At 44.1% G+C, this 72,089-nt stretch overlaps 1 protein-coding gene across 1 annotated transcript; it reads right to left on the bottom strand.

Moving 5' to 3' along the window:
* Window positions 1-28,800: 28,800 nt before the first annotated feature.
* Window positions 28,801-59,592, bottom strand: SPI1 (Spi-1 proto-oncogene). Its single transcript, XM_024214501.3, has 5 exons — window positions 59,330-59,592; window positions 50,711-50,804; window positions 38,098-38,285; window positions 30,681-30,837; window positions 28,801-29,615 (listed from the first exon to the last, which is right to left on the bottom strand). Exons 1-5 carry the CDS (start codon window positions 59,372-59,374, stop codon window positions 29,299-29,301), a joined length of 801 nt encoding a protein of 266 aa, XP_024070269.1. The 5' UTR covers window positions 59,375-59,592; the 3' UTR covers window positions 28,801-29,298.
* Window positions 59,593-72,089: the final 12,497 nt, after the last annotated feature.

A 72,089-nucleotide genomic window follows, 5' to 3' on the forward strand; every position in this document is an offset into this window, starting at 1 on the left:
TTCTGCCTGTACAGATTCTTCTCCCCATACAGCAATCAAATCCAGTGTCTCCCATTTGCTCCATGCTGGAGCTCCTTTACAATTCTGGGACTGCATGGTCACCTCTTCTGCTGAGTTCGCCACGCTGACCAAACAGGAAATGAACTTGAAAAATTCCCGGTGCTTTTTCTGTGTACCTGGCTAGTGCATCGGAGTTGAAAGTGCTGTCCAGAGCGGTGACATTGGAGCACTCTGGGATACCATTGAATTTCACAGAGCTGCGTCTACAGTACCCCAAATTCGACCCAGGAAGGTTGATTTTAGCGCTACTCCCCTCATCGCGGAGGATTTCAGCAGTCGATTTTAAGAACCCTTTAGGTCAACGGAACGGGGTTGGTTGTGTAGACGCATTCCTTATAAAATCGACCTAACACGGCTAAATTTGACCTAACCTTGCAGTGTAGACCAGGCCTTAGACATATTTTTGTAAAAGTTCCATCATTATCACTCATCCCATTAGCCACAGGAGAATTCATAAATATATTAATTACTTAACACTGTGGCTTGTAAAGGTTTCAACCTACAAGTAGCAACATTTCAGGACATGCATCCCTGACAGGAGCTCTCTGATCGATTGCAGACACTGCAAGAGGATTATGTTTCTTACATTTACATTAGACAACTCAATAAAAATAAATTGCTAGCCAGAACTATATTCACACTGATAACTTCTTCTCCATCACATCAATCTCTTGTTTCCTTTCTTAGCACTAAATACACATGTAAGGGTTTATGAGCAACTCTGTCTCTGAACCTTCCTGCTAAAGACCTTTAAGGTCAATGGAAATATTCCCACTGAAGAAAAATGGGAGTTGGATTCACCTGAGAAACTGGATTTGCAAAACTACTTTCCTGAGGCTGGATGCTCCTATGTAAAGAAGATTCAGGTAAGATTCAGAAATTTCAGGTTCCCTATCCAGCTCCTGGGAAGCAGCGACCTCTAGCTCCACGTGCTGCCTCCGTTCTGCCCCAAGCCCTGGTTCTGCAGCTCCTATTGGCTGAGAGCCATGGCCAATGGGAGCTGCAGGGGCGGTGCCTGCGGGCGGAGGCAGCACGTGGAGCTAGGAGCTGAGGGAGGGGAGTTCCTGTCACTCTTCCAGGGAGCTCCCCCCAGGTAAGCGCCGCCCCCAATCCCAAGCCCTGAGCCCTCCCACACCCAAACTCCTGCTGGTGGGAGGGGGCCCGAGACTGCCCCAGCAGCAGCCAGTGCAACTGGCCCAGGGGCTGCACGAGCTGCTCAGGCGGCTCCTGGGCCAGCAGCACGGGCTGCTGCAGAAGTCACGGAATCGTGACAAACATGGAGCCTTAATAATAGATAATACTTAGTCCTGCCATGAGTGCAGGGAACTGGACTAGATGACCTCTCGAGGTCCCTTCCAGTTCTATGATTCTATGAAACTTTTGAAAGAACAACCATAATGTTTTGTTCAGAGTTATGAACAACCTCCAAACCTCCATTCCCGAGGTGTTCGTAACTGAGGTTCTACTGCACCTTAATATTTCCCCCTACTGTCTGCACACACCCACACACCCCAGTACACCTATTGATTCTATTCTCTTCTGCACACAATCCTATTAGCCTAATCCATCTCCCTGCCAGCTCAAAACATCCTTAGCCCCCATCAGCTCAACTTTCTCACCCCCATCCCTCACCCACACTTAAGCTGAGAATCCTTCTTCTGCCTACTCTCAACCACTTGACACATCAAAACCAGGGGACTGGACTAGATGACCTATCAAGGTCCCTGCCAGTCTTACATTTCTATGGTTCTCAACACTGAAGTCTCTCCTATCGGACACTCCCATGCTCACAATATGCCTCTCCCATACCATCCCTCACCAGGGCAGACCTGCCAAATGACATGCATTTGTGTGACATTCATAAACACAAGCTGCCTCTGAGGCATTCGTGCAACTCTGACCTCATCACACATTCAGGAGGGTTTGGGCTATACTTCAGGCTGGCTGCCACCAGGAGCCACTGTAGCACCTGCTGAAGAAGCAGCTAGGTGGCCTCTGACACCTCTTCTAGCCCCTCTCTACCCCCTGTCAGCTCTCCGCCACATGGAGCAGCAGAGAGGCAAGGAGGCAGCCTCATTACCCCCACAGGCAGGGGCAGGGAGGCACTACAGGAGGAGGGAAAGGGGGAAACAGGAGCTATTGAAGATGATGCATGACAGGTGCTGCTGAAGGGGATAGAGATGACAAGCTGTTGTGGGGGACAAGGTAGAGGCAGGGGGCTGATAAAAGGAAACAAACTAAATACCACCATTCTGTACCAACCTTCTCAGCAACTGCAACCCCATCATACTTCCCTGGTCATGTCTGGCTCCCTACAAGCCTTCCGCCTCATCTCTTTTGAGAAGAGCAAAGAATAAGGTCCTTTCTGCCCATTGCCTTTTCCCACTGGTCAGGGATTATCCTATGAGAGAAATGTGATGCCACTCCAGTATCCTTCATCAGCACTAAATCCATACAGATGCCAAAACTGATGTTCATGGCTATATCCAAATTAATTCCAATTATGCAAATTAGCCAGTTAAAAATTGTATGAAATGTCACACATAGAGGTGTGTACTATTTTGCTCAAAATCCCACTCCAAAAGAGCGAGGAAGCAAGGAGCCTGTGATCTGAAATAGCCCCACAAAAGATGTGCTGTGACTCCTCCCTTTCCTGCTTCCAGTCTATTTGCTGCAGGAGCAAGGGTCCTGTAGTGGCAACCAGCTGTACTGTATACTCCAGGGGCTCCAGCCCCATCAGGAGTCCCCCAGTAGCTGGAGATGGGACTGTATGGCATCACAATGCTATACAGTTATTGGTGGGTATTAGCTCTATTAGCTCCTGATGACCAGCTGCCCCCGGTCAGAGTTCCAGAGCCAGGCTGCAGAGTTTGGTTTCAAGAGTACTTTAGGGAATGGCAGGATAACTTTGTTAGGATGCTGAGAAAATATGAAGCACGTAATGAGGTAGCAGGACAAATTTCTCTAGAAGTAAATTATTTAAGCACTAATAAATCATTTCTTTCATCATTTTTTGCCCCTGACAAGTCATGAGTTTAGGATTCTGTGGGTATGTCTACATTGCACTAAAAGACCCATGGCTGGCCCATGTCAGGTGACTCGGGCTTGCAGGGGATTTGGGCTGCGGGGTTATAAAATTGCAGTGTACTTGCTCTGTCTCGGACTAGAGCCTGGGCTCTGCGACCCCATGCAGGGGGAGGGTCCTGAGCCAGGCTCCATCCTGAGTCCATACATCTACACTGCAATATTGTAGCCCCACGAGCCTGAGCCAGCTGACCCAGGCTAGCCATGGGTGTTTTATTGCAGTGTAGACATACCTTGTGTTTCTTCTGCAAGAAGACCAATTCCTGTTTGCTTCAAATGTTGATGGGTGTTCTCCATTCTTGCCAGGAAAGTATCTCTTTAATCATAAAGAGATATTATATATGAAAAAAATTGTAAAATTTGGGTGCAATTTAAGTTGTCACCTATATTCTGTGAATAATTTGGCACAAGTATTAAGGGGAAAAACCATACCCTACAACTACTGGATTTTTAAGTAATGTACAGAAGAGCATGTACAGAGAGCTGGCTGTATTTTAAAGAATCCTTATTGAGGTTGCAGGAACAAACCATCCCGATGTATAGTAAGAATAATAAATATGGCAGGCGATCAGCTTGGCTTAACAGTGAAATCCTTGCTGATCTTAAACACAAAAAAGAAGCTTACAAGAAGTGGAAGATTGGACAAATGACCAAGGAGGAGTATGAAAATATTGCTCAGGCATGCAGGAGTGAAATCAGGAAGGCCAAATCACACTTGGAGTTGCAGCTAGCAAGAGATGTTAAGAGTAACAAGAAGGGTTTCTTCAGGTATGTTAGCAACAAGAAGAAAGTCAAGGAAAGTGTGGCCCCTTACTGAATGAGGGAGGCAACCTAGTGACAGAGGATGTGGAAAAAGCTAATGTACTCAATGCTTTTTTTGCCTCTGACTTTATGAACAAGGTCAGCTCCCAGACTACTGCACTAGGCAGCACAGCATGGGGAGGAGGTGACCAGCTCTCTGTGGAGATAGAAGTGGTTCAGGACTATTATGATTCTATGAATGTTCCAATGTGTAGTGCAGAAGAGGCATAGCCCACACAGAAGAGATTTTAAACTTGATGGGGGATTTTTTGTTTATTTTTAGATTCCTTCTTCACCCCTGGAGTTGTAAATTCTTACTCAATGAGGCCCCTCCCCCACTATGCTGTTGATGTCATGTCATCACCAAGCCCTGTTAGATAAAAGAGGTCAGCCTATGAAAGAAAGGGAGTGTGGTAGGGTTTGTACCACACACAGGCTGTGAAAGGGGTAACCTGGGCCTGAGAGGCCAATTAACATAATAGGCTGCCCTCTGAGGTTGAGCTAGGAATAATTAGAGCTGAAGCCCAGCTAGAGAAGGAGCTGGATAGTTAGTACAAAAAGCAGGAAGTTTAGCACAGAAGAGGTCTGGAGGGTGAAATTCTGTAGTTGCTCTCTGGGATGAGTAAGTAGTGAAACCAGGAGGGTCAAGGAGGAAGTCCAGGCAGAGAGTAAGCCCTGGTATCTTCTCCTGAACAGAGAATTCTGGTAAGAGGCCAGGAAAAAGATGAATCAGCCACTGTGGGGTGGTCCAGGCTCCAATGGTAAACCCTGATAAAAGGGCATAATCTGGATTTTCAAGGAGAGAGTCCTGGAAAGTGGTGGGGGGGGGGCAGGGGCACAGCAAGGGGAACTTAATAGGCATGGAAGGCCAAGCCTGAGGAAGATAAAAACTTGTTTGAGTTTGTACTTTTGGTTTGAGTTTGTCAGAGGATTCCAGGGAGGGCCCTGAGAGCCAAGGTCCCTGAAAGGATTAACCTGGAGAGACTCTGAATAGGAAGAAGTCCTGGGAGGCTGTAGCTAGGAGTTGGATGGAGCTGTCCATGGCTGCTGGTTATAGGGTCCCTGGGCTGGAACTGAGTGTAACGGGCAGGCTGGGTTCCTGTTTTAGCTACTGGCAAGATGGTATGAGCCCAGAGAAGGGGACAGGGATGATAGAGAGGTGTCAGAGACGGGACTGAGGACAACAGTGCCTGGAGTTGGTGCTGAAGGTCTTGTTTTTACATCATTGAACTGTTTGTGGGATTTTATTACACTGGAAGGTGTGGACTTAAAATCATGACTAAGCCAGAGGGCTGAGTCATGGGAAAAGGTGGACCAGCTGAGGGCTAGGGTGGCTACTGTCAAGTGGTGCTAGATGGGGAGAGAGCTGCCAGACCTGGCCACAAGGAGGTCCTTTAGTAGTGAGTTTTAAAACAACTACTACACGTATACCTTACTGGAATAAAAAAGTGACTGTGTACTATATACTAAAAGAATGGCACTTAGCTGATCACATAGACAGCCTGCAGTAAGCAGACTGGAAGCTCCACTAGAGCTTTGTGATGGGAATGAGCAGAAAATGCAGAAAACATGAAGTCTGTAAAATCAAAGACACAAAATTAGGAAATACCAAAAATTAGGGTTTCTCCTGCAGTGCTAAATTGGCCTTATTGCAGATCCTGTATATCTTATGGTAAAATGATTACATGTGCAACAAAGCCAAGTTAACATTTCAGAAAAAAATATTAACTTTCAAAATTCCTGAATAGTTGAAGGCTTGATGTTGCAGCTTTAATGTTACAGTTAATACTAGTTCTTTGCATTTCCTTTCCCCCCTCTTCTTTCCTTTAAGATAAGAACTGGAGCAGTTAGGTTTGTGCAGGTTAAAAGCTCCACAAACTTTAGCAAGGGGCTTGTAAATTCCTTGCTCTTGAACTATATGAAGGAGCTATAAATTCCTTAGTCAGAGCTAAGTGGCTTCTTGCACATACAGGCTTAACCATTACTTGATCAAAGCTATAAAGCCTCTCAAACTTATTTTCCTCTATTTCAGAAACTGAGATTGCTCATGTTACTAGAATTTACAAAGGACTGGGAGTAATCACACTTGCTTTGTGACCTTTGGGCATTCAACCTGTCTGTGCCTCCAAGATCCCATCTGTAAAATGGGGACAATGATTAACCTTCAGATCTACAAAAGAAAAGGTGATGTAAATTATTTATTTGTATTACATAGCATACTGGAGCCCATGAACCAGGACCCCATTGTGCTAGGCACTATGCAAGCATAGCCCCAAACAGTTTATAATCTACATAAGGGTTTACAAGCTATGTCTTATGTAGTAGCTATAGCTTCTCCATGCTTAAAGCTGCAATCAGGTTCTATTATAAACCTTGGCCAACATTTTCTAATCTAGGTCTCTAACTCTATACTTCTCAATCTATATTTAGGTAACTAAATATAAATGGCCAGGTTTCAGAAGTGCTCAACATTCCTAGACTCTCTCTTCCATATTTAACAAAGTGCATATTTCTTTAAAGGTCTTTTTACATGACAAGTTTGATGCATCAAAGTTCAACTGTTATTCTCATGAACATTTGAGAGGTGGCAAGAATGCTTGTGGTGGTGGTGGGGTGTTCATTTGCTTCTGACAGGCTCATAACATCCCTTTGGCTGTTTTAAGTTTAAACTTTTCATATTTGGTCTCTGCTCAAAGATAGAATTTTTTGAAAAGTGCAACTTGACTACAAAAGATGAAAGTCAAAGTTTTGAGCATACATACAAATGTGTTAAAATGGAAACTGTTTTGCACTCTTTAGTCGGCACAACAGCTATAAAGTAATAATGTGGTATAAGGGTTTATCTGTGTAGGTATTTAATACCAAGGTGATGAACATGGTATAAAACCTAGTTCTAATTGATACTGCATATAACTATAAAAATTTCATGCTACATCACAAGATACTCTTAAAATCTAGCATAGATAAAATAATCTTTGCAAATGCTTAGAATTTGTAAATTGCTTAATACTATATTTTCAACCCTATACCCCAAAAAGTCAGGATGCCTTAATTACCATGGGATTAGATACTCAGCTGGTGTAAATTGACATAGCTCCATTGATTTCAATGGAGCATTACCAGTTGAGGATGTGTCCCCGTGAATGTACATGTATCTGAATGACAAAGATTAGTACTACTAATCTTATTAAATGTCTACAAATGATGGTAACGATTATTTATAAGGCTCTTGTAATATCATGATCTGAGATGTTATAACTTCGCTGGGCTAGAAATAAATGCAGTATGTATATCAATGGAAAAGCTGGAATCTTAGCTTTCTAGTGGGTTCCAAATAAGCTTCTAGCCACGACAAGTCATGAGATGATAAAACTGTTACTGACTATGTGTAAAATCCTGGATAAAAGTCCAGTGTAACTTTTGCTTCCTCTCCTCACCACCCCACCGCACCCTGTTTTTATCTTTCCCATATAAGGAAGAAAAGGAGGAAACATTTTTTATTATTGATTTGCTTTTATAAAAAGATTGGCAACTGTTTCAAAGAGTTGCAGCTATCAAAGGCTTGTTGCATGTGTGCATATGCATTATCACAGGGAGATTATAAATTAGTTATTACTATGATTCTAGCAATAATATCTCAAATCAATATTAAATAACTAGCCCTGAAAGAGCACTTTGACAGTTTATTGAACTTAGGAGAAAAAGACCTTTTATTAGAATATACTTACATTTAATGGAATAAAGTGCCTGTCTCACTTTCAAGAAGTCAGTTCCATGTTTGTTTAAAGCATTTAGGTCTGAATTCTATAGATCCTGACAATAATCAATGTTTAAGAGGTTGCTCAAACTGGAAATCACCACAGAAGTCGTAAATGCTTTTGGAGAGAATAACCCCTCTTCAGTCCTTTGTTTTGTGAAGAAATTGAATGATGCCTCATAGAATCACTGGCAATAATGTATTTTATTGAATAATTAGAAATAAGGGAAAAAATACCAGAAAACCTGCATGAAGGATATAGTTTAAGTGTTTCAGGATGTTTTTGTTCATGATGAAGAGGCTCTTACTGAGCTGGTTTGAGTATAAGCCCTCTGAATATTCTGTCTGCCAAGCACTTCCCTTGGTCTGGACACATTACCTTATTTATGAGGCCTGGGTCTCTGGAATTCTTTAGTGTAATAAGTGCCAGAGGCAGCAAATGTGGCTGCTCAGAGGACATAAAATACCAAATGTTTCAACCAAAAGTGCTTCTTAATGTATCTAGGTTTGAACAAGGAGGGAAGATTTCCTTTCTGACCACCCTAACAGTATATTGCTAAGGAACTGAACAGCCATCAAGCTGTACACAAGCCTCCAATAGCTTAAAATAAACACTAAACAGCAGCTATTGACTATCCCTGAAAAATGTGTGCTTGTAAAAAGTCACATGTACACCTGAACAGATCTGTACAGTGTATGTGAGTGATTCTGATCTGAATCACTCCAGTTTTACACAAGTCTCACTGAGAGCAGATTCTGCCCTTAAGTGTAAATGCTCAGACTTAGTATAATTTTCTATTTTTGCATGTTCCTATACACAATGTTCAAACATCCATAACTAACTTTCAGCCCCTTCTTTGAAGTTAGTTGTGGACATACAGTGTTCTCATGGTCCTCTTTCGACTCACCTGGGCAAATGCCCTCTAAATACTCTCCACCCAACTGTCCTACACAAGTTTCTTGTAACTTGCACCCTCTCCCCACACCTCTCATAGCTCTCCTCTTTCAACATAGGCAGGTGGCTTGTGACTAGCTTCTTGATTCCAAATATTAAATAATCAAGGGAATAATTAGGAATGTCCTAAATCTGTTTTGTTCTGCCTGCTTCCTTTCTGCAAGTGTGGGAGTGGGAGGGGAGTGCTAAGCTGCCTCCCTGATGTTGGTAGACTGCTCTGACCTATTTCAATAGAGGAGAAGTTATCTTCTGGCTCACTGGAGTGGGGAGGAGAGGAAAGGGAACTACCTAGAGAGATTGCAGAAGCTCCTTCGCTGGGGGTTTTCAAAAGGAGGCTGGATAGCCATCTATCTTGGATGGTTTACACAGCAAATCCTGCATCTTGGCAGGGGGTTAAACTATATGACCCTTGCGGTCCCTGCTAACCCTGTGATTCTATATATAAACCCCTCAGAGTTCCCTGTTTCCCTAGAGCTATAGTGTGCCTGCCTGCCTGTCTTTCTGAGAGAGAGATCAAAATGTGAACCAGCTGCTATGAACTTTGTCTTTACGCTGGAGATTTTATGCCCAAAAATTCTACTACAGGCTGTTGCTTATTGTCTGGAAAATACCCAGGAGAAGGACTGTGAGCTACTTTCACTGCCCTGATGGTGCCTAGGAGAAGAAGTGAAAGGAATTTCGATGGAACAGTTTAATTTTTGTCCTTTTCCCTCAGCCAAAGCTTCTGGAGCTAATTACTTGGGTGGGAGTTTCTGAGTGAACTTATCCCTCATCTCCCTGTGAGCTCTCTGAATCCATCTCTTTCTTTTGTTTATTAACTTTTTACAAAATGTCACTTTTATTTTTTTCTCTACTTTGTTTCTCTGATATAGGGACAGCTGCTCTGCTTGGCAGTCACTCTCTCAGCCAGGCTACATTCAGTGTTTCTCTCTCTCTCTCTCTCTCTCTCTCTCAGTTGTTGTCCTTACCTGTTTTCTTTGCAGGCTCTGGCATCTTGATTTTGTCTTTCTTGAAGCTCCCAGTGGTGCCTCGAAGCCAGGGTCTGAGCTGAACTGGAATGAGACTGCAGGACTTTTGAGACCCCTTAAAAAACACTGGCTGGAAGTCCCCATTCTGCTCCTCCCCTTTGATTCCCCCACTCTTGTCACCAGCGGCACCTTATCAACAGCAGGGCACATTTGACAGAATACTTCAGCCAGGATAAATATAGCCAAGTCCTGGAGCCAGACAGTTCAAACCACCCAAGAATGGACACTTCAGTTTTGTTGGGAGGCTGGTACAAACCCAATGCACAGAATTATGCTCTTCTGTCTGCTTCTCCACATCACATGCATACATCTTTCTTTCCCCACATATGTTCTAGTCCCCAGTTGGATATGTGCCATGTCAAGAAATCTGACATTGTCCATGTTTCTAGCAGTCATTTAAACTAGATATGACAATGAATAGTTCCATATACCAGTTCTGTAATTATCTGTGCATCTGTTTATATTATCTGTCATATTTCAGTCCTTGTCAGTCTTGAACAACTCCTCAAACAAGAACTTCATTCTCATTTCTTCTTTATTATTGAATGTAGTGCCATTAGAGCCGAGTATGGCTCTTCACGGAGAAACACATTTCTTCAGAGACTTACAGATTTCTGACATTTAGAGTCAAAAGTGGCAAGCACTACACTAGCTTCAACTTTCCCTCACCCCTGTAACACAAATCTGTTGGAAGCTGGAAAATCCTATTTTTTTACTCGAGCACCATTTCAATAAGATCCAGATGTGGGCAAGATGCATCCTAACTTTCAAATTCAGCTGAACACTGTCAAGAAGTTCATGCAGATCCTCCCCAGAAAACTTCTCTGATGCTGCCCTTTGGTGCATCAAACATTGTCATTTATTTACTTATATTTTTAGTAAAGTAAAACTAACAATTGTGGCCAATGGAATTCCTGATCACTTTTCTTCTTCTTAATGATTTAAGCATTTACCTGTATCATAGGGAAGAGGATTTTCCCCTCTTCTTTCCTGAGCTGTTTTTGGACTATGTATTCACTTAGTGAGATCAGATCTAATGCCAGAAACTGGTTTTATTCCCATTTGTGCATTCTGTCAATGTTTTACTTCACCCAAGACTCCAGTTGACTAAATTCCCCATGTGATAGGAAGAGGCATTAACTTAAGTCATCAGAGTACCTGCTGAAAGAAAGCACAGAAATTAACCAGGACCCATTAGGTTGTACACCCCTGTGTCTCCCAGATGTCAGCACCACACCAATCCAGGTGTTTCCTGAAACAACACTTTTTTTTACAAGGAAAATTAGCCAACTAAAAGCCACATTGGCTATATGTAAATTCCACATGGTCCCCATCAGACCCTCCGAAATCAAGTATTCTGCACCATGGAGGTCATTTCCTCTCTCTTTGAGAGTGTTTTATTGAAAGAGTATTCACTGATGACTTAGGCCTTTGATCCAGTAAAGCACTTAAACACACGATTAAGTGCTTTGCTAGATCTTGGCCTTACAGCCTGTTCAGCCATACAGATTTGTTTACCACCAACCAAAATCTCACACTTGTATTAACATCAACTAAAAACCATATAAATGAAAATAAATCTGTAAATGTAGATTGAGATGGAATGTATTTATGTATAAATTTAGGAATTGCCACACTGGATCAGACCAATGTTCCTCTAATCCAGAATCTTGTCTCTGACAGTGATCAGTACCTGATTCTTCAGAGCAAGGTTTAAGAACCCTGCAGTAGGTAGCAGAAGGATAAGCTGCCCGCTATATTGGGTCTCGTCCTAGTGTCTAATATTAGAGACTGGCTTAAACCAGAATATCCAGAGTTGTCATAATTAACAACATACATTTTGGAAAGAATATTAAACCTTGTGCTTCATTCTTTCCAAAATGTATGTTGTTAATTATGACAACTCTGGATATTGCCATCCATGTAAGTATCCATTCCCTTTTTGAATCTTGTTAAGTTCTTGAACTCAATGATTTCCTGTGGTAATCACACATTTTATGAAAGTATTTCCTTTTTATTGTTTTTGAATTTTCCATCTTTTAATTTCATAGACTGTCACCTTTCCTTTGTAATAAGAGACACAGAGAACAAAAACTTCCAATTTACCTTCTCCATACTATTGATTATTTTATATACTTTTATCTAATCTCAACCACATATCTTAGTCTATCTCAAAGCACTTAAAAGGCTTGACATTTGAAACTGAAACATCCTCATTTGCTAAATACTCATTCTCAGAGATTTATCCATAAAATTGTCAGGTATAAGTCTGATAAAGACATACATGCTAGAGTTCACTTCCTCCTTTTTAAAATGATGAATACAATTCTATCTGGATAGGCAGAGAAAGTCTGCCACCCCATGGCTGATACAAGAATTACAGGGGTCTATTTCCTTACAGCAATTCCTGTGAAAGAGTCAAGCCACGTTTCCCTTTAAAGGTGCTTCAATCACTAGTATAAGATTAAATTCCAAGGGCGGTTAATATCCTAGCTATTATATGTGAGTCACTGTTTCCTATGGCAAGTTAAGGGCAGTTCATGCTAACCTACACAAGGGCTACCAGTAAATAAAATAAGAAATCGAGCATGCTTGCCCGGTATTATTTTAGAAAGTTATATGCAATGTTGTAGCTGTGTTGCTCAAAGGATATTAGAGAGACAAGGTGGGTGAGGTAATATCTTTTATTGGACCAACTTCTGGTGGTGAGAGAGACAAGCTTTCAAAAGTCTGTCTCACCAACCGAAGTTGGTCCAATAAAAGATGTTACCTCACCCACCTTGTCTCTCTAATTAGAAAGTTGTATGTTCATGAAGCAATGCAGAGGACAAAGCTAGGAGCAGGAATGTGCAGGTGCTTATCTCAGAGGTGCCTGGTGGGGTCTCAAAAGTAGAATTATTGGGCTATACTAGGTCATCTATTCACTATCCCCTTCCTTTTGCTTATCTATATAACATGCGTACTAAGTCCGGGATTGAAGACTTTCAGTGCTGTGGAAGCTCTTATCTTTTCCATTACTTCACTGATATGATCATTATAAACTTTCTCCTGTTTCAATAACAATCCATTATTTAGCCTGCAGTCTTAATTCCTGGGGCTACCTTTACTTGAGGCTTCATTTAATCTAGTCCCTTCATCTCATTATAGAGTTGAATTTTATAAGCCATTTAATGTCTTAAGTATTTAAACACTTGCCTAACTTTAAACATGGACTTAAGTGTGACTGTTCATATGCTTAAAATTAGACACACTTAAGTATGTTGCTGAATCGGGACCTGTGTTGGCTGTTTTCTCCAGACCCCCCCTTCTGGATTTAGAATCAAGTTTGTAATTGGGAAGAAATCGGTTCACTCCTCCCCGCTGTAAACCAGTCATGAGAACAATGACTAGACTTGGTAAATAGAAATAATCCCATTTCACATTTCCAGCTTCCCAATTTTTTTATCTTAAATACATATTGACTCTGAAATATGAAGCTGTTCAGAGGAAAAATATGTTGGTATTGAAAGTTTTCCTTGCTATTACTCTGCTGGCTACTAGATGGCAGCATTGTAATTACAATAAATGTACGTTTTTCTGGGCCATTCTACATTGAATTATTTTATTTATAAAGCACCTTTAATACCAGAAGTTCTTTTCGAATTAGAGATATGATAGTAATCACTTCACCTGTCATGGAAGTACAGCCATTTCTGAAGTGAATTGCAACAACAATTTAACAGTGCACTGCAGCCAGGGGCAGCTCTGTTTTTTGCAGCCTCAAGCACGGCAGGCAGGCGGCTTTTGGCAACACGCCTGCGGGAGGTCCGCTGGTCACGCGGATTCGGCGGCATGCCTGCGGGAGGTCCGCCGGTGCCGAGCCATCGGCGTCCCTGCCACCGAATTGCCGCCGAAGCCACGGGACTGGCGGACCTCCCGCAGGCATGCCGCCGAGGGCAGCCTGACTGCCGCCCCCACAGCGACTGGCAGGCTGCCCCCCACGGCTTGCTGCCCCAGGCATACGCTTGCTGCGCTGGTGCCTGGAGCTGCCCCTGACTGCAGCACTAGACAACATTTTAGGAAACAAAAGAATGAAAAACCTAAGGTTACATGAAACTGAAGCAGGGATTTAGGGAGGCAAAATATAATGAATTTTATTGGAATGTTGCCAGAGCAATGATTGAGCGGAAAAGCTAAGGCACCTCTTGTCACTCTGAGAAATTGTTGAGCAGGAGAGATTAGTGGTCTATCTAGTCCAGAACTCTGGTTGCCAGCACCAGCTGCTTCAGAGGAAAGTGTGTGTTGTTTTTGTTAAATGAATAGAAATTTTGCAATGGCCATGTGATGTTTTTTTCTGACTCCATACAGCTAGTGCTTCGTTGATGCCATTAAACCTAAGAATTTATTATTTATAGGCAGAGCTGGTGGTACGGCCTATTAAGGTTGCCCAACACTTCCCATTGTAAGACCCTGTTTTCAGTTGCTTACAACTTTGCCAGACTAAATATCTTGGCTGAAATTTACCATGCCAGGTGTCTGCCTCAGGCTGATTATGTATTTATTTATTTGCAGAAAATTTCAGTCACAAGCGTTTTGCCATTTCTAAGAACAAGACTAGGGAAAAAAGACATTTTCCCACATTAAAAGAATTCTGGCAACTTTTCCTTTGAAAAATATGTAATGACCCCCATTCTTTAGATCAGGGACTTGAAATTTGGCAGGGAAATGGCCTTTTTGTCAGGGATGAGCCTTTTGCCATCCCTGTGAAAAAATGCTCAAATTTGGCCAAGTTATAGCTTTAGAAAATTTTCAGTTTGAACTTGTTCAGTAGAGACTTCTTAGGTGTTAGAATCTTCAGGCAATTTTGCTTCTTTCTGCCATGTGTATGCTCCATCCTAGGACTGAACAGGACTTTTCCTGTAATTGCAGCTGTTGGCTGGGCCTGGGTCTGGATTTAGATCTAGGCAACTGAGCTGAGGGCCCTATGCTCTCAGTGATCTCCCTACTGGACCCAAACAGTGTGTAGGAACAAGCTGTGTGAATCAAATGCAAAGTGGGCAGAATTGGACCTGCATGGGAAACAGGGAGTAGATTTGGACAAGGAGTCTGGGAGGGAGATGAAGAGAGGGGCTGGCAGCTAGTGTGTGTGTGGCAGGGGAAGAAATCTGGGACTGGGAGCTGCGGTAGTGGGGAATCTGGAGCTGGCTGGGCATGGAGACTGGTACTAAGAATTAGAGAGGTGGGAAGAGGGAAGTGAAATTTGACAAGAAGTTAGGGTGCGGGGGGGGGGGTAGAACTGGGAGTGGCTGAAAAAAAGGGACTGGACAAGAAGATGGGAGACAATGATACTAAAATTGGACAAGAATCCTGGGGAGGGAGATTGAGACTGGGAGGCAGAGAGGACGGGGGCCACAGGAAGCCAGGGTAGTGGGGGGGGGAAGAGAGATCGGATGAGGAGCTGGGAGGGGAGTAACAGGGACCACTTGGACAATGACACTGGGTACAAAGAGCTGGAGGTTGAAATGGGGGAACTGGGAATGGCTGGACAAGGAAACTAAGAGTTAGCGGGGTGGAGATTAGGACTTGCTGGGCAAGAAGATTGGGACTGGCACGAGAAGCCTAAGGAGTGGAGAGTGGCACTTGGTAGGCAAAGAGAATGGAATTTGGACAAAGAGCCTGGGGTGGGGAAGAGACAAGACTGGACCAGGGACAGGTTGGAGGCGATGGGGCAGAAGAGGTCATGCTTGGGGACAATGGACAAAAGAGTCTAGGCCCACTAGAGAATGCTCCTCTCTAAAGCCTGGAATGGAGCCCAGGATTCCTGAGTCTTACCATTCCTGTGCTGTCAGCAAATATTTGTGAAATCCACTGGCACAGTTTGTGTCCCGTGTTCCTCTAGTGCGTGTCCACATTGCTCATTCATTAGCTCAAGTGGCAAAAGCATGTGTAGAGCCCTGCGCAGATACAAAATGTGTATCCGCATCCAGTCTGCGATCTGCAAAAATTGTCTGCAGATTTACTTACCATGGCCAGGCTGAGGCTCTGAGGCACCCCCCGCCGGAGCCCAGTCGGGGAGAGCTGCACAGGCAGCTGTAGGGAGCCCACGCAGAGATGCGGACCCTCCACCTGCCCTTGGCCAGGCAGGGAGTCTGGGAGGGCAGTGACATGGCCGCGGGCTGCTCTCATTCTCCCTCCATACTGCAGGCAGTTGGAGGGTCCTCTGCGGCTTCCCATGGCTCCCCGGCTGGACTCCACACTGGCCTGGCTGGGGAGGGAGGGGGGTGACCTGTGGAGCTGCCCAGGGGCTGCTTGGGCAGGTAGAGGGTCCGCTGCGGCTCCCCACAGCTGCCTGCCTGGCTCTTACTGTGGCTGGGCTGCGGCTCCGAGCGCCCTGCCCCCCAGCCAGAGCCGGGTTGGGGAGAGCCACGCTGGCAGCTGTGGGGAGCCTAGATCCCTCCACCTGCCCATGGCGGGTGGCCTGGGGGGCAGGGACACAGGCTGGGGGCTGCTCAGGCCCCCTGCCCAGGGCAAGTGGAGGGATCCAGGCTCCCCACAGCTGCCAGCGCGGCTCTCCAGGGCTGTCCGGGAGGGTGGGAGGGCGGCTTGGAGCCACAGCCCAGCCATGGTAAGAGCCGGGCGGGCAGCTGTGATGAGCTGTGGCGGACCCTTTACCTGCCCTGGGTAGGGGGCCTGAGCAGCCCCCAGCCCATATCCCTGTTTCCCAGGCTTCCCGACCAGTGTCCCTGCCCCCCAGGTTCCCCAACCAGGCTCCCCACAGCATGGCTCTCCCCAACCCGGCTCTGGTCAGGGGGAGGGACAGCTTGGAGTTGCAGCCCAGCCACGGTAAGAGCTGGGTGGGCAGCTGTGGGGAGCCGCATGGCGGACCCTCCATCGGCCCTCAGCAGGGGGCCTGAGCAGCCCCCAGGCCCTCTGCCCCTGCCCCCCAAGCCCTCTGCCCAGGGCAATTGGAGGATCTGTGCCATGGTTCCTCACAGCTGCTCCCCAGCTCTTACTGTCAGAGCTCTGCACAGATACAAAATTTGTATCCGCATCCACGATGCTATCCACAAAAATGGTCCACGGATATAAAGCAGATACCTGCAGATTTGCAGGGCTCTAAGTATGTGCCGTGGATCTAAAGGTTCCAGTCTTGCAGATGACCCATGTGGGTAACAGTATGATGCCACATGATGGAATTGCTGTTTTTTTCAGTTTGCTTTTTAAAAAGCTTAGGAAATTAAATGCACAAAACTATTAAGATTGCAAAGTCAAGCACTCAGAAGTTAGGAAATGCCAGAATTAAGGTTGTCTTTGCAACCTTAATTTGGCCCCTCTTCTGCATGTGCATTATGATCTTTAATTATCCAAATCACATGCTTTTTTATTCCACAGGATGACCCCTCCGTGCCTCACTGATTTCACTGGATGGGGATGGATCCGGGTTGTGTAGTGAAGGAGGCTATTATCTGAAGTACATCTGCTTCATTTATTATAGAAGGCGAAAGATGTATATTGAATGAGGAATGGGATTCCACTATGAGAAAGTATGGCCACATGTTTAAGGCAGTTGAATGCTGACCTGGAGAACTGGACTCTATCCCTGCCTCTGTTACAGAGTTTATATGTGATGCTAGGCAAGTCACTTAAATCAGATCTTTCACAGGTGGTTACTAATGGTGTGTTACTCATTTTGTAAGTGCCTGACTTGAGACCCCGGAGTCTGGTTTGCAATGCTAAGCACTCACAGATGCAACTGAAGTCATTTGGAACTGTGTTTTGAACACATAAATTTCTATATAATGTTAAGTATTCTGAAAAACTAGGTCTTTAGCCTCTCAAACTGCAGACCCAAAATTAGTAGATACCTTTGACTTCAATCTGTCTGTGCCTCAGTTCCCTATCTGTAAAATGGAGATAATAACACCCCCTCATCTTACAGGTGTGTTGTGAAAATTCATGAATGTTTGTGAAGCACTCAGACACTGTAGTGATCAGCACCATACAAAAGCCAATGAGGAAATTAATAATTCTATCTTCAGAGTTAGGTCTGAATAGTATACGGTAAATAAGGTATGGGACCACGCATTGAACAACGTGGAGAAAACAAAATATTGAATAGCTGCTCATTGAGTGTGCGCCATTCATTCTGTGCACTGAATGAGGCAGAAGTCCTGTGGAAAAAATAGCATGTGATTAGGAAATTAAAGATATACACATCATAATGCACAAGGGGGCCAAAATAAGGTTGCACAGACAACTTTAATTCCGGCATTTCCTAACATTTGAGAACTTGACTTTGCAATCTTAATAATGGTCTTGTAATTGTGTGTGTGTGTGTAGCTTATGTATTTGTATCCTAACTTGTTTAAATGCAGATGATATTCTTATATCCATAAAAATGGATAATCCATTTTTGAATCCTGCCAAATTCTTGTACCCAGTGGTATCGTATGAAAATGAGTTACACAGGTTAATTATGTTGTCTAAACAAATATTTCCTTTATTCTTTTTAAATGTATTGCTTTTCATTAATTGGGAATCCTTTTGGTCTTACATTATTTAAAAAGAATAAATTAGACTACCTTCTCTATCGTTTTTCTTATTTTATAATTAAATGGCAAAAATCTTTAACTCAGAGTTAAGATTGCCCGGTCATAGCTTGTGCCCTTCCAGAACATAGAGTTCTTCAAAACTCAGACTTCTGAATACCAGGAAATACAGAATTAAGGTAGATGCCCATGCAACCTTATTTCTTCTACTCTGGAGCTGGTAATAACCACAGGGTATTATGTGCATACAGTTCTGCTGCATTCACTGTTTTGGGTGTAGCAATACTGAATGGTGGAGGAATAAATTGGAGCATCTTGGAAGAGCTGTGATTGTCGTATGAGGAGATGTGGGTCTGAGTCCCTACCCCTCACACACAATGTATGTTACCAAAGGAAAGAGGTGCATGTGTACCTTGGGGGTCTGGCCTGCATCATTTCAGTATAGAATCCTGTAGGTTGTGTCGTGTGAGCAGCAGGGCACAGGTCTTCTTTCCATGGATATTGACAGTAGTGAGTTGGGTTATGAGAGCAGTCAGTTGATTTCATGATGAGGAAGGGAAAGGATAGGTTTAGGTAGTATCCTGTGTGAAGGGGTTGTAAAAGGATATGAATGGGTTGTTAAATTTTACAACTGTTGTATTTGTTGCAGAAGTAGGCACAGTGTTTGAGCGTAGGGCAAGTTCAGGTAGTGCCTGTCCGATAAAGGGGAGTGTGTGTGTTATGGATGTTTTAAGACAACAGAGGACAGAGTTAAGGTTTTGTGGGTGTTTACCTTAACTCTGTATTTCTTGGTTTTCAGAAGCTTGTGTTTTGCTGAACTCGACATTCTGGAAAAACATGAGCTATCACCCAGCAATCTTAATTCTGTGTTAACACAATTTTTTGCTATTTATTTTCCTAGGGGTTTTTTTTTTTAAACAGAAAGCTGTTGTTGGTAGGATTTAATGGTAATTTAGACTGTTGTAATTCTCACCTAGGTTTTCAGTTGATTTGGTATCGTGGCTAAGTAATAATCAAAAGACCTAACTTTTATATAGTGCTTTTCATTAGTAGATCTTTAAAGAACTTGACCTCATTTTTCCCATTTTACAGATGGGAAACTGAGGCACAGAAGGGTGAAGTGACTTGCTCAAGGTCACACAGCAGGCTAGTGGCAGAGCTAGGAATAGACCCCGTCCAGTAGTCTTTCCTCTAGACCACATGGTTGCCATGAGATTCCTTACTGTTCCTCCCTAGTCCCCTCTCCTGTACATTTTGTTATAATGGAAGGGAGATAATGGTTGTGCTATAAAATGTTTTCAATGTGTATTTGCTAACAGGACCAGCGAGAGAAATCTCATCCATGGTCTATGTCTCAAGACCTTGACGGTTTTTATTACAAGGTTGTTGCGGTAACTTTAAGTGTGTGCAAGAAGATCGGTGTGTCTCTGTCCATCTCCATCTCCTGCTCCACCATTCCCTGCAACAAGTAGCTCCTCATCCTTTTCCCAGGCCACTGGTTGGAAACTTGTCACTGTAGAATCTATTAGCATGTAGCCATGTAAGAGTGTTACTCCTTGCTGTCTGCTGCCCTATGCTGCTGCACACGTCACAGGCAGCAGCTTACTAGAAGGCTGCATGCTACCTTGGTTATGTAGCCTGAGCTACACAGTCTGCTGGGCCCCCTCACTCCCACTACACACCACCTGCACCAGCCACTGCTTCAGCCAAGCTTCCCCAGCCATGCCTCAGTTCCACTCAGTCCACAATCTGGTTAGCTCCCCCATCAGGGTGATGTGGATCTTAACTATTCATTTTCTGGATTTCAAATTTTTACATTTGTGTTACCTTCATTCTCTGTTCCACCCCAAATCCCTGCTCACTTGGGCTGTCTGAGCCCCTCTCCTTGTCCATCCTTAAGGGTCCCCCAGAACACACAGGAGGCAGGGAGAAGAGCTTAGGCCATCTACTCTTTCACCCCTACTCATCTCTCCCCTCTCAGTGAGCATTTGCATGTCTAATTTATTTTCTTTTCAGAAATAGTTTGTGCCCTCAGTGTTCTGATGTACTCAGATTATTTTTCTCAAAAAATCTTAACTGACAGGCAGATTTCTTTCAAACGTTTAACAGTTCATCCTCTGCTTTGTGCCCAGGATGGGTTTCAAACTTTAAAGTGCATATCTCTCTATCAGTGGTATAGAGGGCAGACAGTTTATGAGTTTTCCCTGTATAAGCTTTATACATAGTAAAACGGATTTATTTGGGGTTTGGATCCCATTAGGAACTGGGTGTCAGGGTGCTGGAGATAGGTGACTTGCTGAGCAGTTTTTGGTTAAAGTCTGCAGCTTTGGCAGGGTTCTGGAGTCCCAAGCTGGGAGTGGAAAACGGGCTCATAGGTAATTCCAGCATGTCAGGTGACAGTCCCAAGGGGGTCTCTGTGACCGAACCCGTCACAAATATTTTAATTATATTTTCCCCCAAAGGGTTGGTGGGGGCCGTGCACTCTGTTGGGGTAACCCTGGTGCACTTGAGACCCTGGTGTGAAGAGCTATATCCGGGGGGGGGAGAAACATTGCCAGAATGTGTCAACTTTAAGAAAAGGATTCCACACACACAAACCAGGGGCAATATGTTGGGAATCCCTTGGTCACATAGACACTGACTCTGTGGGTGCTCCGGGGCTGGAGCATCCACAGGGGAAAAAATAGTGGGTGCTCAGCACCCACTGGCGACCCCACCGATCAGCTGCACTACCTCCCCCCGCAGGGCCTCCTGACTGCCGTGATCAGCTGTTGAGCAGGAGGCACAAGGGAGGAGGGGGTGGGAAGAGGCGGGGTGGGGGTGGAACAGGGGTTGGAAGAGATGGGGTGAGGACAGGGCCTGGGGTGGAGCCAGGAGTCAAGCAGCCCCTGGCAAATTAGAAAGTCAGCACCTATGCTTGGTCAAATGGCCTCAGATTTGGGTCGCTGATCATACCCTATGTCCCCATGAGGCACACCAAATTTCAAGGCAATCTAGTTAACCATTCAGATTTTAGAGCACTTAAAACTGCCAGACTTTAAACAGAAAGTTGGTTTAACTTTTTCTGTTATAATCACAGGTGGCCGGTGACCTGGCCATTGGGGGGAGGCTAGCCCCTGACCCCTCCCCTTGTGCCTGAGGCCCCGCCCCCTGCTCCTTCTGCCCTCCTCCCCCGCAGGACCCATCAGCACCCCCACCACTGCCCCTGGCCCCAGTGCTAGGCAGCCGGGCGATGCAGCCTCAGTGTCCCCAGCCCCGGTGCCCCAGGTGGCAAGGCGACATGGCCGCAGTGCCCCCAGCCCCAGAGCGCTGGGCAGCCGGGCTGTGTGATCTGAGTGCCAGGTGGGCAGTGCGGCCCCAGCAGCCCCAAGTCCCTGCGGAAGGTAGGCCGGCCGGCCCCAATCCCAGCCAGCCTGGGCCAGGGAAGAGCTCCGGAAACTGCAGGAGGGGGTCTGGGGGCGGGGCCATGCAAGGCTGTTTGGGGAGGCACAACCTCCCCCAGTCTACAATACCCGCTGCCCATGGTTATAATCCCAGATTAAAAAAAATAAAACAGGAGTTAAGGTTTAGAATACATAATCAATAATTTAGAGGTACTGTAATTATTCCAGAAACAAGCCTTACAAACTCAGGAAATTGAGTTAATGTTAAACTTAAAAGAAACCCAAATATGCTAAAGTATAGAAATGTAAAGTTAAGGCACCCCAACAGCATTAAGGCCTTGTCTACACTGCAGAGTTTTGTTGACAAAAGTTATACTACTTTAACTAAAGTGCTTTAATTAAACCGCTGTTGCATGTCCACACAATGCTCCTTGTGTTGGCAAAGGGCATCCACACTAGCAGCTCTCATATTGACACGAAGAGCAATGTACAGTGGGTAGCTATTCCCCTGTGCAACTGGCCATAGGGTGCTTTGGGAAGGGTTTGCAGTGCCTCATGGGGCAGATACAGCCTCACATGATGCAGGTTTCCCAATCCCTTCTTTCCCTGGGCATCCTACTAGATTGTCAGCTGCTTTTCAACTGACTTGCGAGAGAGGAGCAGTAGAGTGTGTGACAGGGAGTGTGTGTGTTGTGGGGAGCGACAGGAACAGAGTGTGTGTTGGGGAAGTGTGTGAGAGATTGTGGGGGAGGGGAGAGTATATGTGAGAAAGGAAGTGTGTGTGTTGGGGGAGAGTGTGTTGGCATGCTGTCTCTTTAAGTTCTGACAGCAGCCTGAACAACCAATCCTGGGGAAGGGGGACACCTTCACTCCATTAGTCTCTGGCTCTGCACAGCACAACAGTCGCTCCCCCAGCAGCAGCAGCCCGCTCTGCCTGTCTGCCTATGATTCTGTGATTCCCTCAGAATTCTCCCAGAGCCTCCTCAGCTACGGGGAAGCAGCATCCTCAGCAGCATTGTGAGCTCTCCAGACTGAGAAATGTCAAAGCTTCCCGGAGCTTTGAAAGGAGAGGGGTGCATGCCTGTAGGGCTGCCAAGTTCAAAACAGTGAGCAGAGTGGCCACAGCAGGCATTGTGGGATACTGGGGGAGGCCAGTTATGTCGACATAATGAACGGCAGCATCTACACTGTCGACAAAACTTTTGCACAAAAGCCCTATGTCTCTCATCAAGGTGGTTTTATTTTGTGGCCAAAACTGAAGAGTTTCGTCGCCAAAAGTGGCATTGCAGTATGTACATCTCCACTGTTTTTTGCCACCACAAGCTGCCTTTTGTCGACAAAATTCTGCAGTGTAGATAAGGCCTAATTCTGCCCTAGTCAGAGGTATGAGTGGGGAGTCCAATCCCTTTGCACCAAGACATCAGTTCTTGAAAGGCTTCTCATACCACAGTTTCAGTCCTACTGCAGTGTTGCCCAGGGAGCTGAGACAGGAGCTTAGATGGAATCCTTAAACCCCAGAGACTCAGCGGCGTATTATCGCCTAGGCCGACAAATTTGCAGGGGCAGCAAATTTATAATAGCAGCATTTTTGTAATCGCGGCATCAGTGATGCCACGATTCTACCAATCATAGTGCATATTGAATAGGGTTACCATACGTCCGGATTTTCCCGGACATGTCCGGCTTTTTGGGACTCAAATCCCCGTCCGGGGGGAAATCCCAAAAAGCCAAAAATGTCTGGGAAAATCCGGCGCCGCCGGGGGCCGGCGGTGCTGGGCGGCCAGGGGCCGGGCTGGGGCCGGCGGCGGTGCTGGGGGGCCGGGGCCGGCGGTGCGTTGGGCCGCGGGCTGGGGCCGGCGGTGCTGGGCCGGGGGTGCTCGGCCGGGGGCTGGCCCGGGGCCGGCACCCCAGGGCCCGAGCCGAGCCAGGCTGGAGAGGCCGGGGTCGGCCGCTGGAGGGGGCCAGACTGGGCCGTGCCTCCTCCTCCCACCCCCCCAGCTTGCCTGCTGCCTGCTTCCTGCTTCAGGCTTCCCGCGAATCAAATGTTCGCGGGAAGCAGGGGAGGGGGCGGAGTTGGGGCGGGGACTTTGGGGAAGGGGTGGAGTTGGGGTGGGGGCGTGGGCGGGGCTGGGGGCAGGGCCAGGGCCCCGTGGAGTGTCCTCTTTTTGGACACTCAAGATATGGTAACCCTAATATTGAAACCACCAATGATGGCACGACGCCATTTAGTAAACTTGCGAGAATCCTAAACGTTAATAATATAACTGGAAGGAAGAAATTAAGCGGTTCTCAGTTTTGGATCCATGCGCGGACCTGCGCTATATGCGAAATCGCACTATACAGACGTGCGTTCAAGCAAGGGTCTGCTGTACTTGTAATTTTATTTATAATAAAACTTGTAAATGTTCAATTATTTTAATGATATTTAGATTCATTTTAGTTCAAACAAATTTGTAAAAAAACTAAAACAAGTTCATATGGGGCCGGGGGCGGCAATTATTTCAGGGGTTGGGGCGGCAAAATCATTAATCCGCCACTGCAGAGACTGCATTCCTCTTCACCGCAACCCCGCCCCCACAATCCTTTGTATAGCGCTGGCCTCCCTAACACACCCTTTTCTTGGGGTATGTCTACACTACAGGATTAATCCGAATTTAGATAATTCGAATTTGGGAAACAGGTTGTATAAATTCGATTGTGCGCGGCCACACTAAGCACATTAATTCGGTTTTTAACCACATTAATTCGGTGGTGTGCGGCCACACTACCCCATTACTTTAACCACAGTAATTCGGTGGTGTGCGGCCACACTAACCCTAATTCGAATTAACAAAATCGATTTAGGCGCTACTCCGCTCGTCGAGGTGGAGTACAGAAATCGATTTTAAGTGCCCTTTAATTCGAATTAACTGGCTCTGTAGTGTGGACGGGTGAAGGGTTAATTCGGATTAACGCAGCTAAATCCGAATTAAAGTCGTAGTGTAGACCAGGCCTTGCATTGTCCCTTGCCTCCTCCCTGCTTCATCTTCTCCTGTCCCCCCCCAGCCTTGCTTATGCTGCGTCTGAGGTAGAACTGCAGCATCTCATGACTGTTAGTGTCAAAAGATGGCTCATAGGTTGCACAGTACTAGCATAAATGCTCTACCTCTATCTATGGCTATAAGTGGAATGTCCCTCATGCAACCAGCACAGTTTCTCCACCTATCCCTAGCCTGATGTTTCATCAGAAAGGGTCAAAACATTGTAAGACAATAGATATTGCTAGAGTCAGCTCACTAATACTTTCTTTGAATAATATTTCTAAAAGGATTGATTAGGAGCCAGACAGTAATTAAGACAGATAAGGTGAAGAATGGGTTTCTTGAACACAGACCAGATTAGAATGTTTTATATCTGCAGGCCAAATGAATACCCTGCTTGAGGGAGTCATTGATGATTTCCATCAGCCGTGGCTGTCAGATATTCCTACAAGGTTTTACTAATCATAGTTTCACGTTGCTGATTATGATCCAGACTAAATTCCTTCAGCACCCTGTGACTGGGCCAAACTCAGTCAAAAAAGGTGGGAAGGTCACTGTTTTCTACTTCATCTTAGCCTCCTTGAAGCTACTGAGGCTGTCACATATTTGCTCAAACTTTCTCTCTAAAATTGCAGAACAGCTCCTGTTTGAGTGTGTGATGGGGTGGAGGCAATTCAGCTTCATCAGACAGCTAGCTATCTAGAACAGTTCAGCTGGATGAGATATAACAGATACTATTACAGAGAAAAAAGATCCTTTGGTTCCCTTGGCAGCTGGGGCACCTGATTATTCAAACCCCTATGCCACAGATGACAAATCTAACCAGATGCAGATGGGGATTTAGTATTGTTTCTAAAAATATTTCAAAACATTAACTTGAGGAAGAGAAAAAGATCTTGGCTTTGGAGATTAACACCATTATTTTAAACTACTTGCTAAAATTACATTCAGAATTTTTTGCAAAAAATGTTTTAACAATAAATATTTCCTGTTCCCCATGAAATTGTTTTCAGAGATCCCCACGTGGAGTCTGGATCCATATTTCATGGACCTAAAACTAGGGTAGGCATTGAAGCTTTATATTAGAGATCTAAGCAACTGCTCAAAAGGTAGATTTTGAAGGAAGCACACAGGCATCCCCTCCTTCAGAGTCCTGGCTGTCAGATCTCAAATTGTTCATCAGAGTTTTTCATTTAAAATTTGAATTTCTGTTAAATTTCAATGTTTGTTATTTTCTCTGTCTGCTACTTCCTGGAGAAACAGAAAAGCAAATGGGAACTCTGATATCTGAGAGAACTCCCTAGTGAGCTGGAAATACCTGATTTAAGATCTTCCAGCCATTCTCACATATTGTGTATCACAGATTTGCTCTGTTTGAATCATCATAGTTTCCCTGTAAGAGGAAATGATACCTGTCTACCAAGCTCTGATATCAGCGACTGTGAGGCTATTCTAGGCCAGTTTTGCTATGCCAGCTGTGTTTGGGATGAGGACATAACTCACATCTTCATGAGGAATTCTCTTCTTTTCTCTCAACTCAGGTAAGAAAGGGACAAATGTCTTGCTCCTAGACAGTTCCTGGAGCTGAGTCACCCTCAGTGCCAAAGAGAAAAGACATGACTAGGAAAGAAGCTCTCAACTTCAAAATCAGCACTGAAGAAATCCTGAAGACAGTCATTGGTAGGAATTCTTCCAGCCTTCCATTGAGAACTGTCTCAGGACCAATAGAGGTACCAGCCCATAAAGTCTACCACAATAAGGCAAATGGAGTTTAATGGTAATAGCATTGTGTGATGTAGAAAGCAGATCACTAAGTTGCTTCTAAAATTATAAAAGGCTTTCCTTAGGACAGTTTTACAATCTCTGCTATAACATGACACCATCTGAGCGTATAAATGCTCAACTAACAGCAAAGAGATTTCTGAAGAGCATTGATTTAAAGAAAGGCTTCAAGATTTTTTAGAAAGCAACAGAGAGTCCTGTGGCACCTTTAAGACTAACAGATGTATTGGAGCATAAGCTTTCGTGGGTGATTGTCCACTTCAACGGATGCATTTTTTAGAACATTAAAAGAAAAAGCAGTCCCCCTGTCAGCAACTACTGCTGTTGATAAAGTTCTGAAACTCTTGGCTAGCTGTAATTCTCAGATTTCTAGCATCAGTAAATATATTTACCATGTTCCTGAGTCAAGACACTGGAAAAAGTTACATACTTGGAAAAAACCACTTTGTGCATTTTGTTAAAGCAGCTGCTTCTTCCTGTCTGGTTCCAGGGAATTACCACTGCACAGTGATGAAATCAGTCTCTTCACTTCCCCAATGGGACTGTTACTATAGACAAATTTGACTAATTTGGAATATAACTTTGAAGACTCAATCCTGCAGGTGCTGAGCACTCTCATCTCCCACAGGCTTCAATGGGACATGAGGGTGCTTAGCACCTCTCCAGATCAAGCTCTAAGAAATCAAAGTTTCTTATTTGCCCATGTCTTCCTCATCACCATGTTTGACAGCCTATGTCACTGTTGAATATGTTTGTTTAAATAAGAACCAGGCTCTTTAATCCCAGCTTTCAGTCTGGTCTGCTCTCCTGAATTATGGTATGTAATCTCCCTTCCAGATGTTTTAGAGACCTTTGTTAAACCTTCCAACTATACATGCAAGGTGCATATTATAAGCTGTGAATATATACTATGCATCTTGTACAATACTCATGGGCTGTTTGTCAAAATGCCTCATGTATTTCAGGCTGTAGAAAAATTATTTGGTAGTCTGTGATCATGTAATTAGACTATTGTAATACATGTGCACGGAGGGGGGGATGGAAGAGAGGCAGAATAAAGGTTCACATGGTATCTTAACTGTGACATTTCCTAATGTTTGAGAGCTTAACTAGAGCCATGAAGTCTTAACATTCTCCTAAAATAGGCTGGTTTTGTTTGTTTGTTTTTTGTTTTTATGGAATCCAGTAAAGCTGGTTAATACTTTGCGCTGTGAAGTAACTTATATCAGTACAGAGTTATTAGTTTATTATTTGCTTTACAATAGTGCCTAGAGGCCACAGTTAAGATCTGGTTGTAATCGATTGTGCTAAGCACTGTAAAAGACACAATAAACGGACAGTCACTATGCAAAAGTGCTCACAATCTAAATTAAGACAAAATGCAAGAGTGGATGTAACAAACAGGGCTATGTCTACACTAAAGAGTTTACAGCAGCATAGCTGTACTGATGCAGTTGCACCGCTGTAAAATCTCTCATGTAGCCACTCTGTGCAGACAGGAGAGAGCTCTCCTGTCGACATAGCTACCGCCACTCATTGGGGTGGATTAACTATGTCTGCGGGAGAGCTGTGAATATTTGTGCTTGTGCCGGCGTAATTTATGTTGCTCAGGGGTGGTGGAATATTCACACCCCTGAGGGATGTAAATTTTGCTGACGTAAGTGATAGTGTAGACATAGTCTAGGAAGGAGCAAGAGAGAGAGGATAAGTGAAAGAGGAATAAGGGCTGGTCTACACTGAAAACTTAACTTTGGCATAGCTACATCTCTCAGGGGTGTGAAAAATCCACACCCCTGAAAGACCTAGCTCTGCCGACCTAACACCGCTACCGCCTCTCAAGGAGGTGGATTACCTATGCCAACAGGAGAACCCCTCCCATTAGCACAGACAGTATCTACACTGAAGTGCTGCAGCTGTGCTGCTGTAATGTTTCAAGTACAGATAATCCCTGGGTGTAGACATACCCCAACATGGGTTAATGTAAGCCAATTATGTTCAAAGCAATGTGTGGGTGTAAATTGCAACCATCAGTATAAGTCAGTGGAAAATTCTGAATTGGTGGTGTGTTGCACCTTCTTTGCATTTAATATGCACAGGTGTAAATGATGATACAGCATGCACGGCAGTGGTGACTTGAGACTAGTGTGTGCATTTTTCAGGTTCCTAGTGACTTTTAGGATTCTACAGCCTCCTATACTGTGATCCCTACTCACTTTTGTTTCATAGTCTGAGAATGCTTCTAACATTTCCAGGGAAATAAGAAGCCCATGGAGACATGAAATGTTGATAAAGTCCAGGAGCATATTCTGCACTATACCCAGTTACCATACTTGAGTTGATACTGTGTAAATGCAAGTGAGACTAGTTTGTGAAGCAGCCATCCGTCATGCAAACACCAAGACTTCATTATATCAAATTTTATTAAATATATACATGTTATTACTATTTAAACAGAACAGGTATCTTTCCAAGATCTGCAAACTTCTCTCTAGCTGTTGAGAGCTGCGGCAGAGCCTGTATTAATGCTAGTTTAAAAGCTGTAAGCTAATGCAGTGTCACTGAAGATGACACAGCACTGCCTTTGAAGGGCAAAACTTCATCAACTGTATCCATTAATTACAACACAATCAAACAAATATTTTCTGACAATAATATATTTATACACTTTTAAAATTTCCCAACTCTGTCCAGCTTGTTGGATGGAAGCAGAATTCTCTTATCTGTAGGATTCTCAAGTGCTGAAGAAGGGAATTCGTACCAGAAACATCGGACGTTAAAAGCCCTGACAAGGTAGAGAAGTGGGCACGTGAAGCAAAGAGAAAGATGCGTCCGTCTCCTCTGCTAATATCCAGCCAGGAGGTCTTCATTTTTTGGTTTGCTCAGGGTCCCAAGGCCTGTGCTCAGTGAGGATAATGCTTCCTATCAGTGCTTCCCCTTCCCATTACCTCTCCACTAAACTGGTAGGTCAGCTTCTTCTTGACCTTCTTGACTTCCCCCGTCTTGCCGTAGTTTCTCAGTGCTCGTGCCATCTTCTGGTAGGTCATTTTCTTGCGGTTGCCCTTCTGGATGCCCCAGCGGTGTGCCAGTGCTTCTTTGTGTTTGGAGGAGAACTGAAAAGTGCCTTTTTCCTTGTCCACCCACCAGATGCTGTCCTTCATCTCTCCACTTCGAAGAAGGTCCAGAAGGAACTGATACAGACGGATTTTCTTCTTGCTGCCTGTGTGAGGGTCAGAGAGAGAAGGCAGTGGTGAAACAGCTTCATGGCTTCAAGTGTGTAGCATGGAATGGGGAAACTTGCACAGTTCATACTGTTGTTTTTGCTAACATGCTATTTGAAGAAATTCTTCAATGTACAGCAGTTATAGAGATAGATGATGCCGGGATGTAGTGTGGCCTAGTGCACTGAGCACAGGTATACGAGCTAGTAACTCCTGAGATCTAGCCCCTGCCCTGACACTGGTTTGTTCTGTGGTTTTGGGTAACTCAAGTGAGTTAGTGTCTGATTTTTTTTCAGAGGTGTTGAAGTTCCTATCAACTTCAAGTGAAGCTGTAAGTGCTCAGCACTTCTGAAAACCAGACCCTTAAGCTCACTGCCTCAGTTTTCCCATCTATAAAATGGGGATAATATCTACTTTCCAGAGTTGTTGTGAGGATTAAAACCAGGGCACTACTTTCAACGTATAAAGCTCTATATTAATGTTAGGTATTTATTACAGCAATAAGAAGTTAGAATAGGTAGGGCCAGGGGCCTAGGGCCCTGATCCAAAGTTCACTAAAGTCAGTGGAAAGACTCCCATTAATTTCAGTGAGGTTAGGATCAAGCCCTGTGAGAGGTGTGAAGGGCTGGTGGTAGCAATCAAGTGTGGGTAACTAGCCAACACATTCTGTTTATAGACTGCATATAAGGGATGGGTTCTAAGTGCTTTTTAGAAAGGGATGGGGAGTCAGAGGGGTGGAGGCAGGTCAACTGTTCCAGAAAGCAGAGGCAGCAGATCAACTTCTGGCAGAGGAAAAGACCAAGGGGTGACTGAAATGAGGCCAGAATCAGCAGACCAGAAAAGATAGGTATACAAGGAGAGATAAGATCAGAGAGAGAGAGATGGGGATGTAGCCATGAAGATTTCAGAAGATAAGAAAGTGGGTGAGGAGCCAGAGGAAACTGAAGCTTCTAGGGGTTGGGTGAAGGGGCAAACACAGTTAATTCTTTCATACCATCTGTCAACATCATACCAACACAGTCTGCACACTTGTGGCTCAATGCAGCCTCTCTGGGTTTACTGACCTGGCTCTCCATGTATAATTCCAGGACGTGGGTCAACACCATCAGTCTCCCCATCTGATACCTCCAAAGGGGGGCTCTGCCTCTCCATATCCTCCTCATCAGAGCTGGGCTGATGTGGAGAGGAATACTGTACGCACATCCGAGGCAAATAGGAGACCTGTAGAAGAGGGGAAGAATGGTGTGGGGAGGAGAAAGTGACAGAGCAGGGGGCAAAAAAGGAAAAGGGTAGGTGTGAGGGGAGATTAACAGAAAGGGAGGGAGAGAGTGATAGGTGCATGAGATTATTTAAGATCATAAGTAGAGATTTAATTGCTGTCACTTAAATACTGTGTGGTTTAAACCTATTCAGAGGAGCAATCAAGTTGAACAAAAACTGTCCTTAGCAGTCTTGGGCCATTTAAGAGGGGGAGGATGAAGCAGTGGAAGACAGAAGTGAGTTCTAGTTTAGGCCCTGCACAATCACAGCACCTCTTTGTGCCTCGGTTTCCTCACCTGTACAAGGGAGATAATTTTCTCTAATCAGGTATACATGCCCATCACTGTGGTATCTTCCTGCCTGCTAGGGGTGTGGTGGTGGATGTATTGCTTGTAAAAGAGATTCTTAGAGGGATGTGGCAATAGTCATGCAAAGTGTCTATTTTTCTGACAGGATGAGACTCCACCACTTTTCTAATGTGGAGACAGTATATTCATTTAACAGATGTCTTTGGGTGACAGATTATTCCTGTGGGTGGGATTTGCTGGGATGAGCTTTCTCCAGATAGACCTTCTGGGGAGGATTCACAACAATCACCTTTAAATGTGGGGGAAAAACCCCATGGTGCCTGTGATATAGTGGGGAAATACAGAAGCAGCACATTCCTTGGTGATTTCCTGGTCCTTGTTAACTTTCCCCAGTCCAGGGCCACCCTCTTATAGGATCTTTTTCTAAGTAAGACTTTCTGGGGCAGCCCCTTTAAATTTGGCAATTCTAAATACTTGTAGCCACAAAGTAGCCATTTTAAAACTGGCTGCTGTTTACTGTATCTTCCTCTTGTCTATCTGGTATATATCCATTACTCTTTTGCCTTTCTTATTGCTGAAGAGATTGGGCACTGTGAGAAGGTTCTAACATTGCAGGAGCATATCCCACCTGGACTGGGGACAGCTCTCTCTGCTCCTCACCTGCTTTGAGGAGGGAGGATACTCAACACTAAGGTGGGGGATGTACCATACTGGGTCAGATTTTGCACCACTTAGGTGATGTTAAATGGCTGGAATCAGACCCTAACTGGCCATCTGAGAATTCCTCAATGTAGACCTCTCACCTGGTGTAGAGCTGGTGTAGCCAGTTCCTATGCTAAATGCCTGGTGTTAGAGGTATGTCAATGACAGGGTGGAGTGTACTTCTGCTCTGCCAATACTTAACTGACATGTGATCCCTTGGCATGAGCTAGTGCAGACCTTTACATCAGGGCTGGAGCAGATGGATCTTGGGAATGCGAGAGCTGCTCTTTGATTGCCACCCCCACCCCTTGTGCCAAACAGAGCTCTGTGCAGGAGAAAATATGGGCACTGTCTCCTCACGCTTTTGTGATAGTGAGACCATGAGGTATATTTCATCCTCCTGTGAATCGCATGGAAGTCAGGCAGGCAAGGTACAGAGACCATGCAAGAGGTTAACAATAAGGAAACCTCTCCTCTGCCACCAATGGAGGGACATGGCTGTGTGGGTCCAAATAGTGCAGGAGGTAGAGGAGTAAGGAGGTCACTTCTTCCACTCCCCCCAAAACACCACATCTAATATGATGCTGGTGAAATGTGCTAAACTGATAACCCAGGAGACTGAAGGACTCTTGAACTACCCTCCCTTCCCTCCAGCACTGTGTGGGAGAAAGGTGTATGACTCCCTCAGCGCAGGGTTAGGTGATAGGTGGGGGGGGAGTGCATGGTCTGTTTGTGACTCACAGTGCCCAGTCTGGGGTCAAACACTGAATGACTGGTACTTTTCTGATGAGTCTCAAACCATCCTGAAATGTCCCAATAAGGAGTGTGCAAGTGGATTGGTTGAAGAGTGCAGTGGCTGGCGGTTAGTGAGTTGGCAGATTGGCTGGAGGCGAGCATGGCAGGAAGGGCCGTGATTGGGTAAGAGTGTGTGTAAGTTTCCTGTCAGATGCCCCAGAGTGAAACTCCAAACCTCACCACAGAGTCACCTTAAGTGTTTTACAGTTGAACAAACTGCAACTTCAGGGATGAGAAGGAAGGGAGGGGTGGGGGTGGGAAATAAGTAGATGGGAGAGAAATGGGGAATGGTACCCCTGGAGGGAGAAGGGAGAGGTGGTGAGTGTGGTACCAAAATGGGGAAAGAGGACAAAGCTAAACAATGCCCCTGGAGGTGGGGGAAAAGAGCATGGAATGGTGCTGTGGGAGAGGAAGGATGAATGATGCCTCGAGAAAGGGGAAGGGATAAGATGTGGATAGTGCCTCAGGAGGCAGAATGAGTTTCTCCCATACTATATATACTTTCCATATCTGCTATATTTTTGGTAACACATATTGTACCGCTGTGTGAAATTCAGAATATGTGATATGTACGATATCCTGAAAATATTACACAATGAGTCACTTTTCCTGTTGGGGTGCTTGCAGAGGCAGATGATTAATGCAATCGTGGAGAGGGGAGGTCTTAGAAACTGCTGGCTACTTTCCACAATCTGCTACTACCTAAGTATTCCTGCTCTTTATTTGTTTTTCCTCTGTCCACTCTTCTTCTTTCCTTCTTCTTCCACACAGCCTTTCCTTTTCATTACAGTGTTGTCTGCTGAGAGCTGTTATGGGCAAGCTAAGTAAACTTTCTTAAGAAGACCTGTCCAAGGACAATCTGGAACTCAGATTTGGTCTAACAAAATAATGGGACTGTTCCAATTTTTTTTGGTAGCTAACTTCTTGTATGTCCCTCCCTCAATAACAAACTACTGCTTTGATCTCACATGACTCATGTGACTAGCACATTCAGCATGAGGATGAAAGTTGGCCTCCTGCTTCTGTTTCCTTGAAAATGCCTTGTAACAGTAGTTGTATGATGACCGCCATCTGCGCCAACACTTAGGGGGATTAAACCACAGCGCTCAGCACTAAATGCATGAGCTGCTATAGCTTGAGCTAAAGTGTGACGCAGTAGGGAGCGGGGGGGATTGACCTGGGATTGTCGTCTAGTTTTACTGGGACAGTCCGCATTGGGGATGGGATAGCAGGGGATGATTTTACTTGAGAGTTATCTGAGCTTGTAACCTGAGCCAGGAGAGGGGTGGTGCCAGGTGACACCTTTGCCCGGGGAAACTGGACAAAGGGAGGGGAGGAGCTGGGGGAAGGGGGAGAGAGATGGCTAGAGGGGGTTTGGTTTTCAGTTTTGGGCTGGATGGTGAAATGCAGGGAACCCCAAAGCTGGGGTCTAAGCTCCCTAACCCCCCCCAGAAGGACTTGACTGAGGGGTCCTGGTTATACCTACATGCTCTGCTTGGGACTGTGTTCCTGTCATCTAATAAACCTTCTGTTTTACTGGCTGGCTGAGAGTCACGGTGAATCGCAGGAAGAGGGGTGCAGGGCCCTGACTTCCCCCCACTCTGTGACATAAAGCTCCCTAACTGGGAATTGTAACACTCATAGCCTCTTCACAGAAGGAGCTCTGTAAACCACATTCACCAGTAGGTTACAGCTGCATTCCAGATTACTCTTTGAGGAGAACATAGAAATGTAACGCTGGAAGGGACCTTGAGAAGTCATCAAGTCCATCTCCTTGTGCTGAGGCAGGACCAAGTAAACCTAGACCATCCCTGACAGGTGTTTGTCCAACTAGTTCTTAAAAACCTCCAGTGATGGGGATTCCACAACCTCCCTTGGGCAGTCTATTCCAGAACTTAACTACCTTGGTACTTAGAAATTTTTTTCCGAATATGTAACCTAAATCTCCCTTGCTGTAGATTAAGCCCATTACTTCTTGTTCTACCATCAGTGGACATGTTGACCACCATCCTCTTTATAACAGTCCTTAACATATCAGGAAGACAGGTCCCAGCTCAGTCTGTTTTTCTCAAGACTAAACATGCCCAGTGGTTATTGTTGTTTTTTAACCTCCCCTTATATGTCAGGCTTTCTAAACCTTTTATCATTTTTGTTGGTCACCTCTGGACTCTCCAATTTATCCATAGCTTTCCTAAAGTGTGGATCCCAGAACTAGACACAGTTCTCCAGCTGAGGCTTTACCAGTGCCGAGTACAGCAGGACAGTTACCTCCCCTGTCTTACATATGACACTCATTATTATACCCCAGAATTATATTAGCCTTTTTCACAACTGCATCGCCTTGCTGACTCACATTCAATTTGTGATCTACCATAACCCCCAGACTCTTTTCAGCAGTACTAAATAAATATGGAGATATACCTATCTCATAGAACTGGAAGGGACCTTGAAAAGTCATCAAGTCCATTTCCCTGCCTTCACTAGCAGGACCAAGTACTATCCCTGACAGTTTCCTTCCCCCCCGCTCCCTAAAAGGCCCCCTCAAGGCTCAAACTCACACCCCTGGGTTTGGCAGCCCAATCCCCAACCCCCGGAGTTACCCCCCCCCCCCCCCCCAATTACTACCGCCTCACCAATTATTGCCCATCTTGTGCATTTGATTTTTTTTCCTTCCTAAGTGTAGTACTTTGCATTTGTCTTTACTGAATTTCATCTTGTTGATTTCATACCAATTCTCTAAACTATCAAGGTCGTTTTGAAATTTAATCCTTGCCTCTAAAGTGTCTGCAACCCCTCCCAGCTTGATGTCTGAAGATTTTATAAGTATGCTCTCTACTCCAGTATCCAAGTCATTAATGAAATTATTGAATAGTGCCAGTCCTAAGCCTGACCCCTTCAAGACCGCACTAGATATGTGCTCCCAGTTTGACAGCGAACCATTAATAACTACTCTTTGAGTTCAGTTTTTCAACCAGTTCTGCATCCACTTTATAATAATTTCACCTAGACCACATTCCCGTAGTTTGCTTATGTGAATGTCATGTGGGGCTGTGTTAAAAGCCTTGCTAAAATGAAGATATCACATCTATTGCTTCCTTCCTATCCACTAAGCCAGTAACCCTGTTAAAGAAAGCAATTAGGTTGATTTGGCATGATTCGTTCTTAACATCCATGCTGGCTATTCCTTATAACCCTATTATCCTCTAAGGGCTAGTCTACACTTACCGGGTAGTTCGACGGCTGGCAATCGAAGTTCCGGGTTCGATTTATCGCGTCTGGTCTGGACGCAATAAATCAAACCAGGAAGTGCTCGCCGTCGACTGCGGTACTCCAGCTCAACGAGAGGAGTACCGCGGAGTCGACGGGGAGCCTGCCTGCCGCGTGTGGACCGCGTCTGAACCGCGGTAAGTTCGAAGTAAGGTATGTCGAATTCAGCTACGTTATTCACGTAGCTGAATTTGCGTACCTTACTTCGACTTGGGGGGTAAGTGTAGACCAAGTCTGAGTCAGGTGCTCTCAAACTTCGTAGCACCGCAACCCCCTTCTCAGAACAAAAATTACTACATGACCCCAGTAGGGGGGACTGAATCCTGAGCCTGCCCAAGCCCCGCTGCCCCGGGGGAAGCCCAAGCCCCACTACCCTGGGGGAAGGGGTTAAAGCCGAAGTCCCTGGGCTTCAGCCCAGGTAGGGGGCCTGTAACCTGAGCTCCGCCGCCCAAGGCTGAAGCCCTCTGGCCTCGACTTCAGCTCTGTGTGATGGGGCTCAGACTTTGGCAAATCTAACCCAGCCCTGGCTACCACATTAAAATGGGGTCCCAACCCACTTTGGGGTCCCTGCCCACACAGTTTGAGAACCGCTACTCTAAGTGCTTACATATTGATTGTTTGTTAATTTTTTCCAATATCTTTCTGGATATCGAAGTTAGGCTGCCTGGTCTATAATTCTCTGGGTTTTCTTTGTTCCCCTTTTTAAAGATAGGTACTGTGTTTACCCTTCTCAGGTCTTCTTGGACCTCACACATCCTCCATGAGTTCTCAAAGATAATTGCAAAGGGTTCTGAGATTGCTTCAGCTAGTTCCCTAAGTACCATAGGATGATTTTCATCAGGCCCTATCATCCTTAATAGATCTAATTTGTCTATTCTGTAACCCGTTCTTTCCCTGTTTTGGCTTCCATGGACGGAATTAGCCCTATCACCTCTGTACTGAAATGCCAGACAAGGCGCGGATAGGTGAGTGGAACAAAGCAGCGGGATGGGCAAAATCTCCTTCTCTGCCGCCATTCTGTGATGTTTACAAGGAAACAAAGTGGGGTCAATGCTCATTCTCAGCCTTCAGATGGACATAATGGTCAGTCACTGCATTTCAGCAGCTTGTCTAAATGCTGGAACTGGAACGGCTTGAAGCTCCTCGCAGAGTGGTGTCCCACACATTCTTTTTCCCTGTCTTTTTGTCAGTACCTGATTCTGTTTGTTTGCATCTGCACCCTATAGTCTACATTTCACATACTATTGTTGTGTTTGCTGTGTGGTAGATTTTGAGGCTTTGCAGTGGATGAGTTTCCTGTTGGAAGAAAAATTAGCCACATAGACGCAGGGTATTTTCTCCTAGGCTGTTTAATTAAAACAATATACATACACAAGTCCTATTTACTCTGAGCATTAATGGCATAAATAGCTAAGGGGCTTCCATCAGTTATGTAATGCATTAGGAAGTGGGTGGGTCCTTAATTTTAAATGTTTGTTAAAGTGTTACAAGGGATGGGTGAGTGTTGAAAATCACCAGAACATGTTTCATAATTTATGGTCAGCCCTACATGCAATTCCATCTGCAAAACCTCAGCTAAGACACCATTGTGTCCATGTCTGTAGAACTGCCTTGGAGCCAGGGCTTCCAGGATCTGTGGCTTTCAGAACAGCCTGCCAGGTAGACTGCATTCAAGTCAGGGACCTCAGGGTTTGCAGCTCTAGGGCAACCTGGCAAGTATACTACCCCAGAGCTGGGGCTCCATTCTCATTTGTGGAGAAATTTGAAATATTTGATTTATGTTGATGTTCCAAATTGGAACGAAGCCAAATATCAAAATCCTCTACGAAACAGAATGACCCTTTCTCTACACAGCTCTAAAAAATCACACTTCCTTTAGCAGTGAAAAGACAGCCTGTGAGCCGCCATCCAGACAAATGTGCTTAACCAACACTTCTCCTTAGTGTGGTTGCTGTAGCCAGCCCTTCTGTGGGACTCTAGGCTAGGCTTTCTGTTTAACCCTTTCCTTAGGGAGTTTTATGTCAAGATCCATAACTTGTACCCTGCATTTCACTAACACCTTTGGCAAAACACTGCTCAGTCTCTGATGCCTCTTGTTCCATGCTCTTTACTGTCATCCTATATTCTGTGCAAAAGGTGACAACCATACCTGGTGGTTGAGGCCAATATGTGTGGTTGGGATCCCCGAGTCTAGGACATGCATCTGCTCAAACTCCATGTGCCGATAGAGCTGTTGCAGCTGAGGAGGCTGTACGCTCTGGAGTTCTGTAAACTGGTTGTCCCCGAAGCTCTCAAACTCACTGTGCATGTGGTGTGGGTGATACTCCCAGTAATGGTCTAAAAGAAATGGAACAATTCTCTGTTAATATAGAGGTAAGAAACATGCAGCATTCATCAAACCTTTTCACTCCCTGTTCCCCCTCTCCCCATGTAGTGACCAGACCCCTAAATAACACTCTACATAGATCATCCTGCCTGTGAACAACATCTCCTCATCTCCAAGATGGCCTTGATGGGGGCCAATCATCCTATGGCAACTTTCAGTAGAATGATACCATCAGACAGACACCTAATAGGTTTCAAAGGGAATATATTATATGTTGCAGAAATGGTAAATGCTGACCCTTTGCTCTGTGGACAAAAGGTAAAGTTGTTTCTTTTAGGGCCAAGTAAAATTTTTTTAATTTCACCCAGGGGCTGGTATGTTCCAATAATTTTTCTTGCCTCTCAATGTCATCACAGTCTTCCTCATTGTGGGGTGAGGAGGAGAGAGAAAAAAAAATTACAGATTGCTCCCCACAAATAATCTTTTCCATTTTCCACTTGGCCCCATCACATCTATATGTTGCAGAAAGAACATGGTGTACTGCTAGAGTCGGCATGGAACCATGCCTCACTATACCACACACACACAGAGGCATATACAGAATCTTACAAGATGAGATGGGGAAGAGGAGCTATTGGTGAGTCCTGTTTACTTTGTTGTACAGTGGGCCTAAATTCTGAGGCAAGCCCCCCTCATTTCTGTAGCATGGCAGTGCTAAATTCTGTGGCACACTAGAAATTTCTGTGACAGATTCAGATACATTCAAAAAGGGGTTGTTTTTTTTTTTTAATTAAAAAGATTAAGGCAACCAGTACACTATTTCTTGCATTATTTATCTTGAACTTAAAGTCAACACAGGTCTCAATTTTGGATTATTGTTCAGTTTATGCTGCCCCAAATTTTCAGTGTGCTGCAGAATTTTGTATTGGTGATGCAGAATTTAGAATCTGCCAAGGGACAGCTGGAGGCTTTGCAAGCTCCATTTCACTCACAGTCAATAATTATAAGCACAAATTTGGGTGTACTCAGGTTTTAAAATCTAGCACTAACTCTCTGAATTGATGGGGTTTCCACCATGTCCCTTGACAGTTTTCCACCATCTAATATGTCTAATTGTCAAAAAGCCCTTCCTGATATTCACCCTGAATTTTCCCTTTCTTACTTATACCCCGTTACTCCTTGTTCTAGCCCCTTGTACTATTTAAAATCATTTGTCTCACTCTTCGCATATTTGCAGACTGCCATTATGTGCCCTTTCAACATACTTTTAATTGTCACTTAGCCTAGCTGTATATACTTAGCTCTCTTAATCTTTCTGTATAAATCAGTATTTCCAGCCCCCTAATCATGCTTTTGCTCTTCTCAGAATTCCCTCCCATTTGTCAACATCTTTCTGATATGTGGTGGATAGAACTGTTCCAAGTGTAGTTGCATTAAAGTCAGAATGAGAGGGACAACTGGTCCTTGTTCTGTGATGTGATGTCATTGTACGTGACTGTATCTAGGTACTTATGTCATCCATCAGCAAAGTGTCTGAGCACTCTCCAAGTATCAAAAGCAGAAATAAGAATAATAGTCTCACTTTTCCTTCAGACTGAGAAGGGAGAGAAGCTTAATCAGTTTATAGGGTTTTGGGAACGGGGGTTGTTTAGAATTGTCGCTTGTTCGTGTGTATGTGAGTAAACATGTCTGTTTCTGGGTGTAGCTGCATGAAGAACTTACTGAGATAAAGCTAAATGGAAAAGATGAGTTTTGTATTTAGTTCTGAATGTGGTGAGGTCTGTGCTCATTCTTTTCTTTCAGGAGTGAGTTCCTTAGTCTAGCCCCAGCTCCTGTGAAAGTTGTCTCCTACTGTCATGAGCTTCTCCCATGGTTTGATGGTTTCATTGTTCTAGTCTAACATAGCTGTCACAGGAGATCGTGGTCACAGTGGGAGAGGCAGTCTCTCTAGTAGCTAGGGTCAATCCCATGGACAGCTTTCAAAATCAGAAAACTAACTTTGAATTGGATTCTGCATTCACTGGGGAGCCAGTGCAGAGATTAGAACCCCAGGATGATGTGTTCACTCCAACATGTGCTGCTATGGCAGAGGAGAAGGGGGGGGGGGGGTGGGGGTATGACTACATTGCAATCAGAGTGTGATTGCAGCTCAAGTAGATGTACCCGAGCTAGCTCGGGTATGGGAGCAGTGAAGCCTCGGCAGCACACGCTTCAGCACAAGCTGTACAAGCCCACCTGGAACCCTGTGTAATTTCTCAAGGGGCAAGCATGCGCTGCCGCAGCTTCGGTGCTCCAGGACCCAAGCTAGCTAGATTAAAGCTAGCTCAGGTATGTCTACTTCAGCTGCACTCACACCCTGTGATTGCAATGTAAACATACCCTTTGTCTCCTTTGTGACAGTGGCAAAGGTCTGTAGAAATTATTTCTCTGGGTCTGTTTGTATCAAATGATTTTTGGCCACCCATACTTGTTTTCTTCCTTTCTACTTTTTCTATCACAGGTCATTCATGTCAATATGTGAGGGAGGGGATGCTTGGGAGTCTATAGCAGTAGTCAAGGAGTAGTTGTATTGCCTCACTAATTCTACTCCTTGGGCTCTTCGTTTTTCTGTAAGCAAGGTCTGGAATTTGGCAAGTTCCAACAGTTTACACATTTTCAGAGGGGAAACATGGGTGGTTGTTTCTTGCCTTGCAATGTGAGAGAGTTTTATTTATACCTGGAAGAGGAAGTGGTCTGAGTAGGATATTAGGATGGTTCTTGCCATTTTTTTAATGTTAAAATCTAACATCAGAATCCAGTCCAGGGTATGACGGGCTGTGTGAGAGTGTGGGTCCATAGGTTACCTAAGGTGGAATGTTCCAATAGGAGGATTTGGGCTATCATATCAGAGGATTATTTGTCTAGTTAGGAGATTGAGCCTTTTGTTTTCACATGCAGACTTAGTCACAATGATCCATTCACCAGTTTCACCAGTCTAGATTGTCACAACACATTCTACTTAGGATTGATCACGGATGTTCCAATTGATCCAACAGGCAGCAGTCCACCTTTTGGGTGACTAACTGATGAGAGCATAGTATAACCGTGCTCTGCGCTGGCTCCTCAGCCTGTTCTGGATCTGCTTGAGGGGTCTAGTGTTAATCTTTAAAAAACCCTCAGTAGGCTGGGGCTGACTTTTTTTCAAAGACCACCTCTCTGCAACCCAATGTAATAACTAAGATTAGCAAGGATGCCGTAACTGACCCCAGGATGAAACTCTGGGTGTCCTCAGTGTCAAGTCCTCATCTGTGGAACTTCCCACCATCAGTAACCATGGCTACCAAAGAGGTAACGAGTTATGCTTCATACATGTGCAGCCTTTGTAATCTTCATTCCTAAATAGGAACATTGTGCGTGCTTCCCAGCAGGCTTCCTTGAATCCTTCTGTAGCCATTTTTCATAACAATTGTTTCTTCTATATTTCAGGATGTCTCTTCATTTGTTGGAACTCCTGTCAAAGCCTCTGCTACCTCTAGAACTTCCTTGTTAAGGCTCTTCTTGACAGCTAGATTAACTTTTAGAATGCTATTAATTCCCACCCCTGCTAATCACTGTCACCTGGCCTATTCAACAATGAATTCCATTTTTATTTGAATTGTGTAACAAGTGGTGCCATCGTCTCCATCAGGGCATCAAAGTCTATGACTGGAGCTGGCTCCTACAGCTTGAAGAGAAAAGAGCCCTTAGGAAGCAAGCAGCTCCCAACCAAGATATGTAAATTTGCAATAACTGCCAAAGATCATGCAAATCTCGGATTGGACTATTCAGTCACATGAGACATTGCAAATCGTCTATCTACATCATAGGCTGCAATTCCCACTGTCTCCTCAGAGACGAAAGGATGCCAACAACACAACACATGTTACTGAAGTACTATAAGAAAGTAGCTGCAATTCAGATATGATGATAATTATGCACCATCTTGGGAGTTACCACACTGACCACATGCCACAGATAGGTAACAAACCTGCAGCATGTCATAAATTACCGTAACACAATACTGTACCCACATGCATAATACTGCTCCCATGTATGCAACAACCCTTGTGAAGGGAGGACAGTCCCTATTTCTTTTTAGTGAATTATTTATCAATCAATTCTGCTCTTCAGCAAAACTTTCTTAATCCAATATATTTTGGTGATGTTGAAAGATAAATCCCCATGTCTGTCTCCAAGTATCCCTACCGTCAGAGCATTCAGGTATGCTGCACCACATTAGGTGTCAGCACTGCGCACCAGAAGATGGGAAATTATAAATATCCACTTCTCCAGATATTACTATTATCAATTTGAGTTGGAGCTTTTTCTTTTATAAGTTCTTTGTAGGTTTGAAGTTGGTAATGAGGTATAGTTGTTCCTTACTGTTCAGAAAGATACAAAGGTGGAGAGAGGGGAGAAGAAAGGGGAGAAACACTCAGGAAATGAAAGTGTCTACTTTGTGGCTCAAGGACAGCGTCAGTAAAAGCCAAGCTGTATCTGCACTCTGGAGTCATTCTGAAAAATGTCATGTGAAGTGAAAGAGGATGTGAGAAAATTCTCTGTTGTAGAGACATGGAGACCATGTTTGTTTTGGTCTTTTATGTAGTGAAAGGTTAAAGGAAGGACAGTGATGAGCCTTGAACTCATTGTCTTTACACACATAGAGGATGTTGGCCTGCTGGGATGCAATAATTGCTCTACAGTAGAGCTGTCAATTAATTGCAGTTAACTCACACGATTAACACACAAAATTAATTGTGATTAATCGCACTTATACCAATAGAATACCAGTTGAAATTTATTAAATATTTTTGGATGTTTTTCTACATTTTCAATATTGATTTCAATTACAACACAGAATACAAAGTGCACAGTGCTCACTTTATATTATTATTTTTTTACAAATATATGCACTGTAAAAATGATTTAAAAATAGTATTTTTCAATTCACCTCATACATGTACTGTAGTGCAATCTCTTTATTGTAAAAGTGTAACTTACTAATGCAGATTTTTTTTTGGTTACATAACTGCACTTGAAAACAAAACAGTGTAAAACTCCAGAGCCTACAAGTCCACTCAGTCCTACTTCTTATTCTGTCAATCGCTAAGACAAACAAGTTAGTTTACATTGACGGGAGATACTGCTGCCTGCTTCTTTTTTACGTCACCTGAAAGTGGAAACAGGTGTTCCCATGGCACTTTTTGTAGCTGGCATCATAGGCACCAACTTTCCCCGGCGCCGGTGGGTGCTCACGCCCCCCAGCCCCGCCCCGACTCCACCATTTCTCTGCCCCGCCCCCATTCCAATCCCTTCCCCAAAGTCCCCGCCCCAATTCTGCCCCCTCCCTGCCCCTATTGGACCCCTTCCCCAAATCCCTGCCTTGGCCCCGCCTCTTCCCCCGAGCGCGCCGCATTCCCCCTCCTCCCCCCCAGCCACGCGAAACAGCTGTTTCACGGCGCAAGTGTTGGGAGGGAGGGGGAAAAAGAGAGCACATGGTAGGCTCAGGGGAGGAGGCGGAGCGGAGGCGGAGGTGAGCTGGTGGGGGGGCGGGGAGCTGCCGGTGGGTGCTGAGCACCCACCAATTTTTCCCCGTGGGTGCTCCAGCCCTGGAGCACCCACGGAGTCGGCGCCTATGGCTGGCGTTGCAAGGTATTTACATGCCAGATATGCTAAACATTTGTATGCCCCTTCATGCTTCAGCCACCATTCCAGAGGACATGCTTCCATGCTGATGATGCTTGTTAAAAAAATAATGCGTCAATTAAATGTGTGACTGTACTCCTTGGAGGGAGAACTGTATGTCTCCTGCTCTGTTTTACCCGCATTCTGCATATATTTCAAGTTATAGCAGGCTCGGATGATGACCGAGCATATGTCGGTTTTAAGAACACTTTCACAGCAGCTTTGACAAAACGCAAAGAAGGTTTCTAAAAATAGCTACAGCACTTGACTCAGGGTTTAAGAATCTGAAGTGCCGTCCAAAATCTGAGAGGGACGAAGTGTGGAGCATGCTTTTAGAAGTCTTAAAAGAGCAACACACTGATGCAGAAACTAGAGAACCCAAACCACCAAAAAAGAAAATTAACCTTCTGCTGGTGGCATCTGACTCAGATGATGAAAATGAACATGCGTCAGTCCGCACTGCTTTGGATCATTATCAAGCAGAACCCACCATCAGCATGGAAGCTTGTCCTCTGGAATGGTGGTTGAAGCATGAAGGGACATACGAATCTTTACCGCATCTGGAACATAAATATCTTCCAATGCCAGCTACAACAGTGCCATGCGATCGTCTGTTCTTATTCTCAAGTGACATTGTAAATAAGAAGCAGGCAGCATTATCTTCTGCAAATTGTAATCAACCTTGTTTGTCTGCGAGATTGGCTGACCAAGATGTAGGACAGAGTGGACTTGTAGGCTCTAAAATTTTACATTATTTTATTTTTGAATGCAGTTTTTTTGTACATAATTCTTCATTTGTAAGTTCAACTTTCATGATAAAGAGATTGCATTACAGTAATTCTATGAGGTGAATTGAAAAATAAATTTTTTTTACAGTGCAAATATTTGTAATCAAAAATAAAGTGAGCACTGTACACTTTGTATTCCGTTTTATAATTGAAATTAATATGTTTGAAAATGTAGTAAACATGCAAAAATATTTAAAATAAATGGTATTCTATTGTTGTTTAACAATGCAATTAATTGTGATTAATTTGTTTAATCGCTTGACAGCCCTAATCTAAAGGCTTTGATATCCATACCAGATATGATGGCTTTAGTCCAGGATTAGAAAGCATAGCTGAACCTCTCTAGCATCCTTCATCCCAGAGGAGTTGATGTTCTCTTGCCTTTGCTCGGTGAATACTAGCTAGACAACTAGGAGGATGGAAATTGGGCTATAGAAAAGTATCTGTTAATGAAGCGGGATCACTATGTTTTACCTCTATCAAAAACCAAATGAGCAAAAAAATAAAAATAAAGGAAATGAGGGAAAATACTGAGAGCCTCTGCAAAATGTACTTCTGATTCTCTGCAGAATCATTCCCTTCCCAGAGAAATGCCGCCTTGTCTATAACTATAGATAAGCTCATTACTTCTCACTTTACTAATTAACAAATCTGATCATTTCAGTAATGCCAAGCATTCAAAACTCATGAGTCAGCTCCCCCAAATCATGATATTTTATTTTTATATATTCCCTCATTTCTTTTATTTTTATTTTTTTGCTCATTTGTTTTTGATAGGGGTAAAACACAGTGACCCCTCTTCATTAACAGATGTGTTATGTTTTTATATATATATTAGGGCTCTCAAGCAATTAAAAATATTAATCACGATTAATCGTGCGATTAATCATACTGTTAATAATAGAATACCATTTATTTAAATATTTTTGGATGTTTTCTACATTTTCAAATATATTGATTTAAATTACAACACAGAATAGAAAGTGTACAGTGCTCACTTTATATTTACATTTATTTTTGATTACAAGTATTTGCACTGTAAAAAAACAAAAGAAATAGTATTTTTCAATTCACCTAATACAAATACTGTAATGCAATCTCTTTATCATGAAAGTTGAACTTACAAACGTAGAATTATGTACAAAATAATCCGAATCCAAAAATAAAACAATATAAAATTTTAGCACCTGCAAGTCCACTCAGTCCTACTTCTTGTTCAGCCAATCGCTCAGACAAACAAGTTTGTTTACATTTGCAGGAGATAATGCTGCCTGCATCTTGTTTACAATGTTACCTGAAAGTGAGAACAGGTGATCTGATGGCACTGTTGTAGCCGGTGTTGCAAAATATTTACATGCCAGATGCGCTAAAGATTCATTTGTCCCTTCATGCTTCAACCACCATTCCAGTGGACATGCGTCCATGCTGATGATGGGTTCTTCTCGATAACCATCCAAAGCAGTGCGGACCGAAGCATGCTCGTTTTCATTATCTGAGTCAGATGCCACCAGCAGAAGGTTGATTTTCTTTTTTGGTGGTTCGGGTTCCGTAGTTTCCGCACTGCAGTGTTGCTATTTTAAGACTTCTGAAAGCATGCTCCACACCTCATCCCTCTCAGATTTTGGAAGGCACTTCAGATTCTTAAACCTTGGGTCGAGTGCTTTAGAAATCTTACATTGGTACCTTCTTTGTGTTTTGTCAAATCTGCAGTGAAAGTGTCCTTAAAATGAACAACATGTGCTGGGTCATCATCCGAGACAGCTATAACATGAAATATATGGCAGAATGCAGTTAAAACAGTAGGGGACATAACAATTCTTCCCTAAGGAGTTGAGTCACAAATTTAATTAATGCATTATTTTTTTAACGAGCGTCATCATCATGGAAGCATGTCCTCTGGAATGGTGGCTGAAGCATGAAGGGGCATATGAATGTTTAGCATATCTGGCACGTAAATACCTTGCAGTGCTGGCTACAAAAGTGGCAAATGCCTGTTCTCACTTTCTGGTGACATTGTAAATAAGAAGAGGGCAGCATTATCTCCTGTAAATGCAAACAAACTTGTTTGTCTTAGCGATTGGCTGAACAGGAAGTAGGCCTGAGTGGACTTGTAGGCGCTGAAGTTTTACATTGTTTTGTTTTTGAGTGCAGTTATGTAACAAAAAAAAAATCTACAGTTGTAAATTGCATTTTCACAACAAAGAGATTGCACTACAGTACTTACATGAGGTGAATTGAAAAATATTATTTTTTTGTTTATCATTTTTACAGTGCAAATATTTGTAATAAAAAATAATATGCAATTTGATTTTGATTACAACATAGAATACAATATATGTGAAAATGTAGAAAAATATCCAATTATTTAATAAATGTCAATTGGTATTCTATTGTTTAACAGTGCGATTAAAACTGTGATTAATCACGAATAATTTTTTAATCGCAATTAATTTTTTTGAGTTAATCTCGTGCGTTAACTGATTAATTGACAGACAACAATAATATATATATTGTTCTGGTTTTATTAATTGTCTTCTGGATCTTGAGCTTTTAGGACTCAATCTTGCTTTTCTCTGTAACTATGAGGGCTATAAACTTTTTTAAAAATGGAAGCTGAAATTCTTATGTAATCAAATTATTCCAGGATCTGGTGCTTTAAGAAAAACACAGAACAACATGAAATGGCGATAAAATATGAAATTATGAGCATTGACAACACTTTAATTCTCTCACACAAACTTGGTGGTCTCCCCTCTGCTCAGCAACAATTTAATCACAGAGCTACAATGAAGTCTCCTACATTGAAGTCTCGTATTTAAAAGGATATGTCTGCACTTCGAGCTGGAGAGGCTGATTCCCAGCTTGAGGAGGCACACCCATGCTAGCTCTCATTGAGCTAATGTACTAAAAATAGTGTAGCCAAAGTGGTGTGAGCAACAGGACAGGCTAGCGATCCCTAATACATACCCATCCAAGATCCTAGGCATATACTTGGGGCAGCTAGCCCATCCCGCAGTTTGTGCCACCATGGTTATGCTCTCTTTTTAGCATGCTAGCTCAATGAGAACTAGTGTGTGTCTCCTTGAGCTGGGCATCACACCCCCAGCTCGAAATGTAGACATACCCTAAGACTGCATCGGTCTTACAAAATGTGCTACACAATACTTACTGAAGCAACGAGGAGTCCGGTGGCACCTTAAAGACTAACAGATTTATTTGGGCATAAGCTTTCGTGGGTAAAAAACCCCACTTCCCAAATAAATCTGTTGGTCTTTAAGGTGCCACTGGAGTCCTCGTTGTTTTTGTGGATACAGACTAACACGGCTACTCCTCTGATATTTAATACTTACTGGCTTACTAAAGTATTAGTAAAAATAATTAATAATTATTTTGCTATAGCCCCAACTTTAGAGGTCTGCTGCTCACCATAATCACACCAGGGCTGTCCTGAGGATTTTTGAAAAAGCCTTGTGATATATTTTTGGAATACATCTTAAGCTTAATGAACCCTTCACACTCTGCCCCTCGCTATTAATCTGTTGTTGTATTTTATCATGTTGACACCCCTTTTACTACATCAATACCACCACCAGCCCTGACTCCTTGTTTGTCCATTTATGCCACAACCGTCTTTGCACTTTCCTCCACACCACTCCTTACACAAAGAACACACCCCTTAAAATAGGTTGTAAAGTCTCTTTCCTGTGCTCTTTCATATCCCTCCTCAAGTCTCATTGCTACTGTAATGCCTACAAGAAATTAGCCAACTTGGGGATGGCTGATATTTATAGGAAACAGCAAAAGAGTTGACTTGTATGGTTTATTTCTCTCCTTTACTTCTTATTTCTTGCTTATTGTCCTAGATAGTGAGAAATTCAGGGGAGGGACTGTGACTTATTATATGTTTGGACAATGTGTGGCAAATTGCCGGTGCTACCATAATACAAATAAACAATAATTTATGTGAAATGTGTGTTGGGATTGTGAGGTATTGTTCCCGCCTAACCACCTCTAGTAGGAGAACTGAAACCCAGCTGTATGTGTGTGTTGGAGATTTTGCATTGTTGCTAACATTTAGAAAAGTTTAGCAAGGGGCAAATGTCCATATAAACTGGGGGCCTGGGTGTCCTTAGGGCCCTGATTCAGCAAAGCACTTACATATGTACTTAAATCTTGTTGATTTTCAGTGGGACTTGAGCACATTATTAAAGATGTGCTTAAGTGATATGCAGAATTGGGGCCAAGGTTGGAAGGAGTGGATGCATGGCGGGGGCAGTGTGTGCGCATACACACGTGAATGCATTCTGGTGAGTGTTAGGACTTTTAAAATATTAACTACTTAACTGTCACAACCAATCTGTTAGTTAGATGAGTATAATCTCCATTTTGCAGATGTGGAAACTGAGGCACAGAGCAGTTAAAGTCAACGTTTTCAAATTTGGGTGTATAAAATAAAACACCTGAATATGCATCTCTGGATTTAAGTGCCTTTCTTTAGGCATTCAAATTTGACTATTTTGACCAATATGCCTTCACAAAAGCTACAGTGGTAGTTGGGTCAAAATAGGATTACTCCCTTACTCTGTCCCTTATTTAGTGTGCAATTAGAAATTTCATATCTGGTCTGTGAATGTAATGTCAAGAGCAGATTTAGGTAGGTTTTTTTTTTGTTTGTTTGTTTTTTTTAAATTAAACATCCCAGGTGTGAGACAAGCCTCTTCAGAAACTTGCTGCCCTGTGCCATCTCTCTTATTAGCTATAGTACATTATGTTGTGAATTTGTTAGATCTCTTAAACTAAGCAGGGATGGCCCTGATTACTACATGGATGGGAACCTTCCAGGGAAATCTGAGGAACTGCTATGAGTGGTACAGTAGCGGATGCTTTTCAATTTGAGTCAGTACTGACTGATGTCCCAGCATGGTGCTGGTCGGATGTTGTGCTGCAGAAGGAGATGTGGATCACTCAGTGAGGGGTGGTCTCACTTCAGAGTGAGTACTGAGCTCAGTGCCCTCAGAACATTTGAAAATACTTCAAAAATTAACTATCAAAAAGGAAATATTTTTATTAATTATTAATTGTGGTTTGTTTCATATAGTAATGCAGGATCAGCAGAGATGTGCTCAGTTAGTGTTCACGGCAACTAGGAAAATGGTCACACTTTCAGATGATACAGACTGAACAGTTTCCTGCATTTATCACATTAATGATGTCAAAAGAGTCCAGACTTGGCTCAGCTCAATCACTAATGAGATCTTACATCCACCAGAGCAAAGCCCAGATTTAATTCTAATAGGATTTTTAAAATATAGGAATCTACCAAATTAAAACCTAGCCAAAACACCAACAGGCCCTCCAAGCTCCAGGTACACCACAGCTCTAATTCAACATTAATTGGATATCACATGTATAAATTGAAACAACAGATTAACATGTGTTTCAAAGTAAACCAGTTTACATACAATCAGTTGTAAGATGATGAGAAAAGGCAGGTATAAACAGATTTAAAGAGAGGCATATTCTCAGGGTCTGGGGGAGGGTGAAAGTTTCAGGTAGGTGGGACAGCAACTAGGAAAGGTCAAGATAGAAGAGTAGGTTATGTGGGATTGAAGGTGGTCAAGACCTCGGAGAAATACATTTGAGATTGAAGAAGAAAACTGAATAGTTAGAATTGAAGTCAGAGGAGAGGTAGAGATGGAAGTGAGGTCAGAGAAATAGGGTAGAACAAATCCATGTCCCTTGAGCATTCTGAAACTAGGTGAATGAGTTTGATTTGGATTGAGAGATTGTGTTGGATGAATAAATATTGTTACTAATTCCAAAATACATGTATTTACTCCATATACCATAAATGGCATCTTTGCTTCCTCCCTGAATGCCCTAAATCTCTCTTCTCCAGGATCCTAAGATGTAGCATGCTTCCGGGAGATTTTTTTCAAACTTACCACCGTGACTCTCTCCATCACTGTTGAGATATTGGTAATAATCATGGGGCTGACGGTAGAGGTCTGACTCATAGGATACCACGTCTTCTGAGGGCTGCAGAGAGAGGAGGAATGGTTAGGCCTGAGAGCCTGGACAAAACTCTTTCACAATTATTTAGATCAGTTAGGCACAGGAGGGGAAGGGGGATACCAAGACACTATCTGTCAAGGAGGGGATGGGGAGAGGAGGGTCTTCAAAAGTTCTTATTTTACTAGCAGGGAATGAGGAAAAAATAGAAATCAAAAAGCGGCCTGCAATAAAGGAAGTTCACCTCCTGGGATCCAATGGGAAATGAGTTTGCTGCTATCATTGCAGTAGACAAGGAGATCCCATTCATCCTACATAGTCCTTTGGCTAGCAGTTGGAAAGAAAAATAATTCAAGGACTTGTATAATGCTGTAGGAAAGGTGTGCTCTTGGAAACCAAGCACAGGCCATGATGCTATGCTACCAGCACAGGTGACAGCATGCATGCCTCCTCCCTAGTACTGGCAGATACCCACACTCTTCCCTCCTCCCGATCACCAGTGCAGGCAGACCTCTGCCTTAAATGCTGGCTCTGGGTGCTTGTGTGTGGTCTATGTGAATGGTGCTGAGGTTTGTGACTGCTAGTGTGTGGATATAGGTGAGTGGTCATGCTGGGACTACAAGATTGAAACACTTCATTTCTGATCACTTGTCCAGGACCAGTGTTCAGAAAAGTTCACTGGTGCTGTAAGCATTTGTATTGTTCTCCCTGAAGTGTTTCAGTCCCCTGGAAAATCCCAAACACTGGACACTACAGTGTGTATATCATGTAATGTAGTAAGGTATTTTTAAATAAATTTGGTGGTGTTTAATATTAGTTATGCATAACTCAATTGTTTCACCAGACTAAAAGAAAGTTAATCTTTCTCTCTTTTGGCGGTTCCCATTCCCAGCACTATCTAATAGATCCCTGGAGTCTAGACCACTGCTGACATCACAAGCAGTTCCCATTTCCAAGCTCAAGAAAAGCAACAACAGTGCAGTATTATTCAGTGGACTTCGTTAAACTTTTGTCCAAATAACTTTGTTGTAGTACTTTCTTTCTGGAGAAAGAGGAAATTCTTACAATGTCAAGTACAATGAATAGTCTCTCAGACTTTGCTGCGAGAGGAAATTACAGTTTGGAGATAAATATAAACATTTCTATAATTTTTTCTTATCCTGAGATGTTTTGTTTAATTAACATTCAAGGGCAACACAAATATTGAAAATAATTTAATAAATTAGATGACACATATTTTTAAAACATCATTCCAATTAATATCTTGCTTCCATATTCTGACCTCTCCCCCAGCCTGAGATATTTGTGCTACACTTCTCTTTGTGAAAATGCCACAGGCTTTTCAGACTCGTCCACATCCCTTCTGCTAGATTCTCTGCCTTTAACACTGCAGAGTGGCTGCTCAGTGATCCCACTTTTTATTGCAATCCTAGTTTTTAAATCAAAATTTGGAGCGACAGTAATCAAAATCCTTCCTCCCATTCTGTCCTCTCTCCCTTAAGTGACTGAAATTTTAGGGGTTTTGGTCCCCAAATGGGAACCCCTGCCATGCTCCTTCCCTTGTTTGTTTTCCCCTCCCTCGTCATGGCAGAGGAATCCAAACAGCACAAGGAGGCCTTCTCAGGAGCTACAAAGGAGGATGTCTGCCATAATTCCTCCCAGCCTATGCACCCCTTGCTATGACCAGGGAAAGGGACTTAACATCTAGACTTGACTTGGTAGGGCCTATGCATCCCTCCCCAAACAGCCAAGTATTCCTGGAACTGACTGTCTTCGCTGATTGTACACTCTTCAGAATTAAATTCAAAAATCTCCCCAAACTCACCTACCCCCAATCCAATTCAATCCAAGGGAAAAGTTTCAGGGTCGCAGCCCAGGTTTTTAAGTAGGTAATTGAGTCACTTGGGAAAGAGTCTGGTATCTTTTCTGACTCTCGTTATTGCCAAAAAGGAGCTCTGGAGTCCTAGGGCTAACCCTCTGTGCTTCCTCTTCTCTAATTATGTATCTGATGATGTGTACTGTGGCTTAGGAGCTCCCTCCCACCCAAGATGATTAAGATACAAAAGAGAACATCAGCCCAAAAGGAAGCAACTGCTCAAAGGACTGATGACCACCACCTCAAAAGAAACACCAAAAGGCCAAAAAACAGGAAAAAGTCAGAAAGTGTTCCAGATCCTCATCTCCTGCCATTAGATGTATTTCCTCCGCTGAAGAAAGGGGTACTCTTAGCTTTGGAGTATGATAAAACCAAGCTAGAGAAGCAGGAGAGGTTCTCTCTCCCACTCTCCCCCCAGATTTGTTTGAAAACATGGGGAGTAAGGTGATGGTTGCCATTAAGATTCTGCCAGAACAAGAAGATGAGGAGGCTAGCACATGGGAAAAGTATTTCCCATTGAAAACTAAAACAGAATTTGCTTTTCCTCATTGATTACTCCTTCAAAGATGGCAGTAGGGTGGAGCGTGAAACTCACAACAAAGGGGAAAGGGTGAGCACTGAAATGCTACAGGGTCCTAGAACCCATAGACTTTTTTTCTCCAAGATCAGTGCAGCAGTGGCAGCACTTCTGGAAAAGGATGTGGCAATTCCTATAGAGGGGGATTTCTTCCCAAAGGATAAAGAGGATAGAAAGATAGAAGTGAACCTTGGAAGGGACTTTGAAGCTTTTTTAGTGTCCTTCAAAGCCTCACTGGCACCATGTACTTTGTTAGCACCACCTATTAGAATGTTCTGATGAGATGACCTAAAAAGCCACAACTCAATTAAAAACAATACTAAAGAGGCAGACAGATTGCTGCCATGGCCTTAGAGAATCCATAGAACTAACTTGTTGGCCAGTGGATAATTTATTCAAAGCAAATCTTCTATGCCTCAAAATTCTCAGGTACAACTGTTCAGGAAAAGCTTGATAAAGTGGTAGCTAACAACCAGGACAAGCAAAAGTCCAAGAAGGACAGTAGGCTCTCATACAGGACAGAAGCTGTATTCACTTGTACCCACAAACAAGAGGTACCAGAAAAGGGACTCCTCTTATTTGAGGGTTAAGACCTAGTCCCAAAACGCTGAAGGGAAGCCCAGATCACAATGAGTCCAACCCCTCCTTCCAGGTCAGTATGACTGCAACAGAACCTGCTTCCATCCAGAAATAGGCCTACAGGGCAGTATATACCACTTCTCAGATTTCAGTTAGGTGGGTACAGGACAGAGTACAGCATGGATACTCTTTGGTCCTCCTGGTTTCTCCTCCACATCCTTTCTTCATGCCCTCTCCAACTACAAGTGATCAGAGACATCAAGTAATCCTGATTTCTCACACCTCCAACAGCTAATGATGATAACGATCCCTCAAGAGAAAAAGTGCTGAGTGTCGTACTCAATTTTCTTCATAGTGGGAAAAAAACAGGAGTCTGGTCTGTATTAAAGCTCAAGAGTATGACCAGCTTGATAATGTTCTGAACTGATGTTCTAGCTTCCACTGTCTCTCCAACTTAACTCACTGTATTTTGTTTCCATATACATGCAGCCTGGATATAGTCATGTCAGTAAGAATTTCTGAAATCTCTCCTCTTAGAAGACATGAGCCTTAGTGCTTCTTCTTAGTCATTTGTAACCACCAGTGACTCTCCCCCCGCTCATAACTCATAAGAAATAATTCTTACTTTTTTTGACAGAAACTTCAACACACAAAAGAAAAAGAATTGCACGTGCTAGTTATGCAAAGTGCAGTTAAAATATTAGCCTTTGTAATACAGGAACATTTCAGGAAAACATCTATGTGTTCCTTTCACCCCAAATACCTGAGTCTGAAAACATCCCAATCCTCCATAGCTAGATGGATCAAGTGCTGTATCATTGAAACATATTCAGCCACACATAAACAAGTTCCAGAAAGGTTCACTCAACACATTCCACAGCAGCATCCTGTACAGAAAGGGCCTCAGCCACCACAGAGGAAATCTGTAAAGCTGCCACCTGTCATCCGTAAAAAGTTTTATAAAGCATAACCAACTTCACATTCATATCTCTGAAGATGCATCCCTTGGCAGGAAGGCCAAGCAGTGGTCCCAAAATAGATAAATACTACCAGTTTTAGATGAGGGAGAGAACTTTCTTCTTTCCTCCTTGCTTCTCCTTCCCTAATATTTTTTCCTTACTACTTGTGATTCCCCAAATTTGGGAGTGAGGTGAGCACACAGAGAAAATGTGTTACCTGATTACTTCTGTTCTGGGACTGACCTCTTCCCCCAAGTCCTCCCACACAAGAGAACTCCAAAGTCACGTGAGGTGTGTTCTGCCATCAGTATTTACAGGAAGAAAGGCACAGGGCAAATGTCTGATGGGAGAAGAGGTCAGTTCCAGAAAGAAAATATCAAGTAGCAAATTTTCCATATTCCCCCATTTCAGTATAATTTTTACCAGCCAGTAGTCTCTCAAACTTGATTCTCACAAATCTAACTGTCTTCAGTGGGAGCTGTGGGTGCTCAGCACCTCTAAAAATCAGGCTTCTTTTATTTAGGTTTATTTATTTATGAATTTAGATGCCTAGATTTTAGACACCCTATTTTGAAAATTTTGGCCTAAGATTCTCTGCCTTGTGGTTTATTGGCCTTCCTGGTCACTGCTCCCTTGGACAAAGAAAAAATATCATATTAATTCTTGCATCCCATGCCAGTCTGCTCCTCACAAGGACCTTAAAATGGAACTTCCTATCACCAGTGTATCTAAGTAGATTCTCTCAGCTGTATGGGTGGGATGACTGATATGTGAAGATCGATAATAAATTGATGGACAATTTCTGTTTTCTCTCTCCTTTTCCTTGATGAACTCTGTCATAGTAAGACTGAATGTTTTATCAATCCTTCATAGAATTCATCTCAAAGTCCCTCCTTAAATCACTGTTTAGTTTCTGCTTTAGGTTTCATTAAACTTATATTTTTGTCTATCATCAGGAAGAGAGAAGAGCTTTCCCTGAGCCTCTTCTCCCATTGACACCAGCATGTGCTCCTGTGGTCTCTTGGCCTCCCCACACCATGCACTTTGGGCTAGCCTGCCCTCTTCTGGAGCCCCCCAACCAGGCACACATTTTACCAGGTAATTTAAGCCATTATTACTTCTGTGATACACATTGATCTGAAACCTTTTTCCAGACAGGAAACAAAAGAGCAGCATGTTTTACTTTTTAGAGATTTTAATTGATGTGTATTATGATGATTCCATGCCCTCTGAGGAAGGGTGACAGGAAGTTTTGCTAGGAACTGATTGTACTTTGAAGCTGGTCTCCTTTCCTACATGCCCTGAGCTGCAGTATGTTATCCAAGACCTCAAGCAAGTGTTCAGCAAACACACAAATCAAATATGTCATTGACATTAAAGGGAGAATTGCCCCACCCTACCCCTTGGTTTGGCAAACCTAGATAAAATTACTGCAGCAAGAAAAGAGCTACAAAGCTATTTGAACAGTGTAAGTGACAGAAGTTGAGAAGAGCTGCAAATGGTCCAACTGAATTCCAAATAATAGTCTGCATATTTTTCTCTAAGATTTTGTCATATGGTTCAATCAGATTGTACATTTACTGAATTCTGTTTGGGTTTTTGGTTTTTTCCCCTTGGAGTGTGAATATGGTTCAATCAGATTGTACATTTACTGAATTCTGTTTGAGTTTTTGTTTTGTTTTTTTTCTCCCTTGTGTGTGATTCAGAAATACCCAACACAACTCCCCGTGATGTGCAGCTGAGACTGGTTTATGGACAAACGCAACCTTATTTCCTTGGAAAAATTTACAAAACTCTTTTTTAGAAAGGATGGGGAAATCATGTTAACTCCACAGACTCAGTGGCCCACACAGGAAATTCAGGTGTGCTGGACATGCTGTATATGGAAGGTTTCTTTCCCCTCTCTCACACACAAAATTTCACACCAAAGCTATTGGTTCTACACGCAGCTCCTTAGAAATTCTCAGGCATCTCAGGGCAGCACGAAACAGAGGTTTACATTGTAGACCTTTCTGCCTTGGTGTTAAAGTGGTTAGATCCAGAAGTGCACTAGAGAGGCCATTTGTCCCAGTTTATAGGATTCTTCCCACTGCGTCTTCCACATTAATTGTTTAACCTCCAAAGAAAGAAACTGTGACTTTTAAACCATATTCAACCATCACTTTCCAAACCAAGCCTAATGGTTCTCTAGCAGAATCAGGAGGAAGGCAGTTACAGACACACCCTAAACTGAAAGGGGAGGGACAGAAGAGGGAAGTGTCACTTCACAGAAACCCTGTCTCTATAAACAGCTAATGTCTGTCCCCTAAAGAGTCCCAGTGGGCCAGCCACTTACAGTGAAACTGTGTGTGCTCAAATTGCTGGTACGCAAAGCACCTAAATTCAGAACAAAATATAAAAATTGTGGAAAATACAAAGTAATCTATTTTTGAATATTTTTAATCATATAAATCAGAAAAAAATATTTGTTCTGTCAGGTGCTTCAATAAGATGTGATTCTATTTCCACTACATAGTCTCTCCTCTGAACAGAGTGTAGCTAGAACTCCAATCTGAATGGATTAACAAAGGTTATAATAATGGGCAGATGGTGTTGGATTTTCACTCACTCCACACCCTGGAATTTGAGAGTGGAAGAGAGACTCCTCAGAATGAGTGTTATAGGTGAATGAGACCCTTAGAGCAGTCAGGAAACCCCTTCTCTCTCTTTTCCCTCAAGACTCCAGGGGAAGATTGGGTCAGTTTTTGTAGTAATGCTTGTCAGAGAATTCAGAATTGTGGCATGACCTCAAAACAAGCCCAGAGAGTCATTTATGGAGAACAGTGGAAATCTCAATATTCATTCAATTCACTCAAATCCTTTTCAAATTATGATCCTGACAGATTCACAGACCGACTGACTGGACTGATGTAGGCAACATGGGACACTAATAATTTTGCATGCTCCTTCCACCCGTGGGGCAACTTTTGGATTCCATGGTCTCCAGTCTGAGAAATGTTGCAATACTGTGTGAAGAGAGAGAGATCCTGCTACAGTCACACACATTTTGCTAGCAACATTGATGCCAACAATTAAAAGAAATTGAGGGGTATATTTTTGGAGGATAGGTAGGACGATGGGAGATGGCAAAGAGAAGACCTGCTACAAATTTTGCCAAAGTGTCCCTGGGGCTGTACTGTCTCCTAACTGAGTACACATGGCCTGTAAGTAAAGCATGTGCCAAATAAAATCCCCTCATTTAACTTCTCTGGAACTTACATAGAGTTAACAAGTGTACCTAGGGTCATCACCCACCCATTCCACTTCAGAGACTCCCCATTACAAATCTGGTGTTTCTGAACAGCAGGTTGGTGAAACAACTTTCTTAATAAACTAAGGCTTAGTTAGTTAGTTAATAAGATATGGATCCCATGGTCCTAGTCTGAGAAATGTTGCAATAGTGTGTGAAGAGAGAGATCGTGTTGCAGTCACACACATTTTGCTACCATCATGGATGCCAACAACTGAAAGCATTAAAAGGGGTATCTTTTTGGAGGATGGGGTAGGGCGATGGGAGATGGCAAAGAGAAAACCTGCTACAAATTTTGCCAAAGTGTCCCTGGGGCTGTACCGTCTCCTAACTGAGTACACATGGCCTGTAAGTAAAGCATGTGCCAAATAAAATCCCCTCATTTGACTTCTCTGGAATTTATATAGAGTTAACAAGTGTACCCAGGGCCATCACCCACCCATTCTAATTCAGAAACTCCCCATTACAAAGCTAGTGTTTCTGAACAGCAGGCTGGTGAAACAACTTTCTTAATAAACAATAACCCCCAAGTTAATTACTTTAAAATAAGAGTTAACAGTGTAACAAAGCTTCAAAGGCAAAAGGGACAGAAAAGTCCAACGATCACTTTTAAAAAGGAAAGTTTGTGTCTCTGGAAAAAAATGTAGAGATTTAGTTAAGGTTTTATCTTGAACTTTCTAGCTGACTTTTTATAATCCAAAAAAGGAAAGTTTTCAACCCCATTATACACAGATGGGTGGAGTGAAGTAGGGGAGATTTAGGATTATTTCAAAGACACAAATTTCACTCATATTTAAGATAAAAATCTCAAAATCTATAGAAACTGAATCCAGAGACTAGAATCTTGTCCCTTGCAAATTGCAAGCAGCCGTGGAGTTTCCAAAATATAAAACCAGCACTTGGTCGCTTTTATCTCACAGACTGGCAGATACTTTAAATACATAAAATTATGTTTAAATATACAGATTATAAATAATTACAATCTCAAACAAAACCCAGCTTTTATACCACAAAGCCAACTTTTGAGAACTGATGTGTTACATCCATAAAATATAAAAATACTCAGAAACTATACAAGTTCAGAGAGCAAACATTAACTTCCCATTCATTAGAAAACTTGTCACTAGCTTTATACATTGACCTGAGCCCAACTTTCAGGCATTACAAACACAGACTAAAAGAGAGGCATTCTCAAATAGTAAATCCTAATTTGCTTTGTCTTTTGTTGCTGAACCCAATGAGCCATATTTGGAATTAACCCCATATACTCACAGGGGAAATGAGGGGAAATCCTTCCATTTTGCAAGCTTGCAACATTCAGCCAACTTCTTAGTGAATTTTCTAATTTCAATTTTCAAACATCCAGAATAACTGACTTTAAAAGTTGCATTAAAAAAAAAACAAAAAAACACAACACAACAAAAGTGAGATCTTTGGACTCCTTGAAGTCCCCTTGTTGTAATGGATCTCAGGATAGGAGAAGGGCCTAATTAGCTTTCATACTTTTCTGTAATAGGTTCTGAGGTGAGAACCTTCCCTAGACTTATCTGAAGTTCCTGATTTTATCAAATGTCTGTAGAAGGGAGATAGTCCCTGGGCTGTATCAGCTCAGTGTGACATCACATCAGCCTCAAACCCAGTTTGCATAAATCTCATTTCAAGGAGTTGTAGTGCTGAAACAGGAAGTCTGTCACCAGCCAGATCTGCCATAGGCAGGTGCTTACTACATAACCAACAGCGCAGGCCCCACCAGTAAACAAGCATACTGGTGCAGTGTTTTTTATTGACAGTGAGAGAATAGAATGCTTCATACAAGTAGAGTTGAAGCACAGAGATGTTACAGCTCTCTGGTTTAATGCAGTGACACAGACCTGAGTTAGTGATGCTGCCTATGATGGTAATACCGTTACAAGAACCTGCATTAATTGTAGCCCTGTGTTGGAGTGATGCAGCAACATATCTCAGTGTCCATGATATCCCTTTCTGGAAGCAATGCATGCTCAGAGATATAGTCTTAAGTTCATTCAAAAGGCTGTAGAGAACCCCATGGACACGGCTTAATAATTGCTTCTAATATGGAGTTAAATGATTCATTGAAAGTGTTTAAGACCCTTCATATGTTTCCTTGAGGTCTCTGAACTTATTGGACTGTGGAAAGGGAAAGCAACAGTGGGGAGTGGAAAAGTGTCCCTTTTTGGGTACGTCTACATTGCGAAAAAAGACTTGTGGCAGCAAGTTTCAGAGCCCAGGTCAACTCACTCATGCTACAGGGCTAAAAATAGCAGTGTAGATGTTCAGGCTGAGGCTGGAGCCCGGGCTCTGAAACTCAGCGAGGGGGGTGTACCTGTCCCTTTGTGTAAAGAATCTGAAGATTCAGATCCTAACATTTTCCTGAGCAGACTCTGCACCAGCCCTTCTTCCCATACATCATTCCTCCCTCTCTCTGTCCTGCTGTTTTACTTATATGTGGCTGCACTGGAAATATGTGTCCTATCATTGTGCCTGGCGCTGACAGGAAAACGAGGAGGCATGGAGCAGGGTGTGGGGGTTGAGGCCTTGCAGCCTGTGTAGAGCTGACATTCTCTCTAGCTCTGCAAAATGCCTCCTCATCTTGCAATTAGTTGTTCTTATTTTGGAAAAATGAATTGTGGTCGTTTGGATTGTTCCCCTTCATTCTATGCCCTGTGCCACAGGTTCTGCTTTTGACAGGAGCATGCTCACCGCTCACCTGGGACTATGTGTGGGGGAATTTCAGCTAAAGTGCAAACTTCCTCCCTCTTACACTGGTAAAACCAAAGGCCCGTCACAAGTTCCTCTCCTTCCCAGCCCTGAAGAACCCAACAAACAAACCATATTAGCAATGGGCTGTGGCTGGGACATGATGGGAGGTTAACTCTTGATGTCCTAGATTGACTTTCTTCCGTACTGACTGGTACCTAAGCATCACATTCCTATTTTGCTGGCACCAAAAAATCTTGTAGTTTACCTTGAGGAAAACAAGCGGTGAAACAGTTCACATAAAAGACCACCTTCATCTCTGATAGGTAGCAAGCTTAGTGGGTAAAGGGAATGCAGCAGCTGGATAGACCTTGATGTTAGTAAGAAAAAAAGGAAAACTACAGAAATATAGATTAGCTGTAACTACTCTAAAAGAGATACAAAATTAGCTAAAATCAAATGTAGAGTCCTCATTAATTGTTCATTGTCAAGTACGATCCTACAGTGATCCATTCTGGGTCCAGTCCTATTTATATTTTCATTCGTGACTTGTAGCTTGTAGAGGGGAGTTCACTAATCAAATTTATTGATGATGCATATCAATACTGTGAAGGGATCAAAAGTACTTGAAAGACTAGGATTAAAATAAAGCACATTGTTGATCATAAAATGTAAAAATGATCAGAAATCAATAAAATAAGATTAATTAAAAACAAATGTGAAGTCAGTGAAATTCACAAATCTTGAATATGGATAACTGGTTGGACTGTGGTTACAATAGATGATAAACTGAACAAAAGTAGTCGTGGCTATCTGGACATCATGTATAGGGAAGACATGCTAACTGCCTGTTAGTACAGTGAAACACATCTTAAGCACCCACTGGAAGGTAAAACAAGTTAAAAGTGGTGCTTAATTCAGGTGGCCTTCTACTAATGACAAAATTCAACTGTAGTCAGTATATTAGAAGATACTTTGGGGGCGTCATTTAAGACAGGAAATTACCTAATAAAGATGGATGTGTTCCACAAGCTTCACTGTACTCAAAGGAATGCTAGAAAGAGGATAGGTGTCAATTATCGTACTTTGTCAATTAGAACAGAATAAGAAGTCATAAAACTTGAGCTACGGAAGGAAATACTCTGTAACTCTAAGAACAGTCCAGCAATGGAACAAGCTGCCAGGGAGGTGGTAGAATCACCCTCAGTTGAAATGTTCAAAGCTAAGACAAAACACTAATTTAGAGTACTAGATTTTGGTTAGGGAAAATAACAATCCTGTTGTGATTCAGCCTAGATGACTATCTAATCTGTGTTTTTATACCAAGCCTATCACTGTGGTATCTTAGTGTTCAAAGTCACTTGTGAGGTCCTTTCCAACCCAAATGAGTCTATAAGTAGTTTCATAAATTCAGATACACTTTGAATTAAGAGTGTATCCATCATTGCTCATTCCTAAAAGGATGCCTATTAAGGGATGTATGTTTGGCCCAGCCTCTCCAGATCCCTGAATGTTTTATGAGATTAGACTGTATATATGTGGAACTACATATATACAGGTGGGTTTCCAGATTATAATATAATAGCACACCATTGTATAGATATAGTTTTAATCAGGCCATGAATTTTAAAATGCAAGAGGCTTATCCCACTGCCCTCCCCCCCCCACCATTCACTCTGTCAGACACATCCATGGAAAAGACCCAAGTGTTTATAAAGAAGTTCTCAGAATTATTTTGATTTTTCTCTTTCTCACTATCTGTTCCCATCAGAGACAAACTCAAGTGGGTTTTTTTCTCTCTCCAACCAAAGTGGAGGGTCCCAGGGTCTCCGTTAATATAATTTAGTTTTTATACAGTGCATGGCATTTTACAGATAAAACATAATCTCTGCCTTGAAAAGCTTCCAAACTCAAATTGTACAAGACATAGAAAAAATAAGAAGCAAGATGAGCAGGTAAATGAAGGCAAAGGTTTACACAAATTAAGGTAATCACAGGTTCCTTGGTTTTGCATTGACATTGTTCTAGGTTTGTTTGTTTGTAATTTTAAATATTTGTATCTATTTGAAAATAGCATTTGCATTAATTTGGTTTAGGGGTAAAGGGCAGCATTAGAAAATCAGAAGAAGTCAATTTGAGGATGGATTTAAGAAGGAAAAGGAATCTGTCTGGCATACAAGAACAGTGATGTCATTCAAGGCAACAGGGAAGGGTGAGAAAAAGCAGAGAGGCATTTATTGGAGAAGAATACAGAGGTTGCCTGAAATAAGTGGAAATGGCACATGGTACGAGTAGGTGAGTGGCAGGAGCTGAGAGCTGAGATGTGGGAATGAACAGAACTATTTAGAGTCTTGAAGATGAGAACAGATAGTTTGAACTTGATGTCAAATGAGAGAGGTAGAGCCAGTAAAAGTACTCAAAATTGGGGGTGATGGAATCAGAGCAATGGAAGAGGAAGATGAGCTTAGAAATGGTATTTTGAATAATCTGGAGGATGTAAGGCCAAAGCGTATTTCCACACAAAGTGCACACAACTCTAAGACAAGGTACATGGTGTTTGGTGCTCCTCACACACAGAGTGTACTCCATCTATTGGAAAGGCTCCTGAAGTTGCCTTGAAGCAGGCTAAAGCAGCCTTTGCTTTGTTGAGAGTTTGGGAATAACTCCTAAACTGGAAGATAAACCTCTGGAAAAGTTTAACAAGAGGTTTAACATAATCAAATTACAGAAGACCCCTTCTCTAAACAACATTTCTCCCTGCCAATGTATATGGCTGAGGTACATTTTAAGCAGCCCCACCCCCAATTCTACCCATTTATTCTTCAAACCACCTCTAACCACAAGCTACCAGAACAGAAGGGTTTTAACTTACAGCCACATCACACGGAGGTCCCTTTACCTCAAACCTTGCCTGGTGCTCACAAGGTAATTTTTCTTCCTACCAAAACCACATACAGGTCGCTGCCTCCTTTTATCTTGGTGACTCTTGTCACAAAAGAGCCCTTATGCAGTCTATGCTGCTGAGCTCTGTTGTGATGATGAGACATGGCCTCTCTGCACACTAGGATCCCACAGGTCTTGTATACCCTCCCCACAGCTATGTTGTCCATAGGATTTGCACTCTCTTCAGGGCTGAGGTGGCTTGTTGGCCCTGTATACTATCCTCAGAGCCCCAATGCCATGAGGACTTTACCCTACACTCCCAAGAGCCAAGGTTCCCATCAGGTCTCTTACATTTTCCCTGCATCTGAGGTGCCGTGGGTCTCTCTCTTAAACCCTTTGTTACATGTGCTACCACTGAGGCCCAATATGTAACACCAAAATACAAATCCTTCTTTATTTCCATGGTGGAAACAAGAGCAGGGCAAGAGCTGATGTGAGTCTCCTGGCTAAAGAGGAATTTATTACCCCTTCTTTACAGATATGGAGCTTGAACCTAGGTAGCATAACAGACTGAACACAGACACCACTGACAGACATACTCTATTGTATCTATGTGAGGTCCTATCCCTCAGTGAAGTTCCCCTCCAAGTCCTAGAACACTAGAAAAGGTGTGCTGCTGGTATAGCCAAAAAAAAAGTGTGTTTGCTGGTATAGCTTATACCAGTTCTCTGAACAAAATAAACTATACCGACATAGAATTTTATGCCAGTATAACTGCATTTACACTAGGGTTTTTGCCCATAATGAAATATCACCAAAAATCACACTTGTAACTGACATTATTATACTGGCAAGAGTCTGTAAATTTAGACCAGGTCTACTCTATCTCTGAACCAAGATCTCCTGTCCACACAAACTTGCTGCCTTTCTAGCACGTGGAGATAGATTTCACCTTTTAGCTCAGGAGAGGGAAGTTCACAGCCCATCCCAATCTGCCACCCACAGAAAGGCTGATATCCATTGGCGGTGTGATGTGGCTATATAGTATTACTGAGGCAAGATTCAAAAAAATAGGGTCCAGATTGTCAAAAAAGGTCAGCACCCAACAGCTCCCACTTAAGCACCTAAATATGTATTTAGGTTTTCAAAAGTGCTCAGCACCCTGCAGCCCCCATTGCGAACTATCTACTCCTAGACCCACAAGGAAAGAATTCATAGTTCTTCTTTGTGTGATTGCTCATATCGATTCCAATTAGGTGTGCGCGCGCTGCGTGTACAGTCGTTGGAAAGTTTTTCCCTTAGCAGCTCCCATCGGTTCGGCTGTGGAGCCCCCTGGAGTGGCGCTGAATATATGACCCTGCCGACCTGGCCCCTCCTCAGTTCCGTCTTACTGCCAGTGATGGTCATTGGAACTGCAGTCGCTTGTGTAGCAAGTGCTTCCCTTAGCGTGCATAGTAGCTGTTAGTTTGTAGTTGTAGTTATAGTTTGTATATATAGTTGTAGTTTGTAGATAAGGTATTGGGTGTGGGGTTTACCTCCCAATCCCTTCCCTTCCCCTGGGTTCCAGGGCATGCCTCAGACCCAAGGATTTAAGCCCTGCGGAACCTGTGCCAAGAGGCGACCCCCAGGACTCGTGCCTGAAGTGTCTGGGGAAGATGCACCAGACAGAGAAGTGCAGGATCTGCTAAGCATTCCACTCCAGGACTAAGAAAGAGCGAGTCTTCCATCTGAAACAGCTCTGGATGGAGTCTGCTCTTCGCCTCCAGCCTGCCACGGACCGTAAGGACCCGGCACCAAGCATGTCCGTGCAGAGCGCCCTGGCCTCTGTATGTGACACGGCGCCAAGGAAGGACTCTGGCCTAAGAGACCCTTGGCACTGGCACTCCCCAGCACCGCAGGCTGCGGAAAGAACCCGGCGCTGCTCCCACTCCCCACTGCCGTGCAAGCAGCACAGAAAGACTGATAGGGGTCGTTCCCCTGTGCTGAAGACAGTGGTGCCAGCAGGCGCAGCAGCAGTGTGTCCTTTGCAGGAGTACTCGGTGCCAAGAGCACAGGAGTCGGTGCCGTCAACTTCAATCCCGTTAAGGGGACCGTCGAGTCCAGCACTCAGCAACACTCCTGAAAGGCGATGGCAGAGTTGGAGCTGCCCTCTACCCTGGACACTTTTGAAGCTGCCAGGGATCTGATTGCCATGATGGCACCTCAGCCCCCGGCAATCAGAGTCAAGCCTCTGGTGCCACAATGACCAGCACTGCCTAGAGGCAAGCTGGCTATGATGAGGAAGTCGCCCTCCCCAACTCGGCACCGCTCCCCGTGGCACTGCTCCTGATCTCCCTTGTCATGGCACCGTTTGCTGGCACTGGGTTCCAGGTGGGGTTCTCCAACACCATCGGGGTGGCGATCACCCTCCCCGACATCGAGGGTGGAGTGGCATTGGTCTCCCGCACCGCCTCCTCGACACCAGTCCCTGACACCAGATCCTCAACATCGGTCCCCAGCACTGGATCCTCAGCGCCAGTCCCCGGCACCGGACCCTTGGCATTGATCCCCCACACCGGACCCTCGGCACCCGTCCCCTTCACAATACTCATCGGCGCCGTCGTGGTCCTCATGGTCAAGGTCGGCTTCGTCGGACTCAGAATTCTTCTACTTGCAACATAGCAGGCTCAGGTCGGAAAGGCACCAACATGATGCAGGTGTGGTGCCTTGGCACCCCCAGTGGTAGCCACCTGCACAGTGACCCTTTTGGACACCCTGCGCTTACCACTAGGCCCAGGGGTTCTTTTCCAGGGCTCCCAGTTGGTGGCCTCCGAAAGTTGAGCACTGCCCAGAGACTGACCTACGCCTCGGGGTTCCAAGACGACACCAGCACAAGGCCCGCCATCCATCCAGGCCACTGCCACTGTGACAACGGTCGGTGCCGAGGTCCTTGGAACTGGTTAGGAGGACGCAAGAGAGCTGGAGGGGCAGGAAGACCCTGCATCACCTCTGGCCTCGTCATTCTTGTCCCCGGACGAGGCGGTGGCAGGGGCTTTGGCCTTGGGACCACCCCTAATCGACCACAGAGCCCACCAAGATCTGCTACGCAGGATTGCCCGCAACATGGGGTTGCAGGTGGAGGTGGTGGTTGAACCTGAGGACCCCATGGAGGACATCTTGGCACCAGAGGGACCATCCAGGATAGCTCTGCCACTGATAAAAACGATCCAGAGCAACATTAAGACTCTGTGGCAGACTCCTACATCTATCGTGCCTACCGCTAAATGCGTTAAGCGGAAGTACTTTGTACCCTCTAAAGGGTAAGAATACCTCTTCTTGCACCCACAGCCCTGCTCCTTAGTGGTGGCCAGGATTAAGAAGAAGGAGAGACAGGGGCAGCAGGGACAGACTCCCAAATCAAAGGAGTCAAAACGGATGGATCTTTTCGGTAGAAAAGTCTACTCTACTGAAGGCCTGCAGCTGAGGTTAGCTAACCAGCAAGCTAGCCTCAGCAGATATAACTTCAACTCTTGAGCCTCCATGTTGAAGTTTAAGGAGCTGATTCCACCGGACTCCAGAGGCAAATTTGCGGCTATAGTCAACGAAGGAAAGACAGTGGCATGGACCTCTTTACAGGCCTTACTGGAGGCTGTAGATTCAGCCGCTCGCACCCTTTCCTCTGGGATAGCCATGAGAAGGGGCTCATGGTTACAGGCATCCGGGTTGCCCCTGGAAGTGGAGCAAACCCTGCAGGACCTGTCATTTGACAGGGCAGGCCTGTTCTTGGAGCAAATGGACTCCAGGCTGCACAGCCAAAAAGACTCCCGGGTGACCATGAAATCGTTGGGCATGCACACCCCGGCAACCCAACGTAAACATTTTAAGGCGCAACAACAACAATGCCCCTATCCTCCTGGGCCAAGGCAGGACTTCTATAGGAGGAGGGGTAGGAATGGCAGGCGCAAACCTTCCCATCCCCCACCCGGGCAGGGCTAGATCCCGACCAAGTCATCATCAGGCTCAAAGCAGGCCTTTTAAAGGTGCACCCAAGGACAGCAGACCCGCCATGACACCGGATCCTTCCCCTTGTTTCTTGAATCGTCTATCCCACTTCTACTGTGCTTGGTCCCAAATAACATCGGACAGCTGGGTTCTTCGCATGGTAGAAGTGGGATATTCTCTCCAATTCTGCCCGTCCACCCTTCCACTCCCCTTCTCCATTCCTCTTCAGGGACCTTCTCACGAGCAACTCCTTATCCAGGAGGTGCAGACAGTCCTTGCCATTGGAGCGGTGGATGAGGTTCCTCAGGAGCTCAGGGACAGGGATTCTATTCCCGTTATTTCCTAATCCCCAAGACAAAGGGGGGGTCTCAGACCCATTCTAGACCTGCGAATACTCAACAAGTTCAGGGAAAAGTTGAAGTACCGCATGGTCTCCCTGAGTGCTCTTATCCCTTCTCTGGATCCGGGAGACTGGTATGTTGCCCTCAACGTGAAAGACACGTACTTTCACATAGCTATATGGCCTGCACACAGACAATTCCTCAGGTTTGTCGTCGACCACAACCATTATCAGTTCACGGTCCTCCCATTTGGCCTGTCAACAGCCCCCCGGGTGTTCACCAAGTGCATGTCGGTCGTTGCAGCCTTCCTCCGAAGGAGGCAGGTGCAGGTATACCCCTACCTCAATGACTGGCTGCTCAAGGGACACTCCAGGGAACAGATGGAGTCTCAAGTCCGATTGGTCAGATCCACTTTCAAGAGACTGGGTCTTCTCCTCAATATGAACAAGTCGACTTTGTTACTGACCCAAAGAATAGAGTTCATTGGGGCAGTATTGGACTTGATACAGGCAAGAGCATTTTTTCCAGAGGCCCAATTCCAAGCGATGACAGGCATTATTCAAGGCCTCAGGCAGTACCCGACCACTACAGCAAGGGGATGCATGAGTCACCTCGACCACATGGCAGCCTGCACCTACGTGGTCCGGCATGCCAGACTGAGGCTCAGACCCCTCCAAGCGTGGCTTGCTTTGGTCTACTGCCCGGCGTGCAACAGCCTGGACTCAGTGGTCACTGTGCCAGAGCAAGTATTCGAGTCCCTCCGATGATGGCTCGAACCTCAGACAGCGTTCGAGGGAGTCCCCTTCAACAGCCCCCAGCCCTCCTTGTCCCTGGTAATGGACACATCAGCTCTGGGAGGGGGCACACATTTGAGAGATCTCCAAATGCAGGTCCTATGGTCACAGCACGCGCTCTCACTTCATATCAATATCTTGGAGTTGAAGGGCGGTGCAACTAGCATGCCAAACCTTTAAGGCCTGGCTACAAGGACAGTGCCTGGCAGTTATGATGGACAACACTACTGCCATGTTTTATATCAACAAGCAGGGTGGAGCCTATTCCTCTCCCCTACGTTGGGAAGCCCTACAGCTCTGGGAGTTCTGCATAGCCCACTCCATTCACCTGGAGGCATCCTATCTCGCAGGAGCTCAGAACGAACTATCGGACCACCTCAGAAGATCCTTCCACAATCACAAGTTGTCCATCCGCCTGGATGTCATACACTCCATCTTCCAGAGGTGTGGGTTTCCCCAGGTCGATCTGTTCACCACCCGGCGCAACAGAAAGTGCCCGCAATTCTGTTCCTTCCAGAAACACACCCCAGGCTCGCTTGCGGACGCATTCCTGCTCTCCTGGGCAGGACGTCTGTTGTACGCCTTTCCGCAGATCCCTCTCGTAAACAAGATCCTACTCAAGACCCGCAGAGACAGGGCACAGATGATTCTGGTGGCACTGGTGTGGCCTTGCCAACATTGGCACACCACACTCCTGGAGCTGTCACGTTGCCACTACTTCCGGACCTGATCACACAGGACCGTGGTCGCCTTCATCACCCCAACCTCCTGTCCTTCCATCTTGTGGCCTGGAAGCTTCATGGCTAAATCCCATGGAGCTCCTGTGCTCAGAACCGGTAAGAGAGGTCCTACTCGGCAGCAGAAAACCCTCCACTAGGGCCACATACCTAGCAAAGTGGAAAAGGTTTACATTATGGTGTGCTCAGCATCACACACCTCCACTCTAGGCACCCATAACACTACTGCACCTGAAACAGCAGGGTCTTGCAGCGTCGTCCATCAGGGTGCACCTTGCAGCCATTTTGACCTTCCACCTGGGAGCAGCCAGGCATTCCTTCTTCGCCACTCCCTTGGTTGCCCATTTCCTCAAGGGCCTGGAACAGTTATATGCACAAATTAGGCAACTGGTCCCTGCGTGGGATCGTAACCTGGTCCTCTCCAGATTGACAGGGCCGCCTTTCGAAACGCTGGCGACTTGCTCCCTTCTCTACCCATCATAGAAGGTTGTCTTTCTGGTCACCATTACCTCAGCAAGGAGGGTGTCAGAGTTACAGGCCTTCACTTCCAAACCCCCCCCCCCACACACACACACATGGTTTTTCATAAAGACAAGGTACAACTCAGACCTCACCCTGCCTTCTTTCCAAAGGTGGTGTCACATTTTTACACCAACCAGGACATTTTTCTGCCTGTCTTCTTCCCTAAGCCTCACATTAATATCCGAGAACAGAGGCTGGATGTTCGGCAGGTGCTAGCCTTTTACATCAAGCACACAAAGCCATTCCGAAAGTTGAACCAGCTGTTCGTGGCAGTGGCAGACTGGATGAAAGCGCTCCTGGTCTCATCTCAGAGAATCTCATCGTGGATCACGTCCTGCATCTGGACTTGCTACGAGCTAGCCAAGGTTTCAGCCCCGGCTCTTAAGGCACACTCCACAAGGGTGCAGGCTTAATCGGTGGCGTTCCTGATCCAGGTCCCGATTCACTACCAAGGTACAAATGAAAAGGGTTATTAGTCTGCATGATTCAGAGTAGCTCACTAGAGTCAGGAAGAAGTACACAAATGCACACATGCTCTTTGGTAAACACCAAGGAGGGAGAGGGATTGTTTAGGACAGTGCTACTCCAACTTTTTCATGCTGCAGACCATTCCTTACAAAAAGTTCTTCTCATGGCCCCTTCAAGCCCCAAAACTCCTTGGTTCTCAAAGTTTCTTTTTGCAAATGGACTGGTGAGGGTCTAGGAGCCACAGTTTGAGAATCAGTGGTTTACAATGATCAAAAATGTTTCTACAGAACTGTATTGGAAAGATACAAATTGCTTCAATATTCTATTTTATGGACAAAGAAGAGAAGATCTCACTTTGGGCAATCCAGATGGTTTCAGCATCTGCCTTTGACTTGGCTCTCCTGGATTATTTACTGTCTTTATAACCTCTTTTTCATCCTTAAGGCATAATCAAGATGACCGTGTTAACTTATGTCAGTTAGATTTTTAAAAGGAAGGATTTACACCCAGGGGCAGCGCCAGGCACCAGCACAGCAAGCACGTGCCTGGGGCGGCAAGCCGCGGGGGGCGGCCTGCCGGTCACCATGAGTGCGGCAGGCTGGCAGCTTTCGGCGGCATGCCTGCGGGAGGTCCGCTGGTCCTGCGGCAGGTCCGCTGGTCCTGCGGCAATTCGGCGGCGGGGACGCCGATGGCGCGGCACTGGTGGACCTCCTGCAGGCATGCCGCCGAATCCGTGTGACCAGCGGACTGCGTGCAGGCGCGCCGCCGAAAGCATAGAGCCGCCCCTGTTTACACCTTTCCATTTGTGCATAAATCTCCATCTTCTTATAACTTGTATTTATTTCTTCCCAGATAGTTAAAGTAGCCTACATTTGAGCTTTTGCGGGAGTGTTCACTCTGCCATCTATCCCTGAAGACTGCATTCCCAGTAATATCAGCCAGTAATGTCAGTGAGATTCAACCACTAATGGTTGACTACCCCCTATAGAGTATTCCATAAGGATATAGTAGTCTTATACTCACACCCCAAGTTCCTATCTAAGGCAGTCTCTGATTGCTATCTGAACTAATCCATTCATTTACTTGTTTTTCCCTAAACCACACACTTTACCAGGAGAAGCTAAGATACATAACTGAGATGCAAAAAGAGCCTGTAGCTACTATGCAGATAGGACTACTACCATATGTAAATCTTCTATTTTATTGGTACCATATCAAGGAGGAGACAATCTCTGTTCAGATATATTCTAAATGGATCACACATAATATACAAACCTGCATATACAATAGTACCAGTAAGCCTTACAACATTTCACTAGGTCCCAAGCAGCCTTTACAGTCTGTCTCAGGAATACTTTTGTTGGCTGCTACCTGGAGTTCTATTCATGTTTATGCAACATTTCTCTCTTGACTTGGCAGCTATACGTAAAGGCCTGTTCCAGAGGCAATCCAACACTCGTTGTTTAATTAATATTCCTTAGATTCACCTCTATTAAAACTTGTTACTGCTAGTAATCCCCCTAGAAGTGGGGGTCTATATAGGCAGTACTCAGAGGAGAAGAACTGTAACTCACAAATAACTGTAATT

The sequence above is a fragment of the Terrapene carolina genome, unplaced genomic scaffold (genome assembly GCF_002925995.2).
Source record: "Terrapene carolina triunguis isolate 2854851 unplaced genomic scaffold, T_m_triunguis-2.0 Scaffold96, whole genome shotgun sequence".
Lineage (NCBI taxonomy): Eukaryota > Metazoa > Chordata > Testudines > Emydidae > Terrapene > Terrapene triunguis.

Bases quoted from the DNA above. Each gene is read 5' to 3' on its own strand.
- SPI1 (XM_024214501.3), bottom strand. From the start codon at position 59,374: ATGTTGCAAGCTTGCAAAATGGAAGGATTTCCCCTCATTTCCCCT. The intron at 50,805-59,329 runs GTGAGTATATGG...CTCTCTCTGCAG, and splicing joins GATTTCCCCTCATTTCCCCT to CCCTCAGAAGACGTGGTATC. The intron at 29,616-30,680 runs GTCAGTAAACCC...ACCCTCACACAG, and splicing joins AATTATACATGGAGAGCCAG to GCAGCAAGAAGAAAATCCGT.